The following is a 72,089-nucleotide window of genomic DNA, read 5'->3' on the forward strand; positions in this document are numbered from 1 at the left end:
TCATTGGTTCCTCAAGAAGGAAACGCCACCCTCACTAAGGTGGATTCATTCCTTGTTCTTATTTCTTCTGTTTTTCGTTTTCTATGTTATGTGCTTATCTATGTTTGTGTCTTCATTACATGATCATTAGTAGTTAGTAACTATGTCTTAAAGTTATGAATGTCCTATGAATCCATCACCTCTCTTAAATGAAAAATGTTTTAATTCAAAAGAACAAGAAGTACATGAGTTTTGAATTTATCCTTGAACTTAGCTTAATTATATTGATGTGGTGACAATGCTTCTTGTTTTCTGAATGTATGCTTGAACAGTGCATATGTCTTTTGAAGTTGTTGTTTAAGAATGTTAAATATGTTGGCTCTTGAAAGAATGATGACCAGGAGACATGTTATTTGATAATCTGAAAAAAATCATAAAAATGATTCTTGAAGCAAGAAAAAGCAGCAAAGAACAAAGCTTGCAGAAAAAAAATAGGCAAAAAAAAATAGAAAGAAAAAGAAAAAGCAAGCAGAAAAAGCCAAAAGCTCTTAAAACCAAGAGGCAAGAGCAAAAAGCCAATAACCCTTAAAACCAAAAGGCAAGGAAAAATAAAAAGGATCCCAAGGCTTTGAGCATCAGTGGATAGGAGGGCCTAAAGGAATAAAATCCTGGTCTAAGCGGCTAAACCAAGTTGTCCCTAACCATGTGCTTGTGGCGTGAAGGTGTCAAGTGAAAACTTGAGACTGAGCAGTTAAAGTCAAGGTCCAAAGCAAAAAAAAAGAGTGTGCTTAAGAACCCTGGACACCTCTAATTGGGGACTTTAGCAAAGCTGAGTCACAATCTGAAAAGGTTCACCCAATTATGTGTCTGTGGCATTTATGTATCCGGTGGTAATACTGGAAAACAAAGTGCTTAGGGCCACGGCCAAGACTCATAAAGAAGCTGTGTTCAAGAATCATCATACTGAACTAGGAGAATCAATAACACTATCTGAACTCTGAGTTCCTATAGAAGCCAATCATTCTGAACTTCAATGGATAAAGTGAGATGCCAAAACTATTCAAGAGGCAAAAAGCTACAAGTCCCGCTCATCTGATTGGAGCTATGTTTCATTGATAGTTTGGAATTTATAGTATATTCTCTTCTTTTTATCCTATTTGATTTTCAGTTGCTTGGGGACAAGCAACAATTTAAGTTTGGTGTTGTGATGAGCGGATAATTTATACGCTTTTTGACATTGTTTTTAGTATGTTTTTAGTAGAATCTAGTTACTTTTAGGAATGTTTTCATTAGTTTTTATGTTAAATTCACATTTCTGGACTTTACTATGAGTTTGTGTGTTATTCTGTGATTTCAGGTATTTTCTGGCTGAAATTGAGGGACTTGAGCAAAAATCAGATTCAGAGGTTGAAGAAGGACTGCTGATGCTGTTGGATTCTGACCTCCCTGCACTCAAAATAGATTTTCTGGCGCTAAAGAACTCAAAATGGCGTGCTTCCAATTGCATTGGAAAGTAGACATCCAGGGCTTTCCAGCAATATATAATAGTCCATACTTTGCCAAATTTTAGATGACGCAAACTGGCGTTCAACGCCAGCTCTCTGCCCAATTCTGCCGTCCAGCGCCAGAAACAAGTTGCAAAGTGGAGTTCAACGCCCAAACTGGCACAAAAGCTGGCGTTCAACTCCAAGAATGACCTCTCCACGTGTAGACTTCAAGCTCAGCCCAAGCATACACCAAGTGGGCCCCGGAAGTGGATTTATGCATCAATTACTTACTTCTGTAAACCCTAGTGACTAGTTTATTATAAATAGAACCTTTTTATCATTGTATTTGGAGTCTTGGTTACTCCGGTTCCCCTCTAGGGCCGAGACCAATGAACTTCATCATTACTTATGTATTTTCAATGGTAGAGTTTCTGCACTCCATAGATTAAGGTGTTGAGCTCTGCTGTTCCTCAAAGATTAATGCAAAGTACTACTGTTTTCTATTCAATTCATCTTATTTCGCTTCTAAGATATTCATTCGCACTTCAACCTGAATGTGATGAACGTGACAATCATCATCATTCCCTATGAACGCGTGCCTGACAACCACTTCCGTTCTACATTAGATTGAATGAGTATCTCTTAGATCTCTTAATCGGAATCTTCGTGGTATAAGCTAGATTGATGGCGGCATTCATGAGAGTCCGAAAAGTCTAAACCTTGTCCGTGGTATTCCGAGTAGGACTCTGGGATTGAATGACTGTGACGAACTCCAAACTCGCGAGTGCTGGGCGTAGTGACAGACGCAAAAGGATAGTAAATTCTATTCCAGTATGATCGAGAACCTCCAAGATGATTAGCCATGCAGTGACAGCGTATCGGACCATTTTCACAGAGAGGAATAGGATGCAACCAACGACAAAAGGTGATGCCTCCAGACGATTAGCCGTGCTGTGACAGAGCATTTGGACCATTTTCCTGAGAGGATTGAAAGTAGCCATTGGTACCGGTGACATCCTTACATAAAGCCAGCCATAGAAAGGAGTAAGACTGACTGGATGAAGACAGCAGGAAAGCGGAGGTTCAGAGGAACGAATGCATCTCCATACGCTTATATGAAATTCTCACCAATGATTTACATAAGTATTTCTATCCTTCTTTTATTATTAAATTTCGAAAACTACATAACTATTTTATACCCGCCTGACTGAGATTTACAAGGAGACCATAGCTTGCTTCATACCAACAATCTCCGTGGGATTCGACCCTTACTCACGTAAGGTATTACTTGGACGACCCAGTGCACTTGCTGGTTAGTTATGCAAAGTTGTGAAGATATGTACTAATTCACAACCTGAGTAACAATTTCGCATACCAGGTTGCGACCTGCATCTGAAAAATAACAACATATGGTATGAGAACCAGAGGTTCTCAGTATGGTAACAGTGCCCAATATATAAGATGTAAGGTTCCGAAATACCAAAGGCAATCCTAGAACTTCACATCAATACAGATATTCAAGCTTAACAAAATAAATAACTTAAACCATAAGCCATAAATAGGGTTATCTAAACTTAGGTGATTTCTAACTAATACCAAATCACACCGCTGTATCCCACAACCTTCGCTAACCTACCCTCCATGCGATCCCATCACCACTTCCTACCTAACCTCCTTAACACCAGTTAATCACAGATAATGCAAGCAAGTAAAACACAAGTAGTATACATATATAGCAGGTAAATCAACCAGCATTTATGCATGTTATTCAAATAGGCATAACTCAAGTAATTAAAGGAAGCAAGCATGTAGAAGATGCATATGATGAATGTCTATCCTATTTCGCTCCGTATATCACTTGTTGGTTCAAAATGCCAACCTGACACATCCCCGGGATGTTGCCTTTCTGCCACGACTAGGGTTATAGTGCCCTGCTTACTCTTTTTAGTGCCTAGCACTTTATCTTGTGCTCCGTGAGTTATAGTTCCCGACACACTCTTTCGGGTTATAGTGCCCGAGTTCACTCTGGCGGCAGAAAGGTTATGTGAGCGGGAGACTGCCACAGCCCTCACATCTCAACATAGGCGGGAGACTGCCTCGGCCCCTACGTCAGCACCGCTACCTTGACAAGCGGGAGACTGCCACAGCTCTTGCCCCAGGTGCATAGTGTCTTACCAAAACAATTCGTATCACGTGAGCGGGAGACTGCCACAGCCCTCACATCCGAACGTAGGCGGGAGACTGTCACAGCCCTACGACGGAGAACAATGCATATTACAATCACATACTCAATCTCAGAGGTCACTGATCATAGCACAAGTCTGCTTATACTCATCTCATTAACCATAATCATTCATGTTTCTCAAGTCATGATCACCTCAACACTCTGCCCAAACACTCCAGCTATTCCATCCATAGAACTTCCCAAACCTAAATCACCGTCTTTTAAACTCAACCAAAAATACCCCTTTTTATTAACTTATTATTTTCTCCCTTGATTCAAAGCCTAAAATACTAGGAAAAATGTTTGGGTGAAAAACAGGGATTGTGCATATGCACAGGGTTGTGTGCGTACGCACGCACCAAAAGGCTTTTCCGACCTGTGCGTATGCGTGATATTGTGTGTACACATAACTTGAAACACCCACTCCGTGATGTGCGTACGCACAGAAGTGTGTGTGGACACACATGACAGATTTTCAAATTTTCTGCAATATCACAGAATTCAAATTTTTTACCCTAACTTTTGACGTTCATAACTTTCTCTACAAAATTCCATTTTTCTCAAACTTTATATCATTTTAAAGATCTTTAAATCATATTTAATTTGAAATAAAAACCACTCAATTTCAAAACTCGAGACTCAAGTTGTGATCTGTCGAAGTTAGTTAAAAACAAGTTTTACCCAAAAAGCACCAACCCTCAAATTATCCAAATTCTTGACCCTAAACCAAGAGTTTATAACCCAAAACAACACTCAAGTCACATCCACACCCTTTCATTCATCTCAACAACATATCACCTCCCTAAACCATCCAAGTATTCCACAATATATTATCAAAACCCATAATCATCATCAACCAACAACAACATCAACAATCAATACAAATCCTCATTAACATCAATAATCATCACCAAACAATATCTAACATTAACCAAATCCATCATAATCTAATATCTAACATTAACCAAGTTCATCATAATCTTTATTCCTCAAATTTAACCTCATAACACTCACATCCTTCACCAATTGTCATCAACATCAACATCAATATTCATACTTCTCATCAATTAACCTTAACATTAACAATCATTATCAATATTCATATTACCACAATCATCATAAACACTTATCAACATTAACTAACATCATAATATATCATTAATTCTATCCTATCCTAAGGTCCACTAGCCTAAGTGTCCAGAAACATTATATATTACATAGAGGAAACCGAAACCATACCTTGGCCGATTCCCTAAAAGCACAAATATCTAAAGCTTGATTCCAACAAGATCAACAAGCCTCAAGCACCAACACCACTTCTAAAACTCACCAACTATCAAGCTATACACATATAATATACCAAAAATCAACACTATGGCTGACCAAAGCATCAAACCACAAGAGTTTGAAGAGACTTACATTATCCAACGATATTAGGAGCAAAATCCAACAATATTCCAATGCTAGATCACCCCTAAACAACTAAAACACAAAAGTCTACTAAAAAACAAAACTCAAAAATGGGAAAATGTTAGGGCAGGAAACTGGAGTGTGAGTTTTGAGTTCCTACCTAAAAATATTAGTTAGAAATGATGGGCTTAGCGAGAGCTTCGCGTGGCCGCAAACGGCTTGTCAATTGGAGCTCCGTAGCTCAAGTTGTGGCCAAATGAAGGAGAAGATGAATAGTAACTTCTCTTCTCTTCTCCCTTCACTTCCAGCGCCCCCTTTCTTTGTTTCTAGGGTAAATTGAGCTGAATGCTCATTAATTGACACTTATATATGTTGGGCTTGGGCCCAATTTAGGCCCGGTCTAACCCGTTAGCATTTTAGGTCTGTTTGGCCCACTTTGGGCCAAAACCTTTAAGATTAGTGCCCGGTTTTCAATTCTAAATTATTTTTGTCCTTTCAAAACTATAAATTGAATTTTCAAATTCTTATTTTTCTCAATACACGGTACCGAACAGACTAGAGCCGATACTGTCGACTTAAGTACTGGTACGCATTTTTACAAAATTTTCCGTAAAAGATACATTTTTCCACTCAGAAAAATTCATTGAATTCAAATTTTACCTTTTTAGTTTCAAAATATCATTTTTATATTTTTGAACCTATTCTAGGCAGTTAAAATTATTGTTTTATTAAAGTGGTTATTCCGGTTCTTACAAAGTGCATCGGGTCGTACCAAATAATACCTCAGGTGAGTGAGGGTCGATCCCACGAGGATTGATGGACTGACCAACGATAGTCGAGTGACTCACTTGGTCAGACAAGCAGAAAATGGTGTTTTGAGGTTCAAAAGCATTAATCATTAATTCAGAGATTAAGTAAGTAGACAATGAATTTAGTGTGAAATATGTGAGCAGGTAGTTAAGGTTTCAGAGATGCTTATTCTTCTGGATTAATATTTCTTACCAACTAATTTAATTCTACAAGATTCATTTCATGAAAAATTGTAATCGACTAAACCCTAATTCCTTAGTGATTTAGTCTCCTCTAACCCAATCAACCACCAATTTCTTAGGTTCAATTCTAGTTTATTAGCCGCAGAAACGCTAATTATCCAAATATTAGAGGATTATATATTACATATCCCGTTAAGTCAAAGCAATTATTAGTTCAGGAGGAATTTACTTTCAAGCTAGTATTCAAGTGAGATAACTTTTCCAAGAATCAACAAGAATTCATGTAGAATACGAGTTATTTTCCAATACACTCAAATTCATAAGATGAAAAACGAAAGTAATCCTTGAATTTAAATCAATACATTAGTTAAAATAGAGTGGCAATAATATTAATCCATAGAATAAACAGAGTTCCTAACCTTAACCAAGGAGGTTTAGTTGCTCATGACACAGAGAGAAAACTAGGGTTCAAAAGTGTGAAAGTATGGAATGAGGTCCAAGAGAAGAGCCCCCGAAGGGCTAAATCTTTTCTCTTTTATATCTAACCTAATTTTATTTCAAAATAAAATAAAATAATCACTACTAAATCCCAAAAAATTGTGTTTGGGAATAAAAATAATTAAAATAAAATAAAATAAGAAAAATATGACCCAAATCTAACTAATGAAGCCCTTTCCTTAAAGTTGGGTCCGCACTACTGGAACTCTGGCGTTTAGTTCCCCTGGAGGCAGTAAGCTTCTAGTTGTTGCTGTCTTCCTGGCGCTAAACGCCGGGTTGGTTACGAGGCACCTGGCGCTAAACACCGAGTCTGGCATTTAACGCCGTGATTTCATAAGAGAAGTATAAACTATTATATATCGTTAGAAAGCTCTGGAAGTTGGCTTTCGAATGTTGCTAAAACGGGGTCAATTGGATCTCTATAACCCAAGCTATGCTCATTGGAGTGCGAGGAGGTCAGGGTTGACAACATCCACTTTCTTCCTTTTTCTTCTGCATGAACTCTGTCAAACTCACCCGAATCTTTTCTGAAATTAATAAAACCACAATGCGCCTTAAAGTAGCATCCAAATAGGCTTCAAACACTAAAATCTAAATAAAACTCAATAAATTCATATCTAAAATAATAAGAAAATACAGAAAAAATGCTCACGCATCACCCTGCCTTGGAGGAGTCTCTAGATGTTTGGCCCAGCGTGTCATGCCCTTGTGTTAAGGTGTTGCATGCCAAGCTTCTTTGGTTTAGGTATGAGGGTGTGTTGCACGCCTAGTGTTCTTCCTCCTAGGAAGTGCTCTTCCATCATGATTCCCTTTGCTTATGCTTTTCTTCTCTTTTTCTATAATTTCCTACACATACCAAAGATCAAAGCAACTTAAAGAAACATTGATTAAAGCAGAAATTTTTTTTAATTATAACAAGAAAATCACTAGCTTTATTCAAGAAAATAACTAAAGATGCTCATGCATCACAACACCAAACTTAAGATCTTACTTTTTTCCAAGCAAGAAAAGAATTATGCACAAAGGAATCTTCTAAATGAAGTGAGTTAAAGAATTGCTTGTGATATTTTAGTGAGTGAAGTGATTAAGTGACAAGGGATAGACTCCGAATTGTGTGATCATGTATGGATTTCAGTGCTTTCTAGGTTTACAATTGAAAGTCTTAGAACTTAGAAATGTCATTCGAATGATATTATAGAGATCTCTTTATAAGTTTTCACCTTGAAAATAGCTTTCCCCCATTTTTTCTTTTATTTTGATAATTATTTTCTTTTCTTAGCTTGCTTCTTTTGGGGGGTTTTATTGCACTTGGCTTTGACTATAAATGTTCTATCTCAAGGCGGCTTTTTAAGATGAGTTTTCAATCGATACTCTCAAACCAGTTAGTTCAAGGTATCGGGTGTTGAAACACCCCTCAAATTTACTTGCTCAAGCCTCTCTCCTTGACACAGTCACACCACAAGCACTTAACTAGGAAAACAACTCTTTGAGTTTTGTTTATTTTTAACCTTCCTAGCCATTGGTGCGCAGAGCCTTGGGCCTTGCTTTTTGATTTTCTTTTCTTGCTGCTTTTTGGTTTTATCGATTTTTGAGAACCTTCATAATACTTCTCTATACTTCATTCCATGTCTTAAAGCTCTCTATGTAAGTTTTCACAAAAATGTAACCTCATGACATATTCACATTATTAGAACCTCCACTTCTCTTAATCTTACTTGCCCCAAAATTTAAAAATTTTCTTCAACTTTTCCATTCAAAAGTTCTTTGATGCATGCTTATAGATATTGGGTACAAGTAATTTCAAACGTAAAGTGAAATGAAGAGGAATAAATCATGATTATTATCTAAGAACAAAAACAGATGCAAGATATGAGAAATAAAAGCTCAAGGATAGAGTTACCTCCCTCTACATAATCTTCTAGGCTATGTAAAGCATAGCCTCCAACACCAAATTTAGAATAGTTACTTGTCCTCAAGCAACAAAAAAAAATAGTGGTGATAGAATTATGAATAATCATGATTATCTAGTGAAAGTAAATAAGTGATGCAAAAGCTTATTCGAAATAAAACAAACAAAATTAAAAACAAAATAAAATTAAAGACAAAATAAAAGGTTACCGATGGTTGGGTTGCCTCCCAACAAGCGCTCTTTTAGTGTCACTAGCTTGACGATTGGTTCTTGCTAAGGTGGAAGATGATCATGGTGCTTCAACTCCTCCCCTCTCACTGTGAATCTTCTCCTTGTATCTTCATCTATGAGCTCAATATGTTCAGAAAAAGAATTTTGTTCACTGTATATGGCTTCAAGGCATGGTGAACTAACATCAGTTTCTCCCCTGGTGAGAAGTCTTCTGTAGGGATCTTCTTGTTTCTCCACCCTCTAGGAACCTTCTTGAGAACTTTCTTCTTGCTTGATGACGCACACCCAATACCTAACTTAGGCTTGGTGCCAGGGGGAGTTTTGTTGATTTCAAAGGGATGCTTAGATTGCAAACTCTTGTTTGCTGCAGCTTTTCTCTTTCTTCTTTTCCTCTCAAGCATGAAAGTAGAACCTTCAGAGTTACTTCATCAGGGGGTTCTTATGGTCTTGGATCAATTGATTCAACCTTCATGCAATTCTCCTTATCACTTGAATGATACATGATTTTAAAAACATGAAAAAGTAAGTGCTCATCATGTATACTCAATATTAATTCACCTTTTTCCACATCTATCAAGGCTCTCCCAGTGGCTAGGAATGGTCTCCCTAGAATGATGGAGGCATTCTCTTCCTTCTCCATGTCAAGAATCACAAAATCTGATGGGAGAAAAAATTTTCCCACTTTGACCAACACATTCTCAACTATTCCATGTGCATACTTCATTGATTTGTCCACTATTTATAGTGCTATCCTTTTTGGTTGCTCTTCTTGGATGTGTAACTTCTTAATCACAAACAAGGGCGTTAATTTGATACTTGCCCTTAAATTACACAAGGCTTTTTCAAAAGTTGTGCTTCCAATGGTGCATGAAATTTGGAAGCTCCCTAGATATTGCATCTTCCTTGACAAATTCCTTTGAATAATTACACTACATTCTTTAGTCATCAGTACAGTTTCATCTCCCTTCAAAAATCTCTTTTTGGATAACAACTCCTTCATGAATTTTACATACAGTGGCATTTATTCTAAAGTTCTATGAATGAAATATAGATGTGAAGCTTTTTGAACACTTCCAAAAAGTTGGAGAATTGTCCATCAAGGTGCTGTTTCGTGAACCTCTGAGGGAAAAAAATTATTAGTTAGTAAGAAGTCATTGTTTCCTTCTCTTTTGGAACTTTAATTATTGGTGTATGAACAATTCCCTCATTCTCTTCTTCTACGTACTCCTTTGGTGTTTCAGTGGGGTTTTCATCCTTTTTGTTAACCACCCTTCCACTCCTCAGGCTAATGGCCTTGCATTCTTCTTTTGGATTGGGTATTGTGTCACTTGAGAAAGTATTGGATGGTCTCTTGGTGAGTTGCTTGACAATTTGTCCCACTTGCTCTTCCAAGTTTTTAATAGATGCACCTTGATTTTGAAAGTTGGCTCTTGTCTCGTCCATGAAACTTTGAGTTTGTTATATGAATGTGGAGGTGGTTTGGGCTATTGTGGTAGTGACTTGAGATAGTTTCTCAATGGTAGTTTCAAGAGAGGAAAATTTAGTTTCTAAAGAAGAAAATTTGGCTTCCACAGAAGAAAGTCTTTGGTGAAGTTGTGGTTGCATGGGCTGGGATTGTTGTTGATGAGGTACAGTGAAGTTCTTTAGCTCTTGATTACCCCAGCTAAAATTGGGATGATTTCTCCATCCAGGATTATAAGTTTTTGAGAAATGGTCATTATGTGGTGGCTTTGAAGAATTTTCCATGTAATTTACTTGTTCCATGGATGCTTGTTCTCCCTGTAGTAACCCACATTCTTCATCCTTGGGAGCTCCTCCACACAAGTTACAACTCACTTATGTAGCCACTACTGAGACTTGCATGTGTCCCAATTACTTTGTGAGTAAGAAAATTTGTTGAGACATCATTTTATTTTGTGCCAAATAGTGTTTAGAGTATCTAACTCCATCACACCTCTCTTCATTATTCTTTCAGAGGAGTACAAATATTGATTGTTAGCCACAATCTCAATCAATTCCAAGGCTTCTTCAATAGTCTTCATATACATGGATCCTCTAGCTGAGGAATCTAATAGATTTTTAGAAGCATGGGTGAGCCCATCATAGAAGATTTGGAGTTGCACCTAATCAACAAACATATTTTGGAAAAACTTTCTCAACATTTCTTTGTACCTTTTCTAAACTTCATAGAAAAATTCTTCATCTTTCTAAATGAAGGTCTAGATATCATGTCTCAACTTTACCAACCTTTATAGTGGGAAAATTTTGTTCAAGAACTTATTGACCAAATTATCGCATGTTGTTATACTCTCCTTTGGTTGAGTTTCGAGTCACTGCTTGACTCGGCCCCTTATAGAGAATGGGAACAACCTCAATCTATAAGCTTCGACAGAGACCCCATTAGATTTGACTGTGTCACATACCTGTAGAAAGTTAGATATGTGCAAATTAGGATCTTCAGAAGGATTCTCACTAAATTGGCAATGTTATTGAACCAAGGAGATGAGTTGAGGCTTCAACTCAAAGTTGTTTGCCTCCATAGTAGGTGCTATAATGCTGCTTCCACAATTTTCAAGAGTAGGTTTTTTGAAAGAGCCAAGAGTTCTTCTAGCATTGATTATGTTGTTGCTATTGTCAGCCATTGTGTCTAACTTCTTAAACTCTTCAATCTCTTCCACTGCCTCAACTTCTTCTCTTTGATCTCTAGATTTTTTCCTTATTCGGAAGAGTGTTCTCTTAATTTCTAGATCAAAGTGGAATGGTTCTTTCTCCTTATTACGTTGCATAAAAACAGAGACAACAAAGAAATTGGAATTTCTAATGCCACAGTGAAAGAAATTCCAGGTGAGGTAAAAATTTAAAAAGACAAAAAAATAAAGGTCTAATATAGGTAATCAATTAACTGGTTTGATGTCAATCTCAGTTAATCCCCGGCAATGGCGCCAAAAACTTGATGCAGAATTTTTCAAAATCACAATTCAGCAAGTGCAATGAATCGTATTAAGTAATACTACGGTGAGTGGGTTATCGTTCCCACGAGGATTAATGGATTAAGAAATAATGATTAATTGACTACTCTAATTACACAAATCAAAATCAGAGGAATGAAGGATTTAAACATGAATAGAGGCAAATAAAATAGAAAACAGTGAGTGAAAACAATAACCGAGAGAATGTTAAGGTTTCAAAGATGTTCACTCTTTAGGAAAACAATCCTTATGCTCATTTATTTGAGGCATGCAGAGATCAATCGCGACAAATCATAAATAGTCAAATTCCAATTTCTTGGCAATTCAATTTCTCTTTAACCTAATTAATCGCTAATTCCTTAGTCAATTATTTAAGTAAAGAGGTGAAGCACAAATCTAATTTAGTTTCAAATAAGATTCAAGAATAATCCTTAGGTTGAATTATATGTCACTTATCCAAACTAGTCCTAAACAATTAAAATTTACAAGAAAGAATTATTTCCAAAAGTTTCTAATCTGAATTTTATATCACTAATTCAAATTAGAGAAATTGAAAATCATAAAGCGCCGCATGCTCTTTGAAATTGCAAGCTTCTCCAAATTCTCTGACTACATCCTTGCAACTTGTTCCTCCCATATCGCAACGACATCGTTAAATTCTCAGCCCATATTGTTGATTGCCTCTCTTTACCTGCATCATTGAGTGTTTATCCACCAACCCTGTTTGCTTCTCCTATTATCTATAGATGCTAGCTTGCATTCCAACTTGCTTCCTCTATTGTCCATCGTTCTATTGTTAATGAAGGGTCATTCGAAAATTACAATTTGGGATAGACTTCCTTTATTGGTAGATGAATTTGTTTGTGTTTGTTGGATGCTTTGGTTTGGATTTAAGCTATTTTGTCAAATAAGTAACTCAACGGTTCAATCAGTAATTCAACGATTGAACCAATAACTCAATAACTCAATATTTTGACCGAATTAATTATCGGTTCGGTTTTAACTTTTAATAACTATAACGTTTCGAAAAGACATGTTCGAAAACCCTATTAATGCTATCACACCCAAAAAACACGCTATCATTACAAACAATTACCACTAGAGGCAGATTTAAAATAAACGAAAATATGCACTTAGAGTTCTGGACGGCATAAAAAAAGAACAAATTTTACAACTTATAAAAAATTACTCAAAATTTAAAATGAGTTCTCGTTCTGACATTAAACCAAAAGACCGTAAACAGTCTATTTAAAAGTTACACATGACTAAATAAAGATCATATCTCTCTAAATAAGGTAAAATCAGATGTATATACTCCCAAATCTCTAGTCATCAAATGTTATAAATATTGATTAAAATCTCAAACTAAAATTTCAAACTTAAAAATTTTAAAACTCATACGAGGATTACTCAGAAAAAACAAGTGAAGGACTCAGGAGAGAGGGAAAAGAAAACACTTTTTATAAAATACTAAAATGATTTTTCTTTTTTTTTTTTTGGTTGTCTTCAATCCATCGCTGTCCATTTGACATTTGTACAGGTTTTCGTTACCATCTTTCAGTTCCACGTTCGCTCTTTCTCTCTCTCTCTCTCTCTCTCTCTCTCTCGCCCCTTTTTCGTTTGTTGTTTCCTATGGTGGTTACTCGCTTTCAAGATTGAACCTTTTTGGGCCCTTTGGACCGTGATCTCTGCCAACAGTTACAGTTACAGTACCCCTGGTTTTTTGTTCTTCTTCTCTTTCTACAGCGCTGGTTAAAGATGACCGTGGAGGACCAAATTGACCGGTTCCCCGTGGGTATGCGTGTTCTCGCTGTGGATGATGACCCAACTTGCCTCAAAGTCTTGGAGAATCTCCTTCGCAAATGCCAATACCAAGGTTCCTTACTTTTGTTCTCTTCTGATTCAGCCAAAACTTCAATTATTGTACTCAAAACTATTTCTTCTGCTTCTTCTTTTTATATCTATATATAATTTTGTGATTAACTCGTTAAATTCGCGGTTAAGTTTGTATTTTAGTAGCTTTTTTGTCTGTGGGCATAAATAATTTGTGTCTTCATCTTGCAATTCAAGATTTTTTGTTTCCTTGCAAGGTGTACTTGTTCTCAATTTTCCCTAAGTTGAAGACTTTAATCTATATTTGAATTGTTTTTATGATTTTATTGGGTTGTTACATTATCTTAGAAGTATTAATGTACCTTTTCGTTGATCTAGTTTGATGGTTTAGGAGTCATTTGGCTTTTAAGAACCTCATATCTTACTTTTGTGGTTGTTCTTGTTGTAGTTACTACAACTAATCAAGCAATTGAGGCGCTGAGAATGTTGAGGGAAAACAGGAACAAGTTTGACCTCGTCATTAGCGATGTGAATATGCCTGACATGGATGGATTTAAGCTCCTTGAGTTGGTGGGGCTTGAAATGGACTTACCTGTGATCAGTAAGCACATTCACCGCTTTGTATTGACTAGAATTTTGCATCTGCTTAATTTGCAGTTGTTAGTTAATAACGGATCAAGATTGTTGCAATGACACTTTTCTTGTTTAGTTTGTTTTCCTTTAAGTTCCTCCCAAAACTGAGGATTAGCTTGACAAAAGAATTTGTCCGTTTCCCCCATAATTATTGCCAGTGGTCTCGAGTTTGAGTTATTGGTGTGGTGGTGACCAGTATTTGGAGAGTCATGTTTGCTGTGGGATCTCTAATGTTAGAACAGTGTCCTGAGATTGATGGATTCAATCAGTTGGGTGATTTGAACATTTTTCCCCCTTGTTTTTTGTAGTGTTGTCTGGACACAGTGACACAAAGCTGGTGATGAAGGGTGTTACACATGGTGCAGTTGACTATTTGCTGAAACCTGTTCGGATTGAAGAGCTGAAGAACATTTGGCAACATGTTGTCCGAAGGAAGAACTTTGATCCCAGGGATCAGAATAAGGGTTCCAATGACAAAAGGGGTCCCAATGCTGCTGGGGAAGGTAATCAAAGTATCATATCAGAAGACGGCAGTGACCAGAATAAAAATCTTGGCAAAAAACGAAAGGACCAGACTGAAGAAGAGGAAGATGATGGTGAAGACAATGGGGAGGATAATGATGACCCTTCATCACAAAAGAAGCCTCGTGTTGTTTGGTCTGTCGAGCTTCATAGAAAATTTGTTGCAGCAGTTAATCAACTTGGCCTTGATAGTGAGTTTCGTACAAATATAACTTCCCCATTTTCTTTGAATTCAGAACAATTCAATTTGCACAATATGGTTTTCTTGATTCCTAATCCAAGGTTTCTTTCTGTTGTTACAGAGGCTGTCCCTAAGAAAATACTTGATCTGATGAATGTTGAAGGACTTACTAGGGAAAATGTGGCAAGCCATCTGCAGGTAGAAATTCTTGTTTTGTAGTTAATAGTTGTGCTATATAGTTGTCAACAACTAGTTAAATGAAAATAGTTTAGATCTTATGATTATTTAATTAAAGTTGTAGTTAACAAAATGAAAGTTTGCATAATGAATTAACAACTCTGGGAGAGTCTATTTCAACATAAGTTTATAAATGTTTAACATCTAATCTAATTGAATAATCTGCCAAGTATAAGATTGTAGATATATCTTTTAATTATTTACTATCTTAATAAACAGGATCTTTTCTATGCAAAAGAATGGCTTGAAACTAATTAGCCTTTTTAAACTTTAAATACGCATATTCAAGTTCCACTACTGCTCATGAGTTGTTTTCTGGATCAACATTTGAGGTTTTTCGATTATTATTTGTCTATTATGGATTAGCAACACTGCACTTCCACTAGTTTGTTAAATTTCTTGGAAATAGTTCTTAGTTTTCCAGGAGAAAATATTATTTGTGATGTTGTGATGATTGTACATAAACTCCCTGTCATTTTTTTTTATTTTCAGAAATATAGGCTTTACCTGAAAAAGGCAACCCAGCAAGCTAGCATGGTTGCTGCATTGGGTAATACCGAATCATACCTGAGGATCGGTTCAATAGATGCATATGCAGAGTTTTGCACCTCTTCTGGTTCAGGAAAGATTCCAAACCCTGCATTGCAATCATATGCCTCGAGTGGTATTTTTGGCAGGCTGAATTCCCCAGCTAGCTTGAGCATGAGAGGCATTAGTGCTTCCACTCTAATTCAGCCTCCTGTTCAGCCTCAAAACCTGAACAGCACCTTGAGCCCTCTGGGTAACATTCAGGCATCAATATTTCCGGCAAATCAAACCTCAAGTTTATTGCAAGGAATTCCAACATCAATTGAGCTTAATCAGTCTAAGCAAAACAACTGTACAACAGGTATAACACAAGTAAATCAAGTTAGTTGTAGTGGATTTACTGCTGCCTCTGGCTTCCGTGACCGTAGGCTTACAGTTGGTACAGCAAGCAATGCTCTACCTTCAGCCGCCTGTAACTCACCACAAACACATAATTCAGGAGCATTTAGAAATCAGCCTCCTGTTAGACCGGCTTCTTTAGGCACGGATTCCTTTGATGCTGGAATTTGTGGGCCTTCTAATATGTTGGATTATAATCGGTGTAACGAAAACTGGCAGAATGCAGAACAGTTGTCTAAACTTCCTGCCAATCCCTTGCCATTGTGTGAGCCGTTCAATAATGATCCACTCCCTCCCACTGGCATAAATGTTGCCAACACAAGTACTCGTATTGGTAACAGTCCTGTTGATTATTCATCCAGAGTCGCGATTTCTGTTCCTTTGGAGGATACAAGAAATGAGCTGCAGCGCCAAGAAGGCTTAATTGAAAATATTGTACAGCCTTCGAGTTATACAACACCATCACAAAGGTGGGAAGAACATAAACTTGAATACAGCCAAAACATGAGCCGTCCCTTCAACTCTGTAAACTCTCATGTTTCTTCAAGTCGAGTAACAAGTTCTTTGGGGCATAATTTAAACCAAACAAATGCAACTTGCAGCAACAGTGTTGATGCCTCATTTGTTGGCCAACTGAGTGGAGCTCCCCCATCAATCATCCAGTGCACTAATGTTGACACAAGATTGAAGTCAAATGATGCCTACATCTTGGAGCTAATGAAGTCCCGGGATGGATTTATTCAGAATAATTTTGGCACCTTGGATGACATAATGGTCCCAATGGTCAAAAGGGTATGATTAGATAGCACACATCGTTCCCATTCTTGAAAAAAGAAAAAAAAACTGTTTACTCCCCCCCCCCCCCCCCCCGGCGGCCTGGCCCCCTTAATGCTTTTGGGATTTTAATATTATCAAGAAATAATCCATGATATATTACTTTGAATTGCAGCTGTTACATAAATTTCTTTTAGTTGCTTTAAATGTTTATTCACCGGAGTATTGATTGTTGCATTCTATCAACATGTACATGTGGTTTGTGTAGCTTTGGCTTTCCTGAACCTGTTTTTCTGTTATTTTGGTGAAAATCATCAACCTTTTTTTGTTATCAAAATTGTTTCTGTATGAAACTCAAGTTCTAAATATTTTTAACTTACCATGATTTCCTAAGCGTTGATATAACATGATAAAGTTATATAAGTGCAATTTGCTGTTATATTTTGGTGTTGTCATTTCTTTGTATTTTTTATTAACATATGACTGTTTCATTTGAAATAGAATGTGAATGTAATGGCCACATCACATTCACCATGGTATTTTACTGGCAAAAGGTATGAGATTTGAGCATTTTGGAACACTTCTCATCTTCCCTAGTTTGTATCTGAAACGAAGAAATTCAAAATGTGCAACTACTTTTCTTTATGAAGGTTCCTGATGTTTGTGTTGGAATAAATTAATGATTCAAATCTCATAAGTTTTGTATGCAAAATTGCAAATAATGTGAAGTCAGTTAACAGTACCTGATAAGAATTGAAGCCATCACATGGAATGTTACCAAATATAGACGCTGATTCTTCGGTTATGATTATCTTATAATTTGGTCATAGTTTGATATGGATTATTTGCTTTTACTTTTGTCTTTTATATGATTAATCCCCATATACCACAGTAGAGTAGTTTGTACGAACTTAATGTACAAGGTAGAATGAGTACACAGCATTTTTTCCCCTTAATTTTGGCGTGCAATAAAAGGTAATTTGGCATGATGGTTACATGAAAGATAGTTTCTGATGCAGGAACAAAATGAACCGACATTTATAGATGGAGAAATGGGATTTGAGGCTTACCCCGTTGGATCATGTATCTGATTTCTTCTGATTCAGCAAGAATCCCCGAGGAGCATTAAAATCGTGAGACACTTTACTAGTTTACTGTCCGTGGAGCCAGTTTCGTTGTGTAGTTTCTATATGATTAATATTCTCCTCTTTCTTAGGTAACTTGTTTCTCTATGGACATAATTGTTAGGCCATCTGATTCGTTCCCTCTTGTAGTTTACTACCCACATTGAAAGATTTCTGCTGCTTTCTTAGATTGAGGAATTGTAATATGAATGTGTTCCTTGTTAGTTGTTTACTTGTGCCCCTCCCACTAAGTAAAAATGTTTATTGAGCAGGGAAATTTAATGGAATTATGTTTGCACATACCTTATACAAAAATATGTTATTAAGCACCGACTGACTCTCCAAACTTTATGAGGAATACGCTAACTATGGATATGATGCTATGATGCTGGAAATAAACTAATTTATATCCCCTTCAATTCAAATTAGCAAAGCAATGTCTCTTTGTATAATATGAATTTTAGGCATTCATAATCTGGATGTGAATGAGTCAAATTGCTTATTCTTCGGTCTATTAGGGAATTATCTCTTTCGAGATTGTGAAGGATATTGCACTAAAATTATTTTTGTTATTGTTTCGACTTATATTTTCCAAAATGGATTCCACTCTACTAGCTCTAAATAAATAAAATATATGCATTAAGATACGAAGACTTTTTATTCCACAACAATGAAAATATTTTTTTACTATTTCACATATTAAGGGATTTTACGTGGAAAAGAGAATGTTATATACTAATAGACTTGGATGCATAACTATAACTATGGGTTTCAATGTACAAGATTTTGTAGCTCTTACCAACGAGGCTCTATATTGGGATAAATGCGGATTGAATCGGATATGACCAAAATCTCGATCCGATCCGCACTAATTATTGGATCGGATTCAATATCCGTGTTTTTTAAGCTCGAATCTGATCCACACATTGCACATCGGATTAGATTAGATCTCGTATATATCCGTAAGATATAAAAATATTTTAAAATATTTATTTTTATTAAAAAATATCAATAAAATCTCTTTTTTCACTCTTTTAAACATGTTTACTCTTAAAATATTATTAAACATATTTTTCTTAAATAAAAAATTAAAATAATACAATATATACGATAATTATTAGTTGAAATAAATCATAAAAAGTATATTTACTTATTTATTTATTTATTTTTTGCGGATCTGCGGGCATGCGAATTGAATATGCAGATACCTACTTGAAATCCACAATCCAATCCTATTATTGTGCGGATCAAATCAGATCCGATAATCTTGTCGATTGGATCAATATCCACAATTTTCGGATCGGATTCGGATAAACACCGCAAATACGCGGATCCGATCCGATCCATGAACACCCCTCTATATTTGTGATCTTAGTTAAGATTGGTTCAGAATTATGGGATCCTTTTCTACTAGATAGGAAGGGTTATTTTAAAAAATGTACTTTTAAGTAATTGCTCTAAAGATTCTATATCTATTTTTATGAAAAAAAAATCTTGTAACGAAGACGATTGTACAAATGGCACTTCAAACTTGGAATGGACATGAAGGAATTAACGATACTTCTTTATTTTTTGAGTTGTTTTACTAGATCGGTCGCTCAAGTCTTTGTTATGTATTTGGAGCTGATGAAAATAATGGGATCACTCCTTATAGACTCGTTGAGAATGATTATGATCTAACTCATTACCTATTAGAAGTAAAAGATGGTGGGAACTTCATGGACAGAAAAATATTACTGTCAGTTTGATAATGATCAAATGACATTATTTTTTCGGTCTGAACCAAGGAATCCCTTAAATAGAAGGAAGGGGAGGGAGATATTTAATAAAGTAATAAGTAAAATAAAATAATAAAGACAAAGGTGGATAGTGTAACACCCTTACTATTAGAATGTCACACTTCCGGCTGCGCTACTTTGATAGCGAAGATATTATGATAACTTCTATATACTTAATAACAAAATGGGAGCCTTTAACTCGAAACCATATAAACTTTTTTGTGAAAACCGAAAATACTTTTTCTTGAAAACATACGTACACACATACAAAACCAATCACATCACTTCATATATATAATAATAATAGTTCTTTAGACAAATAACTTATAAACATGACATGTCATTACAATCACGACTCCTATCACTCTTTACAAAAACATAATATACATAGCAAGGAAAAATAATAACTAAATTAATACAACAATATTGCATAAGCAAAAGCGCAAATATCTCTTCATAAGCTACCTCGTCCGTCCTAGAAAGAGAAGTCTGTAAGGGGTGAGAACCTAACCACACGGTCTCACCATAAGAGTTTCAAAATTGTCATAAGAAGATATATAAAAGAAAATTGTTTTCAACCACAGTGATCATCACTAGTCTTATGAATCTTTTTGAAAACTAATGGTTAATTATTTGAAAATCCAAAATTATATTTCCATTATGAAAATTTTAAAAGTTACGTAAACTGTATGAACAACCAACCTGTTCCAAGTATAGGTTTATTAAGTCTATGCTGAACCAGCTTGATTTTTCATACTTTACTAAACCTTAAACATAAATCAATCACGGTCTTCGGCCCAAGTATAATCAATCAGCACTCAATCCACCACAATCCAACTAACCAATCACAATTACAAGTAATGAAGTTCAAACACAATCAAGAGCAATTGCAGCAAGTATAGCAATTAGTAATCAAACATAAATATTCATATAAGCAAACCAAATACAATATGCACACCCAAACGATGTCACATAGATGCACATGATGCATGCCTGTCCTATTAGCCATGAGCTCACGTGTCAGTTAAACTGCCAGAATCCGACACATCCGGTAGCTAACCTAGACATTGTATCTCTGTTGCGCACTAATATTTCAGCATATCGGCTGGCCGTTAGAGGGAGAGTGCCATGTCACCGTTAGAGGGAGAGTGCCCTGTTACCTTGCAACCAGAGAGAATCGCGAGAGTAAGCAAAATTAACCACCGTCCTTACCCGGGATCTCAAGCAAGCGGGACTAACCGCTGTACCTGCTCGGAATCGCGAACAAGCAGGATTGACCACCATCTTTGTTCGGAGCAAAACTCGAATCAATATGCAAGAGGGATAACACCCAGACCTTGCCAAAATACATATCAGTTCAGTATGCAAGCGAGATTAACCTCAGCCCTTGCCAGCGTAGTGAATCAGATCACAATCAGACTCAATTCATAATCATAATCAAAACAAAGTATTTATACTCATCTTTATCCCAATTCAAAATCATTCTTGACCCATTTACTTTCAATATCAATATCCATTTAATTTAAATCACGCCAAGAATAATCTTTTTCTCAAATCATTTTTCTTTAAAATCAATACCACTTTTTGTAACATTTTACAAAACCTTCAAAGTAACTTCACTTAAAAAAATGTAAATTGTAACTTCTCAAAAAAGAAATTTTTTTATTTTTCTAGTACTTTTACTTTTACTACTAAAAATTTGCCAAATACACAAAAAAAATAAAAAATATATTTTTCATTGAAAAAAGATCTTTTTTTATCAAAATAATGACACTCAAACAAGCACTTAAAACTAGTTCTTCTTCTATAAAATTCAATTTTCACTTAACCAAAATTTTTCAAGCTAACTTCAAAACCATTTCAAGTTTAAACCTCTTTTAAAAGACTAAAAGAAATCATTTATTCTTAAATCAATCACTTAATTAATTTAAATCAGGATTTATTAATTAAATCCCATGACAAGGTCTCTAAAATTTAGGAGAGTGAGAACCAATCTTATTTTAAACCAAAATTATAAAATTTTCCCAAAATGATTTTCAGCTTCACTTTTAAGTTGATACATTTCCAAAAAGTCTTGAAATTAATTTCATTTTCACCAAATCAAATTCAAATATTTTAACTCCTTTAAACTTCTCAAAATAGAATGTATCAGTCAAATTAACCAACTTCAACTTCTTTTCAAGTTCAAATTTTTTTCTCAAAGACTCGAAAATTGTTTATTCTTAAATACACACTTATATTACTCTTTTTTTTCCCTAAAACTCCTCAAAAACATAATCTTTAAACCAAAATTAATCAAACAAAAACTCATTTCTTTAGTTCAAGACTTCCCCACCCCCCCCCCCAAAAAGAGACTTAAAGATCATTTCATTTCACCAATCAATCCCAATTATTTAAATTCACTTAAATACTTATAAAAATTTCGACAGCACCTCTCCTAAAATCCGGACGTTACCACCCTTCAAGGGTTCTGTAAAACAGGAGAAATTAATGAATAATTAGCAAATAAATTAATTATTAATCTAAAAAATTAGAAAATAAAATTTTATAGTTTAATGAGGTATAATTAATTAAAATAAAAATTTTGATACTAATTTCAAAGAATTTGACCAAAAATCGAGCCAAACGGACCAAACCGAACGAACTGGAACCGTATTGGGCCTAAGGCCAACCAAATCTCATTAAACAAAAGGAGCTCAGCATCCTCTTCTCCCACTCATAAGCAATTCACGCTAAAATGGGAAGGAAACAATGTACACAAAACCTAACCCTTGTTCTTACTTCAAATCAAGATAACTTTTGATCCGGAACTCCGATCGCCACACCGTTTGCGGCCACACGACTAGCGCGTCGAGCTCTACAAAGGCCAGTCATTAATTAGGTATGGAATCCACTTCCCAATTTCAGATTCTCTCCTTCCCAATTTCGAAATTCAATGTGTATCCATGTTGAATCTTGTTTAATTTCGGTGATTAGGTTCGAGTTAGCTTACGAGTTTTGTTGGATTTAGCTCACTTGAGCTGTGGACAAGGTAAAATTCCTCAATTTTCTTATAAAATGTTGAGTTAGAGAATTTTATGTTAATTATAGTTGTAATTATCTTGTTAGATTGGAAATTGGTTGAGAAGTGGAATTAATTTGAGGATATGGGAGCTTGAGATCGATTTTGGAAGCTAGGTTCTTCGGTGAGGGGCTGTGTTGATAAGCTTGTGGTGCGGAAATGCTTGAAGTGTTCTGGGTTTATCGAAAAATTGGCCAAAGTATGGTTTTGATTTCTTGTATCTAAAATATAATATATTGTGAAAACCTAGGCTAGAGACCCTAAGATAGAAAATGAATCATTGATGTTGTTGTTGGTTGGGATTGAGTATTATGAATGTGATTATTGAGTTGGAGGCTGTGATTGAGATTCCTATGAATAATGCGTGTGTACCCTTATGTGTTATATTGGTTGATATGCATATTGATTAGTGAATTTGAAGTTGTTGTTGGTACTATGTTGGTGATGAAGTTGACGTTGTGTTGATAATGATGAATGATGAGGTATATTTGATATTGTTTGGACTTGAATCATTGAATGGAGATTGATGAAAAGGGAGAGTTTTGATGCTGTTGTGGTGAGGATGGGTTAGTTTTGAAATGGTTTGAAAATGGTAGGTTTTTGAAAGTAGAGGTTTGTAATTTAATGAAATTTATGATTTTTGGCCAAATTTGATGTTGTATAAATTGGCCTCTGGACTCTCGATTTTTATCAAACTTATTTAGAAAGAAAATTGGATTCGAGAGGTTTACACCGTTCAAAGAACGGAGGAAAATTAATTTAAAACGAGAAAGTTATGCGCGTTCAAAGTTTGGTGTGCAAAACAGGCATTTTGGGACTTAGCAGCTTTTTGCTTTTGCTGCTAAGCCCACATACGCGGAGCCCCTCTATACGCGGATGGTGGTCTCTGTCCAAAGCCTCCGCGTACGTGGCTGAGTGGCGCGTACGCAGAATGGGCGACTTTTTAAATGATGCATAAGCGGGCGTAGTGATGCGTACGCGAGTCCCCTGTTTCTTCAAACTTCAATTTTTTTTTTTATTTTTAATGCATTCCTCCAGCTTTCAAAACCCTTTTTACTCTTGTTTAAAGGCTAAATGATGAATTATGGGTAGCGAAGTATGGTTAGGCCTATGAGGGAGATGACTTGTTGGTGAAGGAAGAAGTAAAGTGAGTTAATGACATGTGAGTATTTGAGAGGGGGTATAAAGGTGGTAATGAGATATAATGGGTGTGATTGGAGAGTGTGCTGGACACTATATCCCTGGTAGACAGTGACTGTGGCTATGGTTGGCTAATTGAGGAAGCATAATGATATTGAATGTATGAATGTGAATGATTATGAAAGAATATGATATTGAAGTCTGATTGAGATTGTTGATCATGAGTATGTTGAGTTTTCTCTCTGTTGTAAGGTGTGTCGGATACTATATTCCATGAGTGTGACGGGAAATATATCCCAAGAGTGTGGGAGCACCTTACCTTGGGAAGTGTGTCGGGTACTATATCCCATGAGTGTGACGGGCACTATATCCCGAGAGCGTGGCGGGCACTATATCCCAAGAGTATGGGAATACTTTGTCCCAGGAAATGCGATGAGCACTATATCCCATGAGTGTGACGGACACTATATCCCGAGAGTGTGACGGGTATTATATCCCAAGAGTGTGGAGGCATGTCAGAGAGAGAATATCTGAGTTAGCTACCGGGTGTGTTAGGTTTTGGGAAGGTAACCGACACGTGAGCTCACGGCCAATAGGAAAGTCATGCATCATATGTATTTTTCTAATTGCTTTGGTTTTCTTTCTTGGGATTGCCTTCTTGTTATTTCATGCTTAACTGTTATGTGTTCTGTTTGCTGTAACTGTGAACTACTTGTATTTTCTTTGTGTGCATTGTTTGTGTGTGTATCGGCTTCGAAGGATTGGAGGAAAGGTGATGAACTTAGGGGTTAAGTTAGAAATTGAGATAAAATTAAGAACCTTAGATAGTCTACCCTGTTTACGGTTTTAAATTTTAGTTTTAAGTCTGAATCTGTTGTTGGGAGTTCTAGGATCGCCTTCGGCTTTCCTGGGACATTATATGTTAGAGATGTGGGCATTGTTACTATGCTGAAAACCTCTGATTCTCATTCCATAATGTATTGTTATTTTTTAGATGCAGGTCGGGAGGCACCCTTGTGAGCATTTGGGACTCGGGCAAGCAAAGCATATTTTTGGGACTTATGTTTTATATTGTATCTTGTACTTCTACCCTAGATTTCTCCTATATGTATATATACTGGTGTGTCCCTCTTAGAGGTTGATGTGGAGAAACAGGCTGTTATATTTTATCTTTTGGGTTGATATGGGTATGTATATATATGTATATATGCTCTGGCCGGTTTTAACTTCGCAAGCCGGGTCAAAAGCTTTGCTATCTGTACCTTAGAACTCTTTTGTATATACCAATGATTAGTGTAGTCATATCTTGCTTCGTTTATGTTAACCTTTACGTGAGTATTGTGCTTTTCGATTTAACGCTTTTGTTTAATATCTTCCTTCAAAAGGCTCCTAGATAGAAATTATTTTCAACTATTACATATATATAATTTTACTTTTAGAGGTCGTAGCACCTCACCACTTCTGTTTTACATCCTAGGTGTAAAGTTTTGTGTGGTAGGGTGTTACATTATGATATCAGAGTAGTTCGTTCCTGTAGAGCCTGGAGAATAGACTAACTATGCTTCTGAGTATTCTCTGGCTGTGTGTACATGCTATTTAGGATGTCTGCTTAACATATATAGCATAAATGTTCATGAACATTACCTTTGGAGATTCGAAGCACTAGACTTTAGATATTAAGACTGATCACCTTAATATCAATTGGTCGATGTGGACAAGACCCAAACGGTGTCTCGTGGACGCGAGCGAGGTTATCCGGTTGATTCTTATGGCCGCTCTAGAGAAGATGGCTACCATTACGTGAGCTACTACTGAGAGGATGACACATCCAAACTGGGAACAGTGATGAAGGCGGTAATGGACCTGACGGAGATTGATAGTTTCGAGGGTGAGGTATTCGGAGAGTGCTTCCATCTACTTTCTTTAGTAACCAAAATTTTCGAGGGGCAAAAATTTCTGTTAGGGGGGTAGGATGTAAAATATGAGAAATTAATGAATAATTATCAAATAAATCAATTATTAATGCAAGAAATAGAAAATAAAATTTTATAATTTAATGAGGTAGAATTAATTAAAATAGAAATTTTGACACTAGTTTCAAAGAATTTGGCCAAAGATTAGGCCGAACAGGTCAAATCGAACGAACCGGACCCGTATTAGGCTCAAGGCCCAACCAAGCCTCATTAAACAAAAAGAGCTCAGCATCCTCTTCTCCCCCTCATACGCAATTCATGCTGAAATGGGAAAGGGAACAATGAACACAAAACCTAACCCTTATTCTTACTTCAAATCAAGATAACTTTTGATTCAGAACTCTGATTGCTGCACCGTTTGCGGCCACGCGATCAGGGCGTCGAGCTCTACAAAGCCCAATCATTAATTAGATATAGAATCCAATTCCCAATTTCAGATTCTCTCCTTCCCAATTTCGAAATTCAATGTGTATCCATTTTGAATCTTGTTTAATTTTGGTGTTTAGGTTCAAGTTAACTTGCGAGTTTTGTTGGGTTTAGCTCACTTGAGTTGTGGACAAGGTAAGCTTCCTCAATTTCCTTGTGAAATATTGAGTTAGAGAATTCTATGTTAATTATAGTTGTAATTATGTTGTTAGATTGGAAATTGGTTGAGAAGTGGAATTAATTTGAGGATATGGGAGCTTGAGATCGATTTTGGAAGCTAGGTTCCTCGGTGAGGGGCTGTGTTGATAAGCTTGTGGTGCAGGAACACTTGAAGTGTTCCAGGTTTATAGCAAAATTGGCCAAGGTATGGTTTCGGTTTCTCGTATCTAAAATATAATGTATTGTGAAAACTTAAGCTAGAGACCTTAAGATAGGAAATGAACCGTTGATGTTGTTGTTGGTTGGGATTAAGTATTATGAATGTGATTATTGATGTGGTATATTGGATATTATTTGGACTTGAATCATCGAATGGAGATTGATGACAAGGGAGAGTTTTGATGCTGTTGTGGTGAGGATGGGTTAGTTTTGAAATGGTTTGGAAATCGTAGGTTTTTGAAAGTGGAGGTTTGTAATTTAATGAAAGTTATGATTTTATACCAACTTTGACGGAGTATAACTTGGCCTTCGAACTCCTGATTTTTTCCAAACTTGTTAGAAAGAAAATTGGATCCGAGAGGTTTACACAGTTCGTAGAACGGAGGAAAAATGTTTTAAAACGAGAAAGTGATGCGCGTTCAAAATTTGGTGTACAAAACAGGAATTTTGGGACTTAGCAGCTTTTTGCTTTTGCTGCTAAGCCCGCGTACAGGAGCCCCCTCTATACACGGATGGTGGTCTCTACCCATAGCTTCCACGTATGCAGCTGAGTGGCGCGTATGCAGAATGGGCGACTTTTTAAATGATGCATAAGCGGGCGTAGTGATGTGTACGCGAACCCCCTGTTTCTTCAAACTTTAATTTTTTATTTTTAATGCATTTCTCCAACTTTCAAAACCATTTTTACTCTTGTTTAAAGCCTAAATGATGAATTATGGGTAGCGAAGTATGGTTAGGCCTATGAGGGAGATGACTTGCTGGTGAAGGAAGAAGTAAAGTGAGTTGATGAAATGTGAATATATGAGAGAGGGTATAAGGGTGGTAATGAGATATAATGGGTGTGATTAGAAAGTGTGTCGAGCACTATATCCCTGGTAGACAGTGATTGTGGCTATGGTTGGCTAATTGAGGAAGTATAATGATATTAAATGTATGAATGTGGATGATTATGAATGAATATGACATTAAAATCTGATTGAGATTGTTGATCATGAGTATGTTGAGTTTTCTCTCTGTTGTAAGGTGTGTCGGACACTATATCCCATGAGTGTGACGGGCACTATATCCCGAGAGCATGGCGGGAGTTATATCCCAAGAGTGTGGGAGCACCTTACCCTGGGAAGTGTGTCGGACACTATATCCCATGAGTGTGATGGGTATTATATCCCGAGAGCGTGATGGGCATTATATCCCGAGAGCGTGGCGGGCACTATATCTCAAGAGTGTGGGAACACTTTGTCCCAGGAAATGCGAAGGACACTATATCTCATGAGTATGACGGATACTATATCCCGAGAGTGTGACGGGCACTATATCTTAAGAGTGTGGAGGCTTGTCAAAGAGACAATATCCGAGTTAGCTACCGGGTATATTAGGTTTTGGCAAAGTAACTGACACGTAAGCTCACCACCAGTAGAAAAGGCATACATCATATGCATTTGTCAGTTTGCTTTGGTTTGCTTTCTTGTGATTGCCTACTTGTTATTTCATGCTTAACTGTTATGTGTTCTGTTTGCTGTAACTATGAACTACTTGTGTTTTCTTTGTGTGCATTGTTTGTCTGTGTATCGACGTTCAGAGGATTGGAAGAAAGGTGATGAATTTAGGGGTTAAGTAGAAATTGAAGAATAGCTCTCACCATCTCAATTATTTATTTATTTATTATTATTATAATTTCTTTTGATTATTATAATTATTATTGATAAACATCTCTTAAGACCTTATGAACAACTAAACAAATCCTAAGCTTTTTTATATGAAGAAGAAATTAAATTAAATTTGTTGCTAAAATATCGATATTAAATATAAATCTTTCGAGAAATAATCAGTAACTTATACAAGGAAAGAATTAATTATATTTTTTATATGATCTCATCTCATCTTGTATTATAGATAGACTACTTTTCTTTTTATAATTTTGAATTTATTTTATTTAATTTATATATTAGCGGTCAATCAATTAAATTACAAATTTTTTTATAAAAATCATATATTTTAGAATTCAATACTATTTTTGTTTCAATTGCAAAATTTTATACATTTAAATTTTGTACGAATCGATTCAGATTCTCTCCAAATTCTTTTTCAAAAATTATAAATGAAGAGTTTAATATATATTTAAACTATACTATCTAATCATAATTTTTATACTGCTTAAGCTTTGGTTGACTTAAGCGAAAAAAATCTTTTGTAAGTTAACCTAGCTAAGAATCTACATCTAAAGTTAGCACCTCTTTAACACAATTGTTGGTAAACAAAGAAAAAATATTTTAATATTTAGATTCAATGAATCATATGAGAAAATAGTTAGTAGAATACACCTAAGCTTGGATTACTGACCAGGAAAATCTGAATTACGTTTCTATCATTTGAAAATAAAATATTCTCTAATTTTCTCCATTACAGATCAACTTATTACATTATGTGACGAGCTTACAAATACTTCAAGATAAAACTATGAGATAACAAATAGACTAAAACAAACATTAAAACACTGAATACAAGTTTCCGATAAATAAAAGTAAAAGTAAAGAATGAAAATATAAATCATAATTAAATTACACAATAAAAATGCAAAAATCCACAAAATACTATTAGATGCTGCTGCCTAACATTTAGCCTCAGTGAAAAGTAAAGGTTGTTCCATCAGTAATAAGCATGTTCTGGATCGCACTTCAGAATTTTGCACATTATTCCGCGGTGGTACTACCACCTTCAACCCACTGTTGAAACCCTGAAACAGAATTTTTTTACACTTTTTCTCAAGCCTTCAAAGCAATGAAATAGGTTGCTTTTGTAAAATTCCAAGAACCACATAACCAAGCACCTTGCTTAAAATGAGTTGAAAATATCCCACTTTCAAATATTTTAACTCAATTCAACTCAGTGAGCTGTGCTCTCCTTTCAGCAGCTTTTTTCCTGATAAATATGCCCCATCTCAATGCTGCTTTGAGCTTAAGCCATCCAACAACAGCTTTCCCTGATGACTTTCCCTGATCCTCGGCAAACGAATGATACATTTGAGGCTCATACTGCAGGCTGTAGGTGTATGAACCTTCATTAGACTGACTGAAATTGGTCGACATACTGACTCCAGCATTAATAGTCTTCAGCAACCTCTGCATATCATCACTCTCCAACATCTCTGAACTCCTAAGACGGAGTTCTTCGGCAACAATGTCTTCCAGTCCTTGTGAATTTCTCGGCCTAGACCAATCTCCCGAGAAATATGTACCTTCAACTTCAGGATTTTCGCCCGGTAGGTAGTTCATGATGCCAGAAAATGCTAGTTGAGAGTTATTCACTGATGTCCCTACCATGTCATTATTGGATCTTTCAAACTGGTAATCAGTTAAATCAGAACTTGAGGAGTAGTTATTCGCTATTTGCAAAGGTTGATTTTGTAAAGAGGGTACATATGGCAGCCTATTCTTTGCAGATGTGTGCGGTTGCTGCCCTGTGACATCATTATGATTAATTATAGAAGATACAGATCTTGATCCCTTTCTGGAATTCATAAGAGAATTTAAGACTTTTCCATCATATTCAATAACTTGGTTCCAATTGTCATATGCTTTCTTCACCAAGGAATCCACAGACATCTGTAATAGAAATTATATATAATTGAGTGAATTTAGTTACCAGTCAGATAAATGATCAAATTAAATGCTTTCAAATTTTAATTAGTACAGAAAACTGACCTTCTGATTTGGAGTAAGTGATTCCAAAGTGCAGAATTGCCCCTCAGCAATGAGGCCTCTCAACTCATATATATGGTTGAACACAATGCCAGTGCTGTGGGTTTCATCAGTGTAGTAAACGAAAAGCTTACCACCCAAGACACATGTCTTGGCATGCTCCACAGTATTCTCCCACATCCTGTTCGACATTCCGCTTCCGAGTGTCTGTAGCAAAAGGTGCCAAATAAGGAAATTTCTAGAAAGAAGTTTCAGGAGTAAATAAAGGGGAAAAAAACTGTCTAAGAGATGATATGGATGTTTAGAACATATGTCATTGAATTCTTACGCTTCTTAACCTCTGTGGATCCCGAACAAGAAGACGCAGGAAATCTTCTACAGTTACTATTTTTGCTTGAATCAATTTTTTGTGAAGTGCACCGTCCTTAGCTATGCGATCCAGTCGCCAAACTTCATCATGCAAAGCAGGTGGATAGTGTTTCTTGTACACTGCAAGTTACAGAAAATGATTTGCTTAGAGAAATTTTAAGGAAACAAGACTTGTCCAAAGCCTAAATACTGAAAAACTTTACCATACCAATCAGAAGTTCAGAAGGTTGTAGTCATACATCAAATCAAAGAAGAAACAGTTTAGAAAAGGAAGAGTTCAATTATGTAGAGTATCTTTGCATCATTTTTCATCTCCAGGTTGTTTTTCTACAGTTAGATTGTAGGATATTGCTTGCTGATTTAATAAAATGCAAAGGAAACATGCCAACTACAGATAGAATTTTACATCTTCCATATTCTTATGTCTGTGGTTTGAGATACAGATCGTTTATTATATTTTACATGTTATCTGCTATATGGTGTACACACACACCTGCAAATTTTTCCGCATATAATGAAAATCCATTAATTTTAAAAAATCAGAGTAAGATGCAAAAGTCAATTTTTGTTTTCTTTTACGAGTTTTGCAATCCATGCCTTGCAATTGCAGTTTTAATTATCAAATTTCTCCAAGCTGGACAGGCACAAAATTTATTTTATCATCAAAAGAACAAAGGAAAAACATTCGAAAAACTCACATTCTCCTCTATGATCTTTAACAGCAAAGGCTTCAGTCTTTCCCTCGCGAACACGGATTCCCTCACAATACCCAGGAGCTACTTTAACACCAAGCCTGAATTTTCTACTTCTAATCCAGCTAGAATTGTCAGTGAAAGTAAGATCACCTAAGGTTCCTACGCCTTCCTTTAGGCTAACTTGCAAATCTCCAGTGAGAAGTGGCCTTTTCCCTTCACGTTCCTTCACTTCGTGGCTTTCAAAGTGCTCTATTGTCCATTCATCATCACTTTCCTCATTAAAGTCACCCTCAAGAACCACAACATTCAACTTGGCGACTGATTCTGGTCCAACTTGAACCACATTGCCCGTGTTGGGATCTAGCAGCACAACATGGATGGCTGCTCCTTGCTCTCCATCCACCTTCCCACCTGTGAACAAGTGAGGTGGCATTCTTGTTCGGAAATGAAGCTGCAAATTCTTTGCCTTTGGACCTTCAATTCTTGATGGAAAAGATCTAATGCAAGCTAAATGTAAGTAATTCATGCTTAACAGAAAATTCATCAAAATAAATTGCTTATCATAACCTGCAGAAAAGTATTACAAAAAGTGGAGAAGTTTGACTTAGAAATTTGAATATGAGGCTGGAACACACCTTTCAGCCAGTTTAGCAGGGCCTAGTTTTGCCAAAGCACGCTCCACTTCTTCACTGACCTATATAGTTCATAAGAGTTAGAAGAATTAAAACGGTACCTTACAAAACATCATAAGGACTGAAGATCTTGATTACTTTAAATGATTCTTCCATATACAGCTACGTCCAAATAAAACAATAAATTTAATATTGAATTCTTTAGATCAAACAAAAAACCAATAATGCTTCAAATCAAGTGAAGAGTGTTAGCCTCAATTTGTTCTGAAAACTATTATAAACTCAATTCTGTTTTAAACAAGTATTCATGCATTGTGGGAGTGGTCTAGTGGGGAGGGGTTTGGTTAGTATGCAACGCACAACATTAAATATTTTTGTAGGTGTGATTAATTGCAGATTATATATATATATATATATATATTGACAAATATGCAAGATTTAATACAAAGGAAGAAACTATAACTCACAATTTTTCTGAGTAGAGGTTCCAGAGATGAGCAAAGTCTCTGCAGACTATCTACCTTCAAAGCTTCCACAATCACACTATAAATTTTAAGTAAATCAATGGAGTTAGTTCGAGGAAGCATGAATTATGGAACATATACGGAATTAAAATTAACATGTTTAAATTGAAATAATCAACCAATGAGATTTATTATCTTGTCAAAATATCCAACATACAGGGTTGTTCCGAAAGTTCAAATTGCTACTTTTGCATTAGATTAGAGAGTTCAACAATCAAGCCTCACGAAAAAATGATCAGACAACTGCTTTAGTGTTATCAAGATCCATTAGACACAAGTCAACATCAATAGCAATGTATATCATACACACAAAAAATGTAATTAGATTGTTAATAAACAACACAAGAAAAATCCGGGTCTATTAACAAGTGGATATAGAAAAGCTTTAAAATTCTGGGAGGAGTTTACAAGCCAACATGAGATTAGACACCGTATTTGACGGTGCATATCCGATCGTATAGCCTCCTCCCGAAAAAATAAAAGGAAAAAAACATAATAAGAAGTTTGATAATACAGTTTAGGTTCTTAACCAATAATAATTAAATTAATTAACAACTTAGCCAAGAGCAGAGACTGAAACACTTGAATTTGTATTGCAACATAGAGTACCTTGCTAAACCAGGTAGTTTAGGCTTCTTTGGCTGTGTTAATCGATCATCACCCTCCTCAACCAAGTCATACCCTCTCTTCTCCACTCTATTGTTCTTGGAACTTTCCATTTCTAGAACTTATCCAATTCCGATAATATCTTTGAATGATTTCTAAATTTGGAAACTTACTAGTCTTTCTTTGTCTTAGTGATCCGTATAGAAGAACATGTGTACCTAAGAAGCTTCCCAGAAGCACAACAGTGGAGGAAGTAAAACTAAAAATCTTGTTAGGGCTAATTGCTAAACCTTAACACTTTTTGAGTTCTGAAACCGATCCAAAAAAGAAAAGAAACAAGGAGGGCAAGATTGTTGCCTTGGCAATAGCTTAGTGGGATCTAGGATTAGGACATAAAAGGTAAAATACCTATGGTGGGTCACTGTAGCATGGATCTAACAATGAATAAATCTTTAATCTACACATAGTGCTCGTATTTTAATTAATTAATTAATTTAAAGTGTCTTTCTTTATTGGAATTTCATAATACATTATTCATAATTGATATGATTGCAGGTCACAGCTGGGTTGGGGTCTTGTGTGTGCATGAACGTTGAAAAAAAAAAATACTGAAAGCGCGTTTCGCGGTGTCTCACTTGTGTCATTGACTTCGTCATTTGCTAGTGTTAGGTTGAATAGACATAATTACCCACGCATGTTTTCCTTAATTACGTTTATCTATTCAGCGTCGCCTGTCATTTACGTTTTATAATAAAATATTATTTTACTCTCTAATCTTTTGACATAAATTATAATTTGGTTCTTAATATTTTAAATGTCATATTTAAAAAAAAAAATTAAGTAGATTTAATATTATTTTATCGTTAAATTTGACACGAATAATTTATAAAATGATTAACGTAGATATTAACAATGTTATTGTTAAGTCATATATTCTTTCGTATATTAGAAAAACATAATCAAAATATTCTTGTAACATTTTTTTATGTCAATCTCTTTTTTGTAAAAAAAATTTCAAATCCAATCAATTAATCATTAGCACTCTAGAATAAAAAAAAAAAACAATTACGTTGGTGATCGTTTGTGGATTGATTTACTTATGTACCGAAATTAAACGTTATTTGCTCTTTAATATGCTAATTGTTTGTTCAAATTTAATTGTGGGACAATATTGAATATATTTAAAACTTTTTGAGACTAAAATAAAAAATTTAAATTTTTTTAGGACTGAAATAAGACATCTAAAATGTTAGGCACCATATTAAGACTTGATCTAAATGCTAGGAACCAAAATAATATTTTACTCTAAAAAATATTGATGTTATTCGTACAATAATTCATTTAAGGAAAAAGAGTCAACGTCATTCATTGGTTATTCTAAGACCATGGATGATCCATCCAATAATGCTTTTTTTGAGACACATTAATCCATAATTTCATATAAGGCGTAATATGGATCATATATTAGCTGAATTTTGCCTAAATCTAGATGAAATCTATTCAAATTATGTAAGATTTTCTATAACGCTGTTAAAAAAAAAGGCTTATTATACACTTATATATGCTATCATCTAACTCTAATCATATACTTGATCCAACGCTCATTTTAGCGTCAAATTCCTTACAAGTAACCCCACCATTGGTTCATTGGATGGTCGTCAATTAGAAGTTTGTCATTCTCCTTCGAGATAACCTAGTCAACATCCAAGTTAACAATTATGCTATTTGTCGAAACTTGCACTAGTGATTCCAAAATCACCACCTACTATCACTAATATGATTATAAATCTCTCATGTCAACTTACACAAGTATGGTAGGACGTGTCAGTGACAAGCCTCAAAACCAAAACCTTAAACCACCTCGTTGTCTTAGAACCAGTGACAGCCATCATAACATTTTACAAAACCAACAATGAGACTCCCAAATCCAATCACAAGTAGTACAAAAAGTTGAGGACCAAGCTTGAAAGCATGTGTGGGTCTTGGAAAATATCATGCGCGAGGAGCATGAACTCTAAGAACACTCCCCAATGGACGATTAGGGAAGAGTTTCCTAAGGGGAAGCCTCATAAGCAAGCAGTGGACTAAGGGGAAGGGTCTCCTTCCCATTTTTTGGGGAGATCTTTGTTGACGAAATCCTAAAAAATTCTACCACCCTACTACATGAATGCTTACGATGGAATCACCAACCCACAACACTAAAAGCTGACCGTAATTGTAGAATACTCCCGGAAGATTCCCTCTATAGAAGAATAGTCAAGGCATGACTAACGCCCCACTAAAGACACTCGAAGCACTTGCTACACACTATTGAATATTCATTAGCCCTGCTATACAGCAAAGGGCACTAGACAGAGTGAATCCTAACTCTTTACCCTTTGTTGTGCTCTAGAGCTTCTTAAGTCAAGATTTTAGTGCAAGTATTACCAAACCGATGGGCATGACGCAAAGGATTGCAAAGACTTTTCCTGATGGGTTGAATAAGGGCTTAAGAATGAAGAATTTCAGGAATATCTCGCTAGACATAGTAAACACGAAAAAAAATACTAAGAAAAGATAAGACGATAAGGAAGACTCATTTTCCATAGATGACAAAGAGCCCAAAATCAAAATTGGCCAAAAAGAGATTGACATGATCTCTAAAGGCTTCTTGGGAGAAGGAAATCCAACCTCAAATAAACCAACAAGAAAAGACAATCTCACTGCCTCCACATTGAACCTATGCCCAAAGCACTCCATTCCAAACCCCATCTAGCATTTGAGCTAATCGAGGGTCCCAGATTCGCCAATGAGCACCTTGTAATCTCAGGCTCTCAGCCGTTGTTGAAAACACCAAGATGCACATATTGTTCATTGTTCAATGAAGCTTGGCAAACATAAATTTTACCGGTGCTTTAACTCTCCATGCTTATCTGATAGTGAGTTGGAACTCCATAATGACAAACTCATTGGAATTTTGGGACAAAGAATAATTACGGATGTGTATATCCCTTTGTGGACCACACTTAGAAGTTTACACTACATAATAAAAGTCAAGAATGAAATTGTAAGTTGTCAATTATGACTTAGGATACAACGTCATTATGAGAGTTCTAAAATCTTCAACTAGTTCTGCATAAGAATGGCCACATCCCTGCTCAGCATAAAATTCTTCATTAACGAAATATTAATGGAAATCATCAAAAGGGATATAATAATTAGAGGGACGTGTCATAACGCTATCCTCCTTAGAAAATGAAAAATGCCAATCTAGAAGCTAGAAAGACCTAAATTTGTGGTCGTACTCAAGTTAGCAGAGCTTGGTATACCAGAACGAAAAATAGCAGAGCGCCTAGAGCTAGAGGGAGAATTAGAAACTATCCAAGTTGAAAAATAAAAGGAGGAAACAAACATGATCTCAAAACACCACCCACATGAGAGTATTAATTGTAATCATCTACTCTTTCATGAGAGTTTTAATTTTTGTTCTTGTAAGTGTCACAAATTGTAAGGAAATAGTTGAGACTTTGATGCAATTCCAACATATAATCTTGAACTTTTCATATTGGACATTCTCATAACCAAGTACAGTCTCTCTGGCAACCTTAAGAGCTCTATTTATCATCTTCGGATGAACCTGAACATTCAAATCCTGCTTGAGGTGTTCCATGGCCTCCCTTGGTGTCAAATTGTGTTGAGTTGCTAGACGTTTAACTAACTTGTCAGTCACCCACACCCTATCATCCAAATTACTCCCATAATTCCTTCCACAATTATGTTCATCATGAAAAGTCTTAACCTCAAAAGACAGTGTAGCAGAATTCTTAGCAATATATCAACCAAGAATATGTCTCTTTGGCACACCTAGCTCTAACCCTCTCTTTTTCATTCTTAATGTACATGCAGTCCCTGCTTTTTCACACAAAAATATTCTTCAAAGCCATCTTAAACCTCTCTATTGTTGCAAATTGAATTTTCATATCAAACCTCACATTTCCATATTCATTCTCCTCATTAAAATCAGAACCAACAACAACCTTTTCATCCTATGAAGACACAAGGGTAGTAATAAATTATCTCCTCCTCAGACTCATTACCACTATTCGGTTCTCTAACACCTGCCCTTACTGGCCCATTATGTATGCCCACATCCTCAGTAGCCCCTTTTGAGACATGAGACCTAACTCCTGCACCAGGTTCAACTCCACTTGCACTTGACCCATTAAGTCATGTTCCATTATTTCCTAAACTATTTGCACTTGACTTACTTGCACCTCACCCACTATCCATAGCCCTCCTTAAAACATGTCTCTTTCTCCTCTTTCCATCATACTTCTTTGAGGATTTTCATGATGACTACTTCTTTTTCAGTGAGACCTTGGTCTTCTTTGGTGTACTAATCTTTTTCTTTTTCTTTCTATTTTCTCTTAATGATTTTGAATCACTGTTCTCACTCAAGAGCTAGGTGGGAGGGAGATTTGTATGCTTCATTCTCTGTACTTTCATAACTAACATATGAAGAAGAAGATGACTCTGTCTCTACAATCACATGTTCTTCACTAACAAGATGCTCAAAAACATATAAAACTCCTTTGTATCCTCATTGTTCAGGGTGCAATCACACATGTCGTTAATCTCCTTGTCACCCTTCAAAATGTGCAATCCAAGCTCTATGTTAGAGCAACTAGGGTCCAACTAATAAATAGTCTTATATTCCAAAATACCTTAAGCTCTTAAGTAATTCTTCTATGTCCTTCTTATTCACAAAATCAATATCCATGGGAGAAAATATTCTCACCTTTCCATTTCTGTAATGTAAAACTCCACTTCCATGTCTAACAAATCTACCACCATGATGAAACACATGTACAACAACACAAACATCTACATCACATTCAAAACTGACATTATATAACATTCATAATATGGACCAACAAAAATTTGAAACTTCAACATACAAAATGCAGTCGCCTCTGGAAGCTTACTCTTTCAAACCTTAACTCGCAAGTCATCAACATCAGGTGTGTTTTTGGAAGGAATGAAGATGAAGAGTTTCTCTTGGTTAGGGTAAAGTATAAATGATGAAAGCAAATGATGGATTTTATGAAAATATAACCAAGCAAGACAATGCCATTTTTGAACTCTAGGGGGTCGATTTGTCCCAGTTAGGTGTTAATAATATCCATGTGATTAAAAACTTAACATGTCATTATTCCACTGTCTCCCAACCAGTTTCAGGGTCTGTCATAACCATTTCCATGTCTAGTTGGGGTTCGATTGGTCAATTTCCAATCTTCAGGGGGCACTTTGTCTGGCAAACAAATGATTGGAGACCAGAATGGGCATTTACTTTTTAATTTTTTAAAAACATATATACAGGATATTCGGTCCTTAACTATTTATTTGAATACCTATTATATGATTAAATTTTAATATATGTATTAAATGATATAAAAGAGTTTTTATTCAAACTAAAATTGAAGTAATAGTAATTAAATTTGTAGGATTATTTCAAACTAAAATACAGTAAAAAAATAAAAATAGAAAAATATCGTCAAAATTGAAAATACAAGTATACTACATGTAATCATATGAGGTGAAGCCGTCACCATCGTTGTCAGCTCCATCTTGAGGTCCTAGGGTGGTGGTGCTGATGGTAGAATTAGCGGCCAAAGACTTGTTGATGTTACTGGAGGACATCTAGGTAGAAAAAGAGGCGACATGGCTGATGCACTGCTGGACAAGTTGCTCCCCAACTTCTTCCGCATGAAAGAGTATATCTTTGTGACTGTATTCTTCCACTGGTCTAGACCGAACTGATGGTGGACGATGGTCTCCTGGGGACTTCTGATATCCCCTTCGTATCTCTGGTGAGCATGCCCCCACTCGTCCCGCTTTTTCTGGTAGTGTGCCTCCAGCTCTGTGTATCTTGTCCAATATTGCTGAAACTCTCACTCCATGTCTTGTTGCAACTCTCTGTTAAGCAGTGTAACCAGCTCTCTGATATCTACACCTCCACTGGTAGTGAACTCAACATCAAAGAATCGCAGAGAAGTCATGATGGATTGATATCCCATGCCGTAGTCCCTGTTTCGCTTGCGGCTGCCAACTGTCTGCATCCATATCTCATCCTTATATATGGGTGGTGGCTCAGGGCCCTTGTGCAATCTGAGTCGCACTCTCTTCTTGGGCCTTGGCCAGTCAAAAGTTAAACTCAATCTGAAATCGAATAAAATTGAACACAATTTAAATAAACAAATGAATATAATTTATTGAGATATATTTCAGTTTACTAAACTTGCAGAAGCTTTCTCAGATCTCTTGTCAACCCACTTGGTACGGTCATCCTTCCTCGTGTGCATCCTTTGAAAGACCTCACTTTGACGAGGTTTGCAACCCAGCTCGATCTCCTATCCATTGGGTTTAGAATTTTAAGAAGTCATTATATTAGTTTCAACTTTATTAATAATAAAGTAAACATATTAAGTTAATAACTAAAATTTTAAATGATACGAACCATCTTCTTTCCTGTTGCGTTGTAGGTGGTAGACCTTTCGGTGTTCATGGATCCACTGGTCTTGGATGCTTGACTAGCTCGGGCATTAGCCCGGATCGCCCAATAATTCCTTATGTGCTAATACTCCTTTAGCTCGGCGAGAATATCGTCCAGGATTTAGTCTGCAGGAGCACCCTTGTTGTGGATGTCTTCTAGCATCTCCCAGAGGCAATTGGTGGCTTTCACCCGCCAAGCATTGTACATCTTCTGCTCCTCTTTGTGGATGAACTCAAAGTGATCCTACAATATTAAACACAAGTGAATCAGAATAATATAAGTTTATAATTTGAAGTTAAAAAAAAAAACAGTTATTACCTTAAAAATTTGCCACCAAAGATGGCAAACGTGATCTTGAAAACCCAAGTAATCTTCTCTGTTCCCAATTTCGAAGGTCCCAACTGTTATTAAGCGAATAATTTTTACTACATATGCATATTAAATTATAAAATTAATTAAACCTATAAATATAAAATATACCAATCACCCCCATCCCACATTAGCCTTTGTCTAACAGGCTCTGTAGATGGGGCACCCTCTCCTGAGGCTCCAGTTGTCGACAATGTCGGTTGTGACTGCGGATTAGACAATGCCTGTGCCTGGGGTGGTGCCTGGGTCTGAATTGTAGCTATGGATGAGGCTGTGTCTGAGACTACGGCTGTGGAGGCATCTGGTGTATGTCACCCGCTGATGCCAAGGTATCTTTTGTTATTTTTAGGTTTCTTTTTATTTAGTTTTCTTAGAATTAAATAAAAGTTCTTATATTTTTTGTGGAGTTTTGACGACTAATCGTATGTTTGGAGTTGTTTTAAATCAGGATGAAATTAATAAGAAAACACAAGTGAACTTCAAATGAAGTTGGCGTCATGCTTCAAGAGGCCAAGCCCAGCGCCGAATCTCTGAGCTAGGCGCCCAAAATTGCAAGCCCAGTGCCCAGGACAGGTGCCCAGCACGCAGAACAGGCCCCCAGCGCCCTTGCTCCAAGTTGGGCACCCAACCACCAAGCCCAGCGCCAAGACTTGGCTGGGCGCCCAATTCTTCAAGCCCAACGCCCAAATCCGAAGCCAGTACCAAGCCCAACTTCAACTCCCAAGAAGCTATAAAATCAACCCAAGATTCAAGATTTAAATAATTAGTTAGCATTCACTTCTTTTAGAACGATGAGGTTTGGTAGTTATAATTTAGTTTAGGTTAGATTTGAATTATTGTATCGAATTTGAATAAGTAGTTATCTTATCCTTCAGATGTATAGAAGATAAGATTAGTTTTTGAATTTTAAATAGTTAGGAAATTAGATTATAAATAACTGAACAAGGTTCACATCTAGAGGGAATTAAGGAGATCTTGAAGTCTACGGATCAAGAAACTCTTTAGTTTTAGGTTATTTTTTTTTCAACCATGAGTAACTAAACATTCTTTTGTTAAATGTTAGGAGATCTATTTGATTTTATGGATTAGTAATGCAAGTGTTTTCTTTATTTTGATTCATGCTTTTCTATTTTTTCAAGATTGGGTCTCGTTCTTCATCTTTAATGGTTAGAAGTATTGGTAAATATTCTAATTCTGTCTTAGATTCTTTTATTACTTTGAAAAATTTAATATCGAAATTAGCTTGAAACGCTTTCTCATGATTTTTAACTTGACTAGGAATAGTATTTTAAAAGTTGTGTAGCTTTAAATCAAAATCGTTCTTAACTTTTTCTCTTAATTAGTTGACTAAAGAATTGGTGATTCATTAAGTTAAGAGAAATTAGATTGCCAAGGAATTAGAATTTAAGTATAAATGATTTGCTGTGAAAAGATTTTTGTATGAGTCAAAGTAGGAAAACACAAGTATTGCTCTTTCCAAGAATTAAACACCTCTAAAGCCTTTAACATTCATATTATTGATTACTTCTCCAAAGTTTCTAAGCCTTCTGATCTCTCATTCACAATCAACAATCTTCTTTACCCTTTTTTCTTCTATTTCAAGATTCACAATCCTCTTCCCAAGGTTTGATCAATCTAATTAGAGATTCAATTAGACATTGCTTGATTCAATTCGTTAATGGCCGTGGGAACAATATCCACTCACCGTTGTATTACTTAAAGTAATTTGGTGCACTTGCCAATATACGTGCGTATCAGTTTTGCCTCATCAAGTTTTTGGCGTCGTTGCCAGGAATTAATTGATATTGACAACATACTTCCAATTAAATCACTAACTTAGATCTTGTCTTATTTTATTTGCCTTTATTTTTCTTTTTTTCTGTGTAATCCTTCTTTTCTTCTTTATTCCACACGGTACAGTTGATTTCTTGCTATTTTTGTGCAGAGAATTGCATTCTCTTCCATCCAAAAATTGAGAAAATGCTTGCACAAATAAGGAAGAGATCAAGAGCTAGGAGAGAAGAGGTAAAAAGAATGGAATAAGAGAATAATAATGTGAGAAGGACCCTTGGTGATTATACTATACCTACTATTGATAGCTACAGAAGAAGCATAGTGATGCCCACAGTTCAAGCAAATAACTTTGAACTAAAGCCATCACTAATCCAATTGGTATAGCGAGACCAATTTGGTGGTAGCCCGCAAGAGGATCCAAACAAACACATAGCTAGTTTTATGCAGCTATGTAACACAATGAAGAGTAATGGAATTAGCCCCAAAGCCATCTGGCTAAGGCTATTTACATTCTCTTTAAGAGATAGAGCCACACAATGGTTCCAAGCTCAACCATTGGGTAGTATTACTTCTTGGGAGGATTAAGTTAGCAAATTTCTAACTAAGTACTTCCCTCCCAAAAGTTAGTCTGGTTTAGAAATGATATTAATTCCTTTTCCTAAATGGAGGGGAATCGCTCTATGAAGTTTAAAAAAAGTACAAAGAGATACATAGAAAATGTCTACACCATGCCTTTCCCAAGTGGCTTCAAATCCAAACCTTTTATGATGGGATCTCTCAAACCTCAAAAACGATGATTGATTTATCGACTGGAGGTTTTCTACATAGAAAGACCCCTGAAGAGGCATTGGAATTGATAGAAACTGATGACATGTCATCTTAAGTGATTTTTAATTTTTTTTATTATTTATTTTTTTAGGTTTCAATTAGATTTCTTATGTTTTCTAATATAATTTAATAAATAATCAAATATTTTGAGTTTGGATAGTATTTTTATATTTTCAGAAATTTTGGTCTTAAATAGTAGCAAAAATCAAGGTTTTTTTAGGAGAAAAGCACAAAGAAAATTAAAGCATAGCCCAAGAAGTGTAGCAAAAAAAAAAAAAAAACGAAGCTACGGTGCAAGAGGCACGCCTGCGTGAACCATTACCATGCAAGCCACACCCGGCGGATGGTTGGTACACGAAATCGTGATCGCACACTTTTCACACAACTCCATGCAGCTGACCACCAAGTGCACTGGGTCGTCCAAGTAATACCTTACGTGAGTAAGGGTCGATCCCACGGAGATTGTCGGCTTGAAGCAGCTATGGTTATCCTTGTAAATCTCAGTCAGGCGGATTCAAATGGTTGTGAGGTTTTAATAATTAAAATGTAATTAAAACAGAAAATAAGATAGAAATACTTATGTAATTCATTGGTAAGAGTTTCAGATAAGCGTATGAAGATGCTTTGTTCCTTCTGAATCTCTGCTTTCCTATAGCCCTCATTCAATCATTCATACTCCTTTCCATGGCAAGCTGTATGTTGGGGGATCACCGTTATCAATGGCTACCGTTCGTCCTCTCAGTGAAAATGGTCCAAATGTGCTGTCACCGCACGGCTAATCATCTGTCGGTTCTCACTCATGTTGGAATAGGATCCATTGATCCTTTTGCGTCTGTCACTACGCCCAACACTCGCGAGTTTGAAGCTTGTCACAGTCATCCCATCCTAAATCCTACTCGAAATACCACAGTCAAGGTTTAGACTTTTTGGATCTCAAGAATGCTGCCAATTGATTCTAGCCTATACCACGAAGAATCTGATCTCACGGAATGGAGGGCTCTGTTGTCAGGAGAGGCAACCATGCATCGTGAACCATGAGGCTAAGAGATACACACTCAAGCTATTGCAGATAGAATGGAAGTGGTTGTCAGGCACGCGTTCATAGGTGAGAATGATGATGAGTGTCACGGATCATCACATTCATTAGGTTGAAGTGCGAGTGAATATCTTAGAATAAGAAGTAGAGGTGAATTGAATGGAAAAACAATAGTACTTTGCATTAATTCATGAGGAACAGCAGAGCTCCACACCTTAATCTATGGGGTGTAGAAACTCCACCGTTGAAAATACAAAAGTGAAAAAGGTCTAGGCATGGCCGAATGGCCAGCCTCCAAACGTATACAAAAGCATAAAGGTCTAAGGACTAAACATCCAAAGATCAGATTGATAGATTAAAATACAATAGCAAAAGGTCCTATTTATAATGAACTAGTAGCCTAGGGTTTACAGAAATAAGTAAATGATGCATAAATCCACTTCCGGGCCCCACTTGGTGTGTGCTTGGGCTGACCATTGAAGCTTTCACATGTAGAGACTTTTCTTGGAGTTAAACGCCAGCTCTGGTGCCAGTTTGGGCGTTAAACTCCAGCTTTTATGCCAGTTCTGGCGTTTAACGCCAGAATAGGGTAGAAAGTTGGCGTTTAAACGCCAATTTGCGTTATCAAAACTCAGGAAAAGTATGAACTATTATATATTGCTGGAAAGCCCAGGATGTCTACTTTCTAACGCAATTAAGAGCGCACCAATTGGGCTTCTGTAGCTCCAAAAAATCTATTTCCAGTGTAGGGAGGTCAGAATCCAACAGCATCTGCAGTCCTTTTTCAGCCTCTGAATCAGATTTTTGCTCAGGTCCCTCAATTTCAGCCAGAAAATACATGAAATCACAGAAAAACACACAAACTCATAGTAAAGTCCAGAAATGTGATTTTTATTTAAAAACTAATAAAAATATAATAAAAGTAACTAAAACATACTAAAAACTGCCTAAAAACAATGCCAAAAAGCGTACAAATTATCCGCTCGTCACAACACCAAACTTAAATTGTTGCTTGTCCCCAAGCAACTAAAAATAAAGTAGGATAAAAAGAAGAGAATATACAATAAATTTCGAAAACATCTATGAAGATCAGTTTTAATTAGATGAGCGGGGCTAGTAGCTTTTTGCTTCTGAACAGTTTTGGCATCTCACTTTATCCTTTGAAGCTCAGAATGATTGGCATCAATAGGAACTCAGAATTCAGATAGTGTTATTGATTCTCCTAGTTCAGTATGTTGATTCTTGAACACAGTTACTTTATGAGTCTTGGCCGTGACCCTAAGCATTTTGTTTTCCAGTATTACCACCGAATACATAAATGCCACAGACATATAACTGGGTGAACCTTTTCAGATTGTGACTCAGCTTTGCTAGAGTCCCCAATTAGAGGTGTCTAGAGCTCTTAAGCACACTCTTTTTGCTTTGGACCACGAATTTAACCGCTCAGTCTCAAGCTTTTCACTTGATACCTTCACGCCACAAGCACATGGTTAGGGACAGCTTGGTTTAGCTGCTTAGGCCAGGATTTTATTCCTTTAGTCCCTCCTATCCATTAATGCTCAAAGCCTTGGATCCTTATTTTTATTTTACCCTTGCCTTTTGGTTTAAATGACTATTGGCTTTTTCTGCTTGCTTTTTCTTTTTCTTTCTTTTTCTTTTATTTTCCGCCAATTTTTTATTTTTTTTTCCGCAAGCTTTGTATTCACTGCTTTTTCTTGCTTCAAGAATCAATTTTATGATTTTTCAGATTATCAATAACATTTCTCCTTTTTCATTATTCTTTCAAGAGCCAACAAATTTAACATTCATAAACTTCACTATAAAAAATATGCACTGTTCAAGCATTCATTCAGAAAAAAAGTATTGCCACCACATCAAAATAATTAAACTATTTTAAAATTCGAAATTCATATACTTCTTTTTCTTTTTCAGAAAACATTTTTTTCATTTAAGAAAGGTGAAGGATTCATAGGACATTCATAGCTTTAAGGCATAGACACTTAGACACTAGTGATCATGTAATAGGACACAAACATAAATAAAACATAAAGCATAATTTTCAAAAAACGGAAAAATAAGAACAAGGAAATTAAAGAACGGGTCCACCTTAGTGATGGCGGCTTGTTCTTCCTCTTGAAGATCTTATGGAGTGCTTTAGCTCCTCAATGTCTCTTCCTTGCCTTTGTTGCTCCTCCCTCATGACTCTTTGGTCTTCTCTAATTTCATGGAGGAGGATGGAATGCTCTTGGTGCTCCACCCTTAGTTGTCCCATATTGGAACTTAATTCTCCTAGGGAGGTATTAATTTGCTCCCAATAGTTTTGTAGAGGAAAGTGCATCCCTTGAGGCATCTCAGGATTTTCATGATAAGGAATTTCCTTATGCTCTTGTTGAGGTCCATGAGTGGGCTCTCTTTCTTGCTCCATCCTTTTCTTAGTGATGGGCTTCTCCACATCAATGAGGATGTCTTCCTCTTTGTCAATTCCAGCTGAATTGCAGAGGTGACAAATGAGATGAGGGAAGGCTAACCTTGCCAAAGTAGAGGACTTGTCTACCACCTTGTAGAGTTCTAAGGATATAACCTCATGAACTTCTACTTCCTCTCCATTCATGATGCTATGGATCATGATAGCCCGGTCTATAGTACTTCAGACCGGTTGCTAGTAGGAATGATTGAGCGTTGGATGAACTCCAACCATCCCCTAGCCACGGGCTTGAGCTCAAGCCTTCTTAGTTGAACCGGCTTCCCTCTTGAATCTCTCTTCCATTGACCGCCTTCCACACAAATGTCTAAGAGAACTTGGTCTAACCTTTGATCAAAGTTGACCCTTCTAGTGTAGGGGCGTGCATCTCCTTGCATCATTGGCAAGTTGAATGCCAACCTTACATTTTCCGGACTGAAATCTAAGTATTTCCCCCGGACCATTGTAAGCCAATTCTTTGGGTCCGGGTTCACACTTTGATCATGGTTTTTGGTGATCCATGCATTAGCATAGAACTCTTGAACCATTAAGATCCCGACTTGTTGAATGGGGTTGGTGAGAATTTCCCAACCTCTTCTTCGAATCTCACGTCAGATCTCCGGATATTCACTCTTTTTGAGCTTAAAGGGGACCTCAAGGATCACCTTCTTCTTAGCCACAACTTCATAGAAGTGGTCTTGATGGACCTTTGAGATGAATCTCTCCATCTCTCATGACTCGAAAGTAGAAGCTTTTGCCTTCCCTTTCCTCTTTCTAGAGGTTTCTCCGGCCTTTGGTGCCATAAATGGTTATGGAAAAACAAAAAGCAACGCTTTTACCACACCAAATTTAGAAGGTTTGCTCGTCCTCGAGCAAAAAAAAAAAGAAGAGAGTAGAAGAAGAAGAAGAATAGAGGAGATGTAAGGGGTTTAGTGGTTCGGCCAAGGGGGAGAAGTAGTGTTTGTGATATGTGGAAATGAATGAGTGAAGAGGGGTTTATATAGGAGTGGAAAGAGAGGGTAGGGTTTATGTATTAGGGGTTGGGTTTGGGAGGAAAATGGTTTGAATTTAAATTGTGAGGTGGGTGGGGTTTTCGGGGAAGAGTGGGTGGAGGTGATTGGTGAAAAGGTGATGGGGAAGAGAAATGGAGGTGATTGGTAAGGGGTATTTGGAAAAGGGTGTTATGGAAAGGTGTGAAGGAGAGAGAGAGTTGAGGAAGGTGGGGATCCTGTAGGATTCACAGATCCTGAGGTGTCAAGGATTTCTCATCCCTGCACCATGTTGGCGTGTAAACGCCCCTTGGAGTGCCAATCCTGGCGTTAAACGCCAGGTTGCTGTCCATTTCTGGCGTTTAACGCCATCTTTTCTTTCCTTTCTGGCATTAAACGCCAGCTTGTTGCCCTTTTCTGGCGTTAAACGCCAGTCTGGTGCCCTTTTCTAGCGTTAAACGCCCATTATGGTGCCAGACTGGGCGTTTAACGCCCATTCTGCTACCCTTATTGGTGTTTAAACACCAGTAAGATCATCCTCCAGGGTGTGCTATTTTTAATGCTATTTTTCCATTCTGTTTTTACTTTTTCAGTTGTTTTTGTGACTTCACATGATCATCAACCTAAGAAAAACATAAAATAACAATGGAAAATAAATAGATATAATTAAATAAAATTGGGTTACCTCCCAACAAGCACTTCTTTAATGTCAATAGCTTGACAGTGAGCTCTCTTGGAGCCTCACAGATACTCAGAGCATGATGATGGCCTCCCAACACCAAACTTAGAGTTTGAAAGTGGGGGCTCTGTTTGACTCTGCATTGAGAGAAGCTTGTCATGCTTCTTCTCCATGTGTGCAGAAGGAGATCCTTGAGCCTTAAACACAAGGCAGTCCTCATTCACTTGAATGACCAGCTCTCCTCTGTCAACATCAATCACAGCTTTTGCTGTGGCTAGGAAGGGTCTACTGAGGATGATGGATTCATCCTCACTCTTCTCAGTGTCCAGGATTATGAAGTCAACAGGAATGTAAAAGCCTTCAACCTTTACCAGGACATCCTCTACAAGTCCATAAGCCTGTTTCCTTGAATTGTCTGCCATCTCTAGTAAGATTCTTGCAGCTTGCACCTCAAGGATCCCTAGTTTCTCCATTACAGAGAGGGACATGAGGTTTATACTTGACCCTAGGTCACACAGAGCCTTCTCAAAGGTCATGGTGCCTATGGTACAAGGTATTGAGAATTTTCCAGGATCCTGTCTCTTCTGAGGTAATTTCAGTTGAACCAGATCATTCAATTCATTGATGAGCAATGGAGGTCATCCTCCCAAGTCTCATTACCAAATAACTTGGTATTTAGCTTCATGATTGCTTCAAGGTATTTAGCAACTTGCTCTTCAGCAATATCTTCATCCTCTTCAGAGGAAGAATACTCATCAGAGCTCATGAATGGTAGAAGGAAGTTTAATGGAATCTCTATGGTCTCTATATGAGCCTCAGATTCCTTTGGTTCCTCAAAGGGAAACTCCCTTTTGTCCAGAGGACGTCCCATGAGATTTTTCTCACTGGGACTCACGTCCTCCTCACTCTTTCTAGGTTCGGCCATGTTGGTCATGATTATGGCCTTGCACTCTCTCTTGGGATTTTCTTCTGTATTGCTTGGAAGAGTGCTAGGAGGAGTTTTAGTAATTCTCTTACTCAGCTGACCTACTTGTGCCTCCAAATTTCTAATGGAGGATCTTGTTTCATTCATGAAACTTAGTGTGGTCTTAGATAAATCAGAGACTATGGTTACTAAGCCAGAACGACTTTGCTCAGAGTTCTCTGTCTGTTGCTGAGAAGATGATGGAAAAGGCTTGCTATTGCTAAACCTATTTCTTCCACCATTATTGTTGTTGAAGCCTTGTTGAGGCTTCTGTTGGTCCTTCCATGAGAGATTTGGATGATTTCTCCATAAAGGATTATAGGTGTTTCCATAGGGTTCTCCCATGTAATTCACCTCTTCCATTGCAGGGTTCTCAGGATCATAAGCTTCTTCTTCAGAAGATGCTTCTTTAATACTGCTGGATGTAGCTTGCATTCCAGTCAGACTCTGAGAAATCATATTGACTTGCTGAGTCAATATTTTATTCAGAGCCAAAATGGCATTCAGAGTATCAATCTCAAGAACTCCTTTCTTCTGAGTTATCCCATTATTCACAGGATTCCTTTCAGAAGTGTACATGAATTGGTTATTTGCAACCATTTCAATGAGTTCCTAGGCTTCTTCAGGCATCTTCTTCAGATGAAGAGATCCACCAGTAGAGTTGTCCAATGACATCTTGGACAGTTCAGACAGACCATCATAGAATATGCATATGATGCTTCATTTTGAAAGCATGCCAGAAGGACACCTTCTGATCAATTGCTTGTATCTTTCCCAAGCTTCATAGAGGGATTCGCCTTCCTTCTGTCTGAAGGTTTGGACTTCCACTCTAAGCTTACTCAATTTTTGAGGTGGAAAGAACTTTGCCAAGAAGGCATTGACCAGCTTTACCCAAGAGTTCAGGCTTTCTTTAGGTTGTGAGTCCAACCATGTCCTAGCTCTGTCTCTTACAGCAAAAGGGAAGAGCATAAGTCTGTAGACCTCAGGGTCAACCCCATGGGTCTTGACAGTGTCACAGATTTGCAAGAATTCAGCTAAAATCTGATGAGGATCTTCCAATGGAAGTTCATGATACTTGCAATTCTGCTGCATTAGAGAAACTAATTGAGGCTTAAGCTCAAAGTTGTTTGCTCCAATTGCAGGAATTGAGATGCTCCTTCCACAGAAGTCAGAAGAAGGTGCAATGAAGTCACCCAGCATCTTCCTTGCATTGTTGGCATTGTTGTTATTTTCGGCTGCCATGTCTTCTTCTTTTTCAAAAATTTCTGTTAGGTCCTCTCCAGAGAGTTGTGCTTTAGCTTCTCTTAGCTTTCTCTTCAAGGTCCTTTCAGTTTCAGGATCAGCTTCAACAAGAATGCCTTTGTCCTTGTTCCTACTCATAAGAAAGAGAAGAGAACAAAAAAATATGGAATCCTCTATATCACAGTATAGAGATTCCTTGAGGTGTCAGAGAAAAATACGAATAAAGGGATGAGGTAGATAGAGAAGAATTCGAACATATAAAGAAGGAGAGAGTCCGAATTGCTAATAGAGGAAAAGTGTTAGTCCTTAAATAGAAGGAGATGAGAAAGGGGGAAATTTTTTCGAAAACAAATTTTGAAATAATTAAAAGAAATTTTGAAAAAGTGGTTAAGTAATTTTGAAAAAGATTTTGAAATTAGTAATAAAAAAGATATGATTGAAAACTATTTTGAAAAAGATGTGGTTGAAAAGATATGATTCAGAAGATTTTATTGAAAAGTAATTTAAAAAGATTTGATTTTAAAATTAATGACTTGGCTAACAAGAAATTCAAAAGATATGATTCTAAAATTCAAATTTTGACCCTTTCTTAACAAGGAAGTAACAAACTTGAAATTTTTGAATCAAATCATTAATTGGTAGCAAGGATTTTCGAAAATAGTGAAAGGAAAATGGAAAAAGATTTGATTTTGAAAAAGATATGATTGAAAAAGATTTGATTTTGAAAAATTATGAAGATTTGAAAAAGATTTGAATTAAAAACTAACTTACCTCCCTTGTGTTGTCCTGGCGTTAAACGCCCAGAATGGTGTCCATTCTGGCATTTAACGCCCAAAATACTACCCTTTTGGGCGTTTAACGCCTAGCCAGGCACCCTGGCTAGCGTTTAAACGCCAGAATTCCTTCTTCACTGGGCGTTTTGAACGCCCAGCTTTTTCTCTGTAATTCCTCTGCTGCATGTTTTGAATCTTCAATTCTCTGTATTATTGACTTGAAAAGACATAATTTTAAAAAAAATTTGAATTTTTAATGATGAGAAACAACAAAATGAAGCTAATCATGGAAAACTAAAATCAAATAAACAATGCATGCAAGACACCAAACTTAGAAATTTTCATATTAGAGATACTAACAAATTGAGAATGCACATGAGAAACAACAAAAGACACAAAACAAGAGAATTTAAAGATCAGACAAAGACAATCATCAAGTACAGCTTGAAGATCAATGAAGAACATAATGTATATATTCGAAAAATGCAAGAAGATTAAAAATATGCAAGACACCAAACTTAAAAATAGACACTAGACTCAAACAAAAAATATAAATTATTTTTTATTTTTATGATTTTATAATTTTTTTTTTGTATTTTTTTTCGAAAATTATTTGGAAAAAGAAAATAAGGGATTCAAAATTCTTAATGAGAATTCCAGGAATCATGCAATGCTAGTCTAAAACTCCGTTCCAGGAATTAGACATGGCTTACTAGCCAGCCAAGCTTTCAGTGAAAGCTTCGGTTCAAAACACTAGACATGGCCAATGGCCAGCCAAGCTTTAGCAGATCATTACATACAACAGCTAAATTGATGAGAAAGACAAAGAAGCTCTTCTAAGGATAAGTGAAACCTCGGTCCAAAAGATTAGACATGGCTTAACAGCCAGCCAGGATTCAACATATCTCATGAAACTCTAGAATTCATTCTTAAAAATTTTGATGAATTTAATAGAAATTTTTTTTTGAAATTTTTTTCGAAAATAAAAAGAATAAAAAGCTTAAAAATAAAATAAAATTACCTAATCTGAGTAACAAGATGAACCGTCAGTTGTCCAAACTCGAACAATCCCCGGCAACGGCGCCAAAAACTTGGTACACGAAATCGTGATCGCACACTTTTCATACAACTCCGTGCAGCTGACCAGCAAGTGCACTGGGTCGTCCAAGTAATACCTTACGTGAGTAAGGGTCGATCTCACGGAGATTGTCAGCTTGAAGTAGCTATGGTTATCCTTGTAAATCTTAGTAAGGCGGATTCAAATGGTTATGAGGTTTTAATAATTAAAATGTAATTAAAACAGAAAATAAGATAGAAATACTTATGTAATTCATTGGTAGGAGTTTCAGATAAGCGTATGAAGATACTTTGTTCCTTCTGAATCTATGCTTTCCTATAGCCTTCATCCAATCATTCATACTCCTTTCCATGGCAAGCTGTATGTTGGGGGATCACCGTTCTCAATGGCTACCGTCCGTCCTCTCAGGGAAAATGGTCAAAATGCGCTGTCACCGCACGGCTAATCATCTGTCGGTTCTCACTCATATTGGAATAGGATCCATTGATCCTTTTGCGTCTGTCACTATGCCCAACACTCGCGAGTTTGAAGCTCGTCACAGTCATCCCATCCCAGATCCTACTCGAAATACCACAGACAAGGTTTAGACTTTCCGGATCTCAAGAATGCTGCCAATTGATTCTAGCCTATACCACGAAGACTCTGATCTCACGGAATGGAGGGCTCTGTTGTCAGGAGAGACAACCATGCATCGTGAACCAGGAGGCTAAGAGATACACACTCAAGCTATTGCAGATAGAACGGAAGTGGTTGTCAGGCACGCGTTCATAGGTGAGAATGATGATGAGTGTCACGGATCATCACATTCATCAGGTTGAAGTGCGAGTGAATATCTTAGAATAAGAAGTAGAGGTGAATTGAATGGAAAAACAATAGTACTTTGCATTAATTCATGAGGAACAGCAGAGCTCCACACCTTAATCTATGGGGTGTAGAAACTCCACCGTTGAAAATACAAAAGTGAAAAAGGTCTAGGCATGGCCGATTGGCCAGCCTCTAAACGTATACAAAAGCATAAAGGTCTAAGGACTAAACATCCAAAGATCATATTGATAGATTAAAATACAATAGCAAAAGGTCCTATTTATAATGCACTAGTAGCCTAGGGTTTACAGAAATAAGTAAATGATGCAGAAATTCACTTCCGGGGCCCACTTGGTGTGTGCTTAGGCTGAGCATTGAAGTTTTCACATGTAGAGACTTTTCTTGGAGTTAAACGCCAGCTCTGGTGCCAGTTTGGGTGTTTAACTCCAGCTTTTATGCCAGTTCTAGCATTTAACACCAGAATAAGATAGAAAGTTGGTAATTAAACACCAGTTTGCATTATCAAAACTCGGGAAAAGTATGAACTATTATATATTGCTGGAAAGCCCAGGATGTCTACTTTCTAACACAGTTGAGAGCACGCCAATTGGGCTTCTATAGCTCCAAAAAATCCATTTCGAGTGCATGGAGGTCAGAATCCAACAGCATCTGCAGTCCTTTTTTAGCCTCTGAATCATATTTTTTCTCAGGTCCCTCAATTTCAGCCAGAAAATATCTAAAATCACAGAAAAATATACAAACTCATTGTAAAGTCCAGAAATGTGATTTTTATTTAAAAACTAATAAAAATATAATAAACAGTAACTAAAACATACTAAAAACTACCTAAAAACAATGCAAAAAAGCGTATAAATTATCCGCTCATCAATGGTTCCCACGCCCAGCGCCCCTCCTAGCATGCCCTGCAGACTCCCTTGCAAGCTCCTGCACGCCTGGCGGACCTGATACTCCTGGAGGATGAAATATTGGGCTTTTGCCCAATTTCTCTTAATACAAGCTTGGTTTGAAGGCAATTACAACTCTTGGATTCAATCATTAAGGCCCAAGACTAATTATCCACATCATTAGAAGCCTTAATCATGTTCAGAACATTGAATATTCTAGAAGATTAGTTATTAATTATTTCTAGAAATATAAGAAGTTTGGTCGTTTAGATTTGATTTAAATTATCCATTTTTGAATTTGAATAAGAGTCAGTAAGCAGTTTTCTTGTTTTCCTCTCCAAAAGATAAGTGATTATCTTATCGTTTCTATCCGAAGGATAAGATTAGCTTAGTTTTGAATTTTAATTTTAGAATTCAGGCTATAAATAAGTGAGCATAACTTACAGAGAAGATCATTAAGTCCTCGGACTACTTCTCTTCTTCTTATTTTTCTTACTTCTTCATGGGTTACTAATTCCTTGTCAAAGGATTAGGAGTTCTGTTTATGTTTTGTATAGATAATTAATCTACGTTTATTTTATTTCGAAGTCTTGCATTAATCTACTTCATGATTGAGTTATTCGTTCTTCATTCGAATTGGATCGAAAGGTAAGCTAATTCTTTTTTGATTCTTTTATTATAATTGGAAAATTTGATATTTGAATTAAAACTTGAAAACTCTTTCACATAACTATTTGAATTCGGCTAGGAATAATGGTTCAATTAGTGTGTAACACATATATAATTTTCAACCACTCTAATTTTGAATAAGCGACATATAATTCAGATTAGAACAACTTTTGAAAATTATGTTTTCTTTTAATATTTAACAGGACAGGACTAGCTTGAATACGTGACATATAATTCGACCTAAGTACTATTTTTAAATCTTATTTGAATCTAGAATCAGTTTTTGTGCTTAATCTCTTGATTAATTAATTGATGTCTAATTAATGTTTGAGAAACTGAGGAGCCAAAAAATTGAAAATCAGTTACTAAAAGTTTTGTTGTGAAAGATCTTTATAAACTTTACGATAAATAAACAAGATTGGTTTTCCTAAAGTATATGCATCTCCAAAGTCCTTGACTCGCATCATTACTGTCTCCTCTCAATTCATTACTCAAGTTCACTATCTGTGGCATCCAAAGATTCAGCACTCGAGATTCCCAATGCTCCCAACAAGATACTCTCTTGTCCTCTTTGATCATCAATCAAGTTTTATTAATCTAATCAGGCTTTTTAATCGAAAATTTGCTTGTTCAATTCTTTAATCCTCATGGGAATGATATCCACTCACCGAGGTATTACTTGTGCAATCTGGTGCACTTGTCGGTATCCGTGAGCTTTAATTTTTGCTCATCAAAAATAGTGGCGGCTAATAATTTCATGTACTCATCTGAAAGGTCCACTAAAAAGAGGGTGATGGCATTGGACACTATGGATGCAATTCTAGCTCAAAATAGACTAATGACTCAACAACTCTCCTCACTTATAAAACAACTCAGACATAGGCAATTTGTAGCCATTGGAACTCAAGCCTTATGTGATATATGTGGAGGTTCACACCCGAGCAAGGAGTGTGAATTGAGCAAAAAATACTATTTGTAAGAACCTGAATTAATTAATATTTTAATTAAAATAAAATAAAAATATAATTTAATTATCCAAAATAGCTTTAAAATGATAAGAAATATTAAAATAGAATATTCAATGAAGACAATAGAATTTAGCGTAAAAATCTTATTTATCGCGTAAAAGCGCGTACCGGCTCTGATTGGAACGGTACAGTAAGTGAGAAAACAAATTAGATTATGAGTGAATAAATTTAGAAAATTGAATTTATTAATTTAGAAATATAAAAATAATTTATAATTGAAAACCAGACAACAATTTTAATGGTTTTGTCCCGAAATTGGACCAACAGACCTAAAACGCTAACCGGTTGGATTGGATCCAAATCGGGTCCAAGCCCAACCGATATATAAGTTCATTAAGAGGCATTCAGCCTCATTATTCAGAAAAAAGAGAGTGGGAGGCACTGAAATGGAAAAGGAAGAAGAGAGGAGAAGTTACTATTTACTCTAACGTTAAATCGCTCATAACTTGAGCTATGGTGCTCCAATTTGTGTGCCCTTTGTGGCCACGTAAAGCTCTCTCTAGGTCCGTCATTTCTATCTAAACAAAGTGGTAAGATTCTCGAAATCCATGCTCCATTTCCCTACCCTAACAGATTTTGCATTTTTGGATTTGATTTGAGTGGGTTTTGTGATTTTGGTTGTTTAGGTGGTGATTAATCTTGGGTGATTAGTGTGTTTCACCCCAAGTTTCATTGGATTAGGTAAGGTTTTACTAAACCCTTGTATTTAGTTTATTATTGTGAATTCTAAGTTGATTTTAGTGAAATTGCATGATATTAAATTGAGAATTGGTGTTTGTTGGAGTTAAATTATCTATTTGGAGCATTTAGATTGAGTTTGGTGGCTGTTTGGACTTGGAAGCTTAGTTGGAGGTCATTTGGTGATTTGGAGCTTGTGCAGAAATCGGTCAAGTATAGTTTCGGTTAGGTAATATATAATGTTTCGTGAAAATTAGGCTAGTGGACCTTAGGATAGGATTGAATTGATTGTTGATAATTATTGAATTGATGATGTATGTTGTTGATCATTAATGTGGTGATTAATTTGGATGAAAATGGATGTTAAAGAGTATTAGTGATGATAAATAATGAATGATGTTTATGAAGAGTTAAAATGTGCAAAATTGTTGATATTGTAATCTTGATTTGGAAACTGTAGATTTGGTTGAACTATGAAGAGAAGAGATGGAAAATTGAGTAAAATAGGTGTGAAAATACTTGAGGTGTAATGAAATAGTAAATTATAGTGTGTGATAGTGATTTGATGATGATTTTGATTATGTTAAAGTTTGGTTTGAATTGAAGTTTTGAAAACTAGAGAACTTTGTTAAATTTTGTAAAATCTTGTTTTTGATTAACTTTGACGAGGCATAACTTGGCCTCCAGAATTTTTTTTTATGAAAGTTGGGTCCGAGGGCTTTAAGACGTTTGAAAAATGGGCAAAAATATTTTAAAACAAAAAAGTTATGCGCATTTGAAGTTCGACACTAAATCTGAATTCTGCAGCTTTCTAAAGTTTCTAAGATTTTCAAACCATGTGTATGCGGATAGTGCACGCGATGTAGGGATTGGGTGCTATAAGGCACCCATGCGTACGCGGCACTGGCATGCGTACGCGGCACTGGCATGCGTACGCGAAAGTGTCACTTTTACAGGCATGTGTGCGCGGCATGTTGCACGCGACATAAGTCTCCCTTACTGTTTTGAGGACTCACGTACGCGAGTGTAGAATGCGTACGCAAGTTGGGCGTTTTGACACCCATGCGTACGCGGACCGGGACATGCGTACACATGACCTCTGTTTTGCTGAAAACTTATTTTTCTTCATTCCAATGATTTCTCTAGCTTTCTAAACTTTCTTAACTACTATTTAAGACTTATAACAAGTGATTAGGCCTTGAGACTAGTGAGGATGAGTTAAGTAACTAAAATTAGATATTATCTGTTAATAAGATTAGAAGACGGTGACTTAGACTTGGGAAGTTTCTATGGATGGTATGACTTGAGTGAATTGGTAGAGTGTTGAATTGTTGATGAAATGAGGAATATGAGAAAACTGAAGTTGCTGAGATTGAGGAAATGAAAGTTATTTTGGACCTGTGATATTTGAGCTGTGATCACTAAGATTGATTCTGTATTACTGATACGCTGAGATTTGGTAAGTCGCTATGCGCCTAGCAAGGACAGTGGTTAATCCTGCTTGTCAAGGTAGCGGCGCCGGCATAAGGGTCGTGATAGTCTCTTGCCTACATTTAGATGTGAGGGTTGTGGCAGTCTCTCGCTCACATAACCTTCTCTGCTGCAAGAGTGAACTCTGACACTATAACCCGAAAGAGTGTAACAGGCACTATATCCGGAGGGGGCGCAAGAAAAAGTGCTAGACATTATACACCAGGAAGCGCAAAAAAAAAGTGAGTAGGGCACTATATCCCTGAGCGTGGAAGAAAGGCTACATCCAAAAGGATGTGTCGGGTTACAAGTGATATCACGAGCCAAATAGGATAGACATTCATCATATGTATCTTTTACATGCTTGCCTGCTTTGATTACTTGAGTTATGCTTAATTGAATAACATGCCTAGTTACTATTTGCTTTTCTTGCTATGTATGTATGTTACTTGCTGTATGTGTATGTTACTTGTGCTTTACTTGCTGTGGGATAATGGTGTTTATGTTAGTTAGAAATTCCTTAAGATAGATAACCTTTTTATGGTTTAAGTTACTTTAAGTTTGAATCTTATACTTGATGTGAAGTTCTAAGATTGTCTCTGGTATCTCGGAACCTTATATCTTATCTATTAGGCACTGTTACCATACTGAGAGCCTTCAGTTCTCATACTATATGTTATTATTTTTCAGATGTAGATTGCAATCCACCTCAATGAGTTTGCGGATTTGGTGACAGAGCGGAGGATGGCTTCTCTTTTGTTTTATTTTTGTTGTAGTTATTCTCTCATCTTTTGTATATATAACTTTGATGTCTTAGAGGCTTTATTTCTAAAAGCCTTGAGAGATAGGACGTAAGCTGTTTTATTATAAAAACTCTATTGTATCAGGTTTAAACTAATCGGCCTAAACTTCGCGGGCTGCGGCCAGTTTCCTTTTGTATATCGTATATTAACTTGTTCTTATTATCTATTACCTCGTGTATCCTAGAACTATCTATAAGGTTTTATTTATGTTTTGTATCTTTCGTGCCAACACGTTTAGTTATCGTGTGTGAAGCTTTGCCCTTGTAACTCTATTGTATCTCATTTATTCCTTCATCGGGTTTCTAGTCATATTAATTCTATATATATAGACACTATATTTTTTTGAATTTTAGAATTGTCGTGATGCTTTGTCACCCTTTATTTTACAGCATGAGGTAAGGTTTAGTGTGATAGAGTGTTACACCATTCATTCACTGAGTAAGTGAACTTCATGGGACATTCCTCAAGGCCATCTTAGCCATGCAACATAATTCACAAACATGTTTTTTATTGATGTTAGATGGTAAATTGACATTACATGTTTTCAATACAGAGTGAACAATTTTGGGTGCACAATGCCCAAGTCTATTGTGGCATAAAGTGTAAGAATCAAAAGAGGCTATAAAAATTTTAGGTTGTACATGAAGGAAATTTAAAGCAAATTGATCTTTTTGTCTAGGTAATCTTGAGACAGCAACTCTATTAAACTCATATCTGCCTTTCTTAGGAGTTTTTTGAAGAAGAATCTCTTTAATGGTGTTGGTGGATCCCCAACTAAAAAGGACTTACAAGTTAAAAAAAAAAAGAAAAAAATAATTAAAAAATAAAAGAAAGTGGCTTTTAGCCACTGATGAGAGAACTTTCGCGTGGTCTAGAAATTGCGGATAAATCATCGTTGCAAGTATAGTTTCTAAAACTTCAAAAGTCCTTTCATACAAACGTTTTGGTTGTCACAAGTAACAAATCCTTTTTAAAATTGATAACCGAGTATTTAAACCTCGGATTGTCTTCTCAAGGAATTGCAGGGAGGTATGCTCTTATTATTGGTTATGAGTTTGTAAACTGGGGAATGTTGAGTTTGGGCAATGGGCACAGGTATATTCAAATGACAAATAAAATAAGTAAATAACTGTAAAATAAACTTTTGGCAAGGTATGAGAAATTGGAAGTCCAGTCTACTTATCCTTATCAATGATGATGAAAATTGAATCTTAATTCCACTTAGTTAACCTTTACTAAAGCAAAGGAAAGTCAAGGGACAATTTGGTTTGATCTTCGAATCCTATTTATTTCCTAAGAAAAGATTGGGATTATTGAAGTTAAACTCAATTGGCAAGATAACAATTAATAATTATACTATTGAGTTGGATAATTCCTGAGTTACTGATTTCTTAACCAAGACCAAAAGGGAAAAAGTAAATCTACTGGTATAAAAATGGCTTCAGATGGGAAGCAATAATCATGTAAATAAAAGAAAGCAATAATAACTGAAATACCTCAAATAATATTAATTCAAAGAAAATCATATGTAACATGGAAGAGTTCATGAATTAAATTGGAAAAATAAATAAAAATAAAGAACCTGGGATTGAGAGTTACTCCTAAAACTAAGAGAAGTCCTAAATCCTAATCCTAAGAGAGAGGAGAGAACCTCTCTTTCTAAAAACTACATCTAAAATATAAAAAGTGAATTATGAGAGCCTTCCTATGAATGGATGCACTCCCCCACTTTATAGCCTCTAATCTGTGTTTTCTGGGCCGCAAACTGGGTCAGAAACAGCCCAGAAATCGCTGGAGAAGAATTCAAGCACGCTGATTTCTGTCACTGCAACGCGGCCGCATGGATCACGCGGTCGCGTCGCCTAGAGTCAGGGAAACTATGGCATATTATATATCAAATCGAAGCCCCAGATGTTAGCTTTCCAACGCAACTGGAACCGCGTAGTTTGGATCTCTATAGCTAAAGTTATAGCCGTTTGAGTGCGAAGAGGTCAGGCTAGACAGCTTAACGATTTCTCCAACTTCTTGTATTCCTTCCAATTTTGCATGCTTCCTTTCTACCCTCTGAGCCATTCCTACCATGTAATCTCTGAAATCACTTAACACACATATCAAGGAATCTAATGGTAATAAGAGAGGATTAATAATAAGCAAATATAAGATCAAAGAAGCATGTTTTCAATCATAGCACAAAATCAAGAAGGAAATATAAAACCATGCAAATAGTATGAATAAGTGGGTAAAGAGTAGATAAAAACCACTCAATTGAGCACAAGATAAACCATAAAATAGTGGTTTATCAACCACCGAGAGAGGGAGAGACAGTGCGTTAAGCTTCATTTACTTTTGAATGAAAGAAAACGAATCAGCGTGGTTTCGATGAAGAGAAGAAGAATTGGGAAAAAATGATTTTGATTTCATTGACCTGGTAAACTCGCTCTATTTTTATGAAATTTTAGTATGTTATTCTTGGTGTAGAGATGAACATTAGGATATAACTTGCTAATTGTATTGGCTTCTCTTTTGTCTGATTTGAGATATCCACTTCGTGGAGGGTTTATGTTAGTTCCATCAGTTTTGATGATATATTTTGTTGATTGTTGAGATGCCCTAGTGCCACTAGAAAAACTAATTCTGTACCCATTATTTTGATAGTGAAAGATTTTACTGGACTAGGTTCCGTGAGTTTTTTGTCCCTCTTTTGGGATTTTTTTAACGATAAAATTATGGTGTTTGATTATTTGATTTCTGCCATTATATTTGTTGCTTGGAGTATCTTTAGAGTTGCCTATTTAATCGCATAACCGAAAAATTATTTTTGATGCTTCTGCTGTTAGATAGGTTCTTTTTTTAACTTTTATTGAATTTTTCCAACAAAGTGGTATCTAGAGCCTTGGTTGTTTATCTCTGTGCTGATTAAATGGAAGAAAATACTCATGGACCAAATATGGTCAAATTGAATTCCCAAAATTATTCAATTTGGAAGACCCTCATAGAAGATATGTTGTATAACAAGGACTTGTATGATCCTGTAGAAGGGGATAAATCCATAGGTACCAAATCTGATGCTGAATGGAAGAAGCTGAATCGGAAGGCAGTTGCTTTGATTAGGCAATGACTCGATCTTAGCGTGTATCCACATGTTGACACTGAAACGAATGCCGTTGTGGAAGAAATTGAAGGAGTTATATGAGAGGAAGAATATGCAAAACAAAGCATTTTTTATTAGGAAGCTTGTCAATATGAAGTATATTTGAAGGTAAATCAATGCCGGAACACTTGAGCATTTTTCAGGAGACAGTAAACCAACTAACAAATAATAAAATTACTTTGAATGATGAGTTGCAAGCCTTGTTGTTGTTGAGCTCTTTGCTTGATAATTAGAAAGTTTTGATTGTGACACTGACTAACTCAGCTCCAAAAAAAATAGTTGACGTTAGCTATGGTTAAAGAGATCATGTTGAATGAAGAAGTCAGAACAAGAGAGCGATGTTTGATTAATGCCTCCTCCCAGTCAGAAGCACTTGTTTCAGAGTCACGGGAAAAAAGTCAAAGTAGAAAACCTCATAGTTCTGACAAGTCAGAGAATCAAAGCAAGTTAAGAGGAAAGTACAAGCCAAGAAAAGAGTTCATTTGTCACTATTGTAGCAAGTCCGGGCATATCAAGAGGTATTATAGGTTCTTGAAAAGAGAACAATTAAGGGAAAGAAACGAAGACAAAGGTAAAGATAGTGATAAAGAAACTGTTGTTATTGTTTTTTAAGATGTTCTTATCACATATGATGAAAATTATGTGAATCTTATATGTGATGATTCCACTTGAATTATGAACTCTGGTGCCTCATGTCATGTCACTCCGAGGCATAAATTTTTCATGAGCCAGCAAGAGTGCTTCTGCCTCAATTAGTATAATGGTGTCTGATTTGGTCATGACAGAAGAGATATAGATAGCATATTCTTCAAAAAGTCCATCATTTATGGCAGTGATGTGGTCTTCTAAAGACAAAGTGTAACCTATTGCAATTAAAGAATCTACAACTTTCTGATTTTGTTCAAGTACTCAGCAGCAAATGTACCTTTCTTCTTGATGGATTTGAGTTGTGCCTTCAATTGTTGAACTTTGATCTTGGAGATTTTAGAGAAATAATCTTGAATATTGAAGCAAACTTCATGTGCAAAACCATAATCTAGCATACGGTTCTTGAAGCTTGAATCAATTGAAGAAAGTAACCAAGTCATAAGGTAGTCGTCCTTATTCTTCCATTGCTTGTATGTTTCAAATTCTGTCCATGAAGCTTTGGCTGCATCATCTTCAAACTGTTATGGAATTTTTTCTGGAATTAAATGATCTACAAGCTGATTCGCATTTATGACATGTAGAGCCAATTGTTGCCAAGTCTTGAATGTGTTCACATTCAATTTATCAAGAAGAGGAGCAGTAAAGGTATTGGTGTTAGAAGATGGAGATGATGAAATTGGAACAATCGAAGCTATTGATCGTAACACGTAGCTCATGATACCATGAAAGAATCTTAATATGATTGAGCTAATGCAAAAGCATTATGCAGATACAATACAGTGATGATGAAATGAGTATGAAAAATTTGCTGAATGATTATCAATTGACGAATAGAGAGTGAATAAGAATTAGTTTACTTTACAATGCAGATACATTTTATATAGTGCACCTAGTTGCATTAACTAAAAGAAAGAATTAACTTACTCTAATAAATTTTGTTTCGAACAGAATAACAGAATTTTTATTTATTAGCTAACTTCATTTTCATTATTTATTTTTTTAACTCTATTAACCTGTAACAAATAGTTTTGACAAAATAGTACATTTTCTTCAAACTTGCATCATATATAAGTGATGGTTTTCAGTGACTAAGAGAAGGGGGGTTGAATCTTAGCCCCTTTTTCACTTAATAACACTTGTTGGTCTTTGAAACAACTTCTGGAGACTTTCTGATTTTTGTCTCGTACCAAGTCACGAGACTTTTTCTTTTTATCTCGTCACTCGGCAGGAGATATTTTTTCATTTTTATCTCCTGGGCAGTAGAAACAGAAATGGAGTAGAAGAGAGAGAGAATTACGCCAAGATATATCCTGGTTCAGCTGCTAAGTGCAAGGCAGCCTACATCCAGTCTCCATCACAACAATGATGGAATTTCACTATAATCATTCTTGATTACAAACACCAATTCTCCCTAGGAACTACCCTTCCTATCCGGGACAAGTCCAAAATCTAAACCCCAATCCTAAACTTGACTTGGTCACTGCCAAGCTTTCAACTGCTAAGTGCTAACCCAACTTGCAAGGGGATTCTCACAGAATCATAAAACACAACACAGATGTACAAAGGACCTCTAAGGACATCTATGGTTTTTTCTTTTAATTTTACACTCTCTGCCTTTTTCCACTCTATGGCTTTTTCTTTACAAACCTCACTGTTTGCCTTTTTTCCATGAGACTTAATACAGACAAAATTAAACAGAAAAATACAAAATAGAGAACATTGAAGGAGAAGAACTTCTGTTAGCTTAGGTAGCTATGAGAACTCTGTGCCTTGCACTCTCACTCCTTGCTTCAAGTCCTGGCTGTTCACCCTTATATATAGGGAGAAGCCTCCACGGTTGAAACAAAACAAACCAAGCTAATATTCTTCTTCTTCATGCAAACCGGTTCGGCCAGAGAGAGAGAAGAGAAAACTGAATGTAAAACCCAACATGCAATTACCTCTGATCCTTCCTTGGTCACTAATCTTCATCAATCCGAGCCCTCCATCTTGCCTTGCATTCCAAGATGGACTCCTAGCCCTTGATGCTTCATGATGATGACAGCTTCATCTGCTCCAACTTCTGCCTCTTCCATCACGTAGCCACTGTAGCTACCTTCTGTGGTGGTTGAGCAAAATCAGAGTCAAGCCATCCCTCCAAGGATCTTCCTCTACTGACCGAAATCTTCTTCATCCATTTTTGGGTATGGACAAGCCAAGATCTCTTCACCAAATCTTACCATAAGTGATAAGAATATCAGCTACAGCATACTTTTTGTTTTCTTTTTCTTGCCATCATTGTGATGGTCTTGTAACTTGCTTCTCCTTCTTTTCGGTAGCTAGGCTTAACTTCCATGATTTTTGTGATATGACCGAAAGAATAAGAAAGAGTAGAGAGAGAGGAAAGAGAAAGAAAAGCAAAGCTATGAGTGTTAGATAAATTAATTAGGTGCAACTCTCCATGCTTTGTGTAGTAGCGTGTAAGCTACTCTTAATTTCCATCAAATCACTTTGACATTTTCTCTTTCATGTTTCCAAGGTAATTAACTCAAGCAAAGAAAATTTAAAATCCACCACATGATGGAAATGGAACCCGTTGGAAGCATGAAGCAAAAAAAAATTTTTCTCTCTCAATTGGTTTTGGACCAAGCAAGCAAAACAATTTGGGCTCATAGTAATGATTGTATTCATGCCCAACTAAACAATTCAGCCAACTTTTGTATTACAATTTTGCATAAGGCTGATTGTTAATTTTAATTTGGGCTTGCTTAAATCAATCTGACCCAATAATCAAAAATTGTTTCAGCCACAACATTTAACAAATTTTATAACCAAGACTGATTTACTTCCAATATCTTGGGCTTGCTATTTTTCCGGTCCAATTGCAAAATCTACACCAACAAAAATTATTAATTAAACAGGTATGAATTAGGATCAAATTAATAATTTTGTAAATAATTATATTAATAATGTTTAGTCATCACTAATATTAGTTTAGATTTTTTCAAACTCATCAATCTCCCCCTTGATGACAAACACTATTAAAAATTGAAATGAAAAGAAATTAGAGATTAGAGTATTGAGTACTCCCTTTGAAGATTAGTATTTCTCCCCTTTTTCAATTGTCACAAGGCTCTCCTTAATGTATGCTATTTCACCAAGGGAAGCTTTATACCTGTAACAATTTGTATCAAGCTTAAGGCAACAATGTTATTCAATATATTTTATGTAAGATGTTGAATGGCTTGATTTATGAGCAGATTTGGAGTGATAAGCAAAACTTATTTGTTATCATAAATTGATTTTCTGCTCAAACATACAAAGCAATTGAGAACATAAAAATTTGATATTTCAAGAAGCTGCTGTTCAAGATATTTTGAAAAAGTTTTCCAATTAACAAAGCAGAGCAAAATAATCATAGCAAGGAAAATATTTCTGATCGAGCATGATCATCTCAAACCATAGCAACTATCAAAATTTATTTTCATATCACAGCTTAAAGGAACTGCCAAAAATAAAATATTCAGCAAGCATATTTACCAAGGTAAATCAAATGTATATTCTTAATCCAAAGCAACAAACATATTCACCAAGGTAACATACTTCTAATTCAAAACCCAACAGGCATATATATAAAACAAAGCAAATGCATCACAAGCATCAAGCAGCAGCAAACATTTTTACCAAGATAGAACAGATGCATTATTAACATCAAACATATCACCACAACAAAAGATTGAAGCAAAGGTGATCATGAATCCACAAAAGGATTTGATCCCCTGTTTTTTTAATTTCAATTTTTTCATTCATTTCTCCCCCTTTTGGCATCAAGGGGCACCTGCAAAAGATGACATAGAAAAAAAAATATCCAAAATATACCCAAAATATCAAGAGTGTATCACAGTGTCATAGGTCTAAAGTATCAAGGCAAACTACTACAGTATCAGATTAAGCCGAAACAAGCCAAATATCAACAAAAGAAAAAACAGTGATTAATCATCAGATAAGTGGAACTCAGATTCATCCGCCTCTTCTTCACTAGCAGTACCCAACTCCTCCTCAAAACTCTGCAACATCAGACTCACCCTGTCTTTGCACCTCATCTAAGCCCTCTAATGTTCAAAGGCTTGCTTGCGGGGTGCCTTATAGGATTGTACCATTAGCTCCGACATGTTGGTGAATTCGGTGAGGATTTCTTTGATTGATTCTGTTGTCTTGGAAAACTCAGGCCGACTCTCAAACTCACTATCCGAGGCTACTGACTTCTTCTCCTTGGTTCCCTTCATAGCTCCTCCTTATTTAATCATTGAGACCTTATTTCTTACAGCTTCATTTGTTAGATCAATTTTAAAATATTCAAAAATACTTGTGAGAAACATGCCATAAGGCAGATTTGCCTTTTTGGTACTCTTAACTGATTCCCACATGTGCCTTATCATAAGGTATCCAAATGAGATAGGAGTAGAAGTAACAAGAGCAAAAAGTATAAGAGAGTCAGAAACAGTTACTGTGTTATGTGAACCACTTTGAGGGATTAGGATATGAGTGATGATCCTGTGGAGCAGGGAGTTTGTAGGGCCGAGTGCCTTGTGAGTCGGGATGGTGCCGTCCAAGCCAGATAAGTTTTCACAAATATGTTGCAAGGCAATCTTGTATGTGACTCCAACCTGGGGGTCCAACTTCTCAGTCATATACGCTCTTGGCCCCTCATCTGTATAGCCTAGGACAGTCCCGATTGTCTCAAAGTTCAGAGTTATGTATACCCTCTTGACATAGGAGTGAATGATGCCATTGATCAGCCGTATGTTTGCATAAAACTCACGTACCAATCCGGGATAGACAGGTTTCTGAATATGGAGCAGTGGTGTCTATTGTAGAAGTTCAAACAGAGGAGAAATGTTGATCCCTTTGTTTGTGAGTGAGTCGAGATTCACTAAGTATGTGGCGCATAAGTGGCGTTTTTCCAATACTTCCTTGTGAAACTCATAGGATGCACATGAATTGAACCTGGCCGGATCAAAGTGTGAATATGATTTGTTGAACTTGTTTTTGAAATCCAATGACTCCAAGTTTACTGGCTCCCTGGTGTTGTGCAACACGAAGCTTTTTGTCTTCTGGGAACTGCGTCTGGGGGTGGTCTTCTTTGGTGGTGATGGCGGCGGTGATGGAAGAGGTGAAGTGTGGGATTCTTCTTCTTCAGCCACGGGTACCTTCTCCTTCTTTTTCCTTGAAGACGTCTTCGTTGCTATTACTTTTCTCCTCATGGTGTCTGTGTGTTTGGATGGTGGTGAGGGAGAAGATGAAGATGTAAAATGAATGTGTATATGGGTGTGGGTTTGAGGTGTGGAAGGTTTTTGGGAGAATAGAATTCGCTCACTTTTTCTTGGAGCAGTTTTCTTTTTCATGATAATGAAAATGAAGAATTGGAAGAGAGAAGATGAAGAGAACCGAATTGAGTGGAGAGAAGAGGGAGGTTAGGGACGCATTAAATGTGGAGTGGAGAGAGAATTGGAGGGAATTAATACTCATTAATGGGCGGTTATTAACCAGGGGAGTTTCCTTTTATTTGAAATGAAAACTGAAAAGTGGTTTCCTAGAATCAAAGGATGAGAAGAGGGAAAGGATTTGATTTGACAATAACCTCTTCCAACAAGATTTGATGAGACAACAAAAAGAGATTGTGATTTACACAAAGAAAAACAAACAAAACGGTCAGAGTGGATTCAAAGAAGTTTGGTGGGGCCCAAAAGAATTAATGTCTGCGCAGTCTCCCCCTTGATCATAGCCCTTTCAACACATCCTGATTTTTATCTCCTGCTTTCCTACGAGACAAAACTGAACAGAATCAAAAATTTCACAAGTTATCAATAGAGCTTAAATCTATCATTCCCAAACTTTTTCTCAAATTACAAAATCTGTCTTCACATAGGGGTTTTGTAAAAATGTCAGCGAGTTGGTCTTCAGATTTTACAAATTGAATATCAATAGTACCCTTTTGCACATGTTCTCTAATAAAATGATCTTTTATTTCAATGTGCTTGGTTCTTGAGTGTAGAACAGGATTTTTTGAAATGTTTATAGCACTCATATTATCACAAAATAAGGGTATACTATTGATCTTTAATTTGTAATCTTCCAACTGCATTTTTAACCAAATTAGTTGTGAACAACATGCAGATGCAGAAATATATTCAGCTTCAGCTGTGGATAGAGCCACTGTGGCTTGTTTCTTGCTTGACCACATGTTGAGTGAGCTTCCAAGGAAGCAACACATGCCGAATGTGCTCCGTCTATCCACCCTATCTCCCGCATAATCTGCATCACAAAACCCTACTACACAAAAATTATCAAATTTTGGATACCACAAGCCATAATCACTAGTTCCCTTAATGTATCTAATGATGTGCTTAACGGCTGAAAGATGTGATTCCTTTGGGTGAGATTGAAATCTTAAGCATACACCCACACTTTGAACAGTATCCAGTCTAGAGGAGGTAAGGTACATGAGTGAACCTATCATTCCTCTATACCTTGTTTCATCTACATCTTTGCCATCATCATCCTTTTCAAGTTTAGTGTTTGGATGCATTGGTGTTCCCATTGGTTTGGAACTTTCTAGGCCAAATTTTTTGATAAGTTCTTTTGCATACTTTCCTTGGTGAATAAAGGTACCACTAGGAGTTTGTTTAATTTGGAGGCCAAGAAAGAAAGTTAGCTCTCCCATTAAACTCATCTCAAACTCAATAGTCATGAGTTTTCCAAACTCTTCACACAAGGACTCATTGGCCGATCCAAACATAATGTCATCCACATAAACTTGAACTAGGAGGATATCATCATTAGATGCTTTAATAAATAAAGTAGTGTCGGTGGTACCCCTTTGAAATTTATTTTCCAACAAGAAGGTACTAAGCCTTTCATACCAAGCTCTTGGAGCTTGTCTAAGGCCATAAAGAGCCTTTGAGAGTTTGAAAACATGGTTTTAAAATTCTTTATCTTCAAAACCGGGGGGTTGTGCCACAAACACTTCTCTATCAATAAAGCCATTAAGGAAAGCACATTTTACATCCATTTGAAACATTTTAAAACCCTTATGGGCAGCATAGGCAAGAAGCAACCTAATTGCTTCCATTCTTGCTACTGGAGCAAAAGACTCATCAAAATCTATACCATCTTCTTGATCGTAACCTTGGGCCACTAGTCTAGCCTTGTTACGAACAACTTTTCCATCCTCACCTAATTTATTTTTGAACACCCACTTAGTACCCGTAACTTTCTTACCATTCGGATGAGGTACTAGTGTCCAAACCTCATTCTTGTCGAATTGAGTAAGCTCTTCTTGCATGGCTTTGACCCATGATGGATCTTCAAGAGCTTGTTTTACATTGTTGGGCTCTATTTGTGACAAGAGGGCAAAATTTCTTGGTTCAGATTGCCTTTTGGTTGAGGATCTTGTTGTTACACCTTGAGAGGGATCACCAATGATAAAGTCATGAGGATAACCCCTCATGGACTTCCATTCTCTAGGCTTCCGGAGTGGTGTTGAGCTTTGATGAGCTTCTGTGGGTCTTACTGTTTCAGTTTCTCTTGCTGGCTCAGGAGATAAAATGGAAATGTCTCCTTCAATCTAACGAGACAAAACTGGACTGGCAGACTCTTCATTTTAAGCAGAATTGGGATTTTCTTCACTGGTTTCCTTGTTGATAACATCTTCACAATCTGTATCATCTTCTATCACGGCACTGGGAATTGAATTAGAATCACAAAAAGAGACATGTATGGATTCCTCTATGGTCCTATATTCTTTGAGATAAATCCTGTAGGCCTTGCTAGTGGTGGAGTATCCAACAAACATCCCTTCATACGATTTTGGATCAAATTTGACAAGGTTTTCTTTATTGTTAAGTACAAAGCATTTGCATCCAAAAATATGGAAATACTTAAGATTTGGAGGGGTTTCTTTCCATAGCTCATAAGGAGTTTTCTTCAGCCCTTTTCTAATAATGGTCCTATTCAAAATGTAACAAGCTGTATTTACAGCTTCAGCCCATAGAAATTTTGGAATCTCATTCTTACAAAGCATGGCCCTAGTCATCTCTTGAAGGCTTCTATTCCTTCTCTCAACCACCATATTTTGTTGAGGGGTTCTAGAGCATGAAAAGTTATGAGCAATTCCAAAGTCATCACAGAATTTTTCAAAGTCTTGGTTTTCAAATTCTCTTCCGTGATCACTTCTCAAATGGGCAATTTTTAAATCTTTTTCATTCTGAATTTTCTTGCAAAGGGTTGAGAAATCATGAAAAGCATCATTTTTATGAGCAAGAAAAAATACCCAACCAAATCTAGAGTAATCATCTACCACAACTAGACCATAGTGTTTACCTCCTAAACTTTGAGTTCTTGTTAGACCAAAAAGATCAATGTGTAACATCTCTAATGGCCTTTTGGTTGAAATTTCATCTTTTGGTTTAAAAGAAAATTTTACTTGTTTGCCTAATTGGCAAGCATCACAAGCAAGATCCTTATCAAATTTGATATTTGGAATTCCTCAAACCAAATTTTTCTTGACTAGTTTAGAAATTTGGTACATGCTAGCATGACCCAACTTTTTATGCCATAGCCATTTTTCAGATTCAAGAGAAGTAAAACATGTTACATTTTGTTCTTTCAAGTCCTCAAGAGTCAATCCATACACATTATTGCACCTTTTAGCCTCAAATAAAATATCCCCAGTTTTTTCACAAACAACCAAACACACAAATTTTCTAAAAATAACTTCAAATCCTAGATCACACAATTGGCTTACACTAAGTAAATTATGTTTCAAACCATTTACAAGAAGAACATCATTTATACAAGATGAAAATTTTTTACCAACTTTTCCAACGGCCACTATCTTTTCTTTACCATCATCACCGAAAGTGACAAGTCCTCCATCATACTCATCAAGCTTTATGAAGAAGATTGTCTTTCCGGTCATGTGCCTAGAACATCTGTTGTCCATGTACCACATATTCTCCTTCCATTTGGATGCTAGGCACACCTACAAAACAAGCTCAAGTGACCTTAGGTATCCAAATCTTCTTGGATCCTTTCACGTTAAACCATCTCTTATGTTCTAGTCCATTATAATCAAAAACAATTTTGTAAACTCTATCACCAATCATCCTTTCACTAAAGAAGCATTGAATGGGAAAGTGTCCATTTCGGTTACATAGTCTACAAAACCTTGGAGTTGCTATTTTGTTAAAGCTTGTTGGGTTTTGAAACCTTGTATCCTTAGAAGATGAGGCAGTGTTTTCAAAATGAGGTTTCTCAACAGTTTTATAGAAGCCCAAGCCAGCTTTATCAAAAAGAGGTTTTTGACTAGCCAAGATGTGATTCAGATTTTAAGAACTTTGAGTAAACTTGGCTAAGTCTTCTTTAAGCCTTTTGACCTCTTTAAGAAACTCTTCATTTTCTTTAAAACAATTTACATATACAACAACAGAATGATCACTTTCACAGCTCCTAAGTTGGGCTTTTAACTGCTTGTTTTCTTCAACAAGATCAACAGCAGTTTCTGCCTCCCTTAATTTTTCTTTGAGAAAACCATTTTCTGCTTTAAGAATGGTGATTTGTTGTTCAAGTTCTTGATTATCCAGTAAGAAACATCTAATTTTTTCAGAAAGGTGGTCTATCATAAGATGAAGAGCTTCAGTGTCAGGGTTATAAGTGACTACCTGTTCAACGTGGTCTGCAATAAGACATGGTTGAGACTTGATTTCGGATTCTTCATCATCTTCATAATCGTTTTCCAAGTCCTCCCAAGAAGCCATCAGACCTTTCTTCTTTCCCTTCTTTGGATTCTCTTCTTTCTTCAATTTCGGGCAATCTGACTTGAAGTGCCCAGTTTCTTTGCAGTTGTAACATGTCACCTTGCTGAGATCTTTTCTTTGTTTCCTAGAGCTGCTTCCCTTGCTTTTCTCCTTGAACTTCACTATTTTCTTGAATTTTTTG

General features: G+C 36.3%; 3 protein-coding genes and 1 non-coding gene across 5 annotated transcripts; 2 read left to right on the forward strand and 2 right to left on the reverse strand.

Moving 5' to 3' along the window:
• Positions 1 to 13,074: 13,074 nt before the first annotated feature.
• Positions 13,075 to 18,256, forward strand: LOC107630212 (two-component response regulator ARR12). Of its 2 annotated transcripts, none has more exons than XM_016333292.3 (6): positions 13,075 to 13,575; positions 13,981 to 14,133; positions 14,474 to 14,878; positions 14,990 to 15,066; positions 15,598 to 16,824; positions 17,814 to 18,256. In XM_016333292.3, exons 1-6 carry the CDS (start codon positions 13,458 to 13,460, stop codon positions 17,895 to 17,897), a joined length of 2,064 nt encoding a protein of 687 aa, XP_016188778.1. In that variant the 5' UTR covers positions 13,075 to 13,457; the 3' UTR covers positions 17,898 to 18,256. The 2 variants fall into 2 exon arrangements, with proteins under 2 accessions (XP_016188778.1, XP_016188779.1); XM_016333293.3 differs by having other exon boundaries at positions 17,826 to 18,256.
• A 10,798-nt stretch (positions 18,257 to 29,054) lies between these two features.
• Positions 29,055 to 33,816, reverse strand: LOC107630211 (calmodulin-binding protein 60 E). Its single transcript, XM_021118660.2, has 7 exons — positions 33,214 to 33,816; positions 32,548 to 32,623; positions 32,084 to 32,142; positions 31,452 to 31,945; positions 30,713 to 30,873; positions 30,388 to 30,591; positions 29,055 to 30,288 (listed from the first exon to the last, which is right to left on the reverse strand). The coding sequence occupies exons 1-7, from the start codon at positions 33,321 to 33,323 to the stop codon at positions 29,560 to 29,562; spliced, it is 1,833 nt and encodes a 610-aa protein (XP_020974319.2). The 5' UTR covers positions 33,324 to 33,816; the 3' UTR covers positions 29,055 to 29,559.
• Positions 33,817 to 39,140: 5,324 nt separating this feature from the next.
• LOC110269635 (uncharacterized) lies at positions 39,141 to 39,754 on the reverse strand. The gene is made up of 3 exons (XM_021117553.2): positions 39,707 to 39,754; positions 39,523 to 39,599; positions 39,141 to 39,408 (listed from the first exon to the last, which is right to left on the reverse strand). The coding sequence occupies exons 1-3, from the start codon at positions 39,752 to 39,754 to the stop codon at positions 39,141 to 39,143; spliced, it is 393 nt and encodes a 130-aa protein (XP_020973212.1).
• A 9,841-nt stretch (positions 39,755 to 49,595) lies between these two features.
• LOC148570266 (small nucleolar RNA R71) lies at positions 49,596 to 49,699 on the forward strand. The gene has a single exon (XR_015908543.1). It is a non-coding gene; the product is annotated as a small nucleolar RNA R71 (small nucleolar RNA).
• Positions 49,700 to 72,089: the final 22,390 nt, after the last annotated feature.

This window comes from Arachis ipaensis, chromosome B3, assembly GCF_059453495.1.
Source record: "Arachis ipaensis isolate K30076 ecotype BB chromosome B3, ASM5945349v1, whole genome shotgun sequence".
Lineage (NCBI taxonomy): Eukaryota > Viridiplantae > Streptophyta > Magnoliopsida > Fabales > Fabaceae > Arachis > Arachis ipaensis.

Bases quoted from the DNA above. Each gene is read 5' to 3' on its own strand.
- LOC110269635 (XM_021117553.2), bottom strand. From the start codon at position 39,754: ATGAACACCGAAAGGTCTACCACCTACAACGCAACAGGAAAGAAGATG. The intron at 39,600-39,706 runs GTTCGTATCATT...CCCAATGGATAG, and splicing joins ACGCAACAGGAAAGAAGATG to GAGATCGAGCTGGGTTGCAA. The intron at 39,409-39,522 runs GTGGGTTGACAA...ATTCGATTTCAG, and splicing joins AGGAAGGATGACCGTACCAA to ATTGAGTTTAACTTTTGACT.
- LOC107630211 (XM_021118660.2), bottom strand. From the start codon at position 33,323: ATGGAAAGTTCCAAGAACAATAGAGTGGAGAAGAGAGGGTATGACTTG. The intron at 31,946-32,083 runs GTGTGTTCCAGC...AGCTTGCATTAG, and splicing joins CCTGCTAAACTGGCTGAAAG to ATCTTTTCCATCAAGAATTG. The intron at 30,592-30,712 runs GTAAGAATTCAA...CTTTTGCTACAG, and splicing joins ATCCACAGAGGTTAAGAAGC to ACACTCGGAAGCGGAATGTC.
- LOC107630212 (XM_016333292.3), top strand. From the start codon at position 13,458: ATGACCGTGGAGGACCAAATTGACCGGTTCCCCGTGGGTATGCGTGTT. The intron at 14,879-14,989 runs GTGAGTTTCGTA...CTGTTGTTACAG, and splicing joins TAATCAACTTGGCCTTGATA to AGGCTGTCCCTAAGAAAATA. The intron at 15,067-15,597 runs GTAGAAATTCTT...TTTTATTTTCAG, and splicing joins ATGTGGCAAGCCATCTGCAG to AAATATAGGCTTTACCTGAA.